A 72,067-nucleotide genomic window follows, 5' to 3' on the forward strand; every position below is an offset into this window, starting at 1 on the left:
TTTTATTTTTTACATAATTATAATTTTAAAAAATATTTTTATAAATTCAAAAAATAAATATTAAATTTTCAAAAAAAATTTTATATTCTTAGAAATTTTAAATACAATTTTCAGAATTTTCGTTAAAAATGTTGTAAAAGTACCAAACTAAATGTTTTAGCTATAATTCAGGAATCAAATTAGAAATTAATATTTGAATTAATGTGCCACTCCACTTGTCCGTTAACTGCAATTATCGGACGAGTGACCAAAACGTTCGAAGTCGAAAACTTTAGTGATGAAAATGGAACTTATCATAGTTCAGTGGCAAAAAGTAAATTTTCACCAAAGTTCAGTGACATTTTTGTAGTTTACCAAAAATAATCTTACCTCACGGGACTGGAATTATGAATTTACATTCATGGACTAACGTAATCATTTTAGGCTTCACCAACTGAAGGGCAATCTAGTCTACATAAAAAAAAAGCAGGAATATTCTCTCGACTTTCACTTCATTTTGTTTTTAACTTGTATTTTCAGTTGAGTTCAGTCACAAGGCCAAAAAATCGAAGACAAAGAAACACAGAGCAGAGAGAGAGACTAAGGGTGAAAATGGCCTGGTGTAGTTTAAGGTCTATTCACGTTCCAACCGTCGATGTCGGATTACTACGCACTCGCTCCCCGTTAGCCGCTGTCGGTGGAGTCGTTGCCGGCTCTTCATTTTTGCGATCTTCCTCCAGAAATGGCTCTCCTTTTGCTTGCTTAAGCCTATCCACTTCTCCTGGTAATAAAAGAAAGACGATCAGTAAGCTAATGGGTTTCTTTTTACTGCTTGATTTTAGGTTTCCTTTGATGGGTTGCTTTAGAAAAATGGGTGAATTTGTTTGGCTTTGGATTTTAGTTTTAAGTCAGTCTTAAAAGCGTTACTTTCAATCAAGTGAATGTGAAAGGGAAAGAACATGGTCATGAAACATCTTGGCTTGGATTTATGATGTTTAACTAATAGTTATTTTGTTCGTCGTTTATGTAAGAGAAATTTGGGGAATTTATATTTGATTTATTACAATTTTATGACCTTCACTGTGCTTGGAAGTCAAATATTTAGTAGCCTAAGGATGGGGAACGATGGTGAAGGGTTTGCAGATGCTATGATTCGATTCTATACCCAATGAAGAGTTGGATGTTAGTGTTATTTGGAGGTTCCTTATTTTCATATCCATTTCTAGATATGTGTCAAACAATGAAGAGTTGGAGCAACATAGGTTTCGTTTGATGCATCTAAGGTTTGTGATTATGTCTTGATTGTAGGGATTAAGGAGGCTGTGGCAACTGACAAAGCTCCAGCAGCATTGGGACCATATTCTCAGGCCATCAAGGCCAATAATCTTCTCTTTGTCTCCGGTGTTCTCGGTCTTATTCCAGAGGTTTGTGATGTCTTCACTGAACTTTCTTTACATGTCAAGGTTTTATTCTTGGGTTATATTACCCGGACTCATAATAAATGTTGGATACTGATGTGTCTAACACATTTAGACACCTATTTGGAGAATCATACCCTCATATCCATGTTCTAATATGTATTGGATTTGGGAGTTTTAGGGAAAATGAAAAGTTTGGGTAACATAGGTCCTAGATGTCAGTTATATGCCCATGGTACTGATCATGTGTGTTGATTTTTTATTCTAGACTGGAAAGTTCATCTCAGACAGTGTAGAGGATCAAACCGAGCAGGTAATGTACTAATATGCGGACTAATGATTCTGTGAATGTGCTGCTTCATGTTCTGGAATTTCATAGCTGAAGACATGTTGGTAATTGAAGTTTTCTATGCAAATCTGTAGGTACTGAAAAATATGGGAGAAATACTGAAAGCTAGTGGTGCTGACTATTCCTCTGTGGTTAAGACGACAATTATGTAATTCTTTTTTAATTTCCTCTTATGTTTTTGTTTCTTATGATGATAAGGGTTGATTATCTGATATGAATGGGATCTTTATTATTTATCGGGTTTTCTTGATGCAGGCTAGCTGACTTGAAAGACTTCAAGAAAGTAAATGAGATCTATGCTAAATGTGAGTATAATAGTCTGTTTTAAGTTCAAAACATTGCTTTGTATATGGCTTTGCGAGTTTGTCTTAAACCCCATAATCATAGACAAAACTGATGAAAGAAAGCAGGGTCATTGTTATATAGCTTGGTATTCAAATTTTAGTTAATGAAGTGCAGTAGACTTAACCCATGAATTCTCACATGGTACAGCTGGCTTTACAATCAACCAGCTTGTTCTAGGCCATGCGTATTAATCTGAGCATTGCATCGAAATAAAATACAAGAGCTATGTGTTGAGTGTATTTGTTGATCGATGAATCCTCTTGTAGAAAGTCATGGCTTATAAAAAATGTTGATTAAATGATTTCCATACTAGCCATCATTGTAGAAACTACATTTTAATTCAATCACTAAAAATGGTTTGTGTTGCAGACTTTCCTTCACCAGCACCGGCTCGTTCGACTTATCAGGTAGCTGCATTGCCATTGGATGCCAAGATTGAAATTGAATGCATTGCGGCACTCAAGGCATGATGACAGGGGAGTTTGAAGTTATAAGGTAGGAAACTAAGCTCTTAAAGAGTTTATGTCTCATTTGCAGTTATTAATCCCATTTGGCATCTTGAAACAAGCAATTGTTGCGTACCAGGTACAGTTGGTAAACTTAGAATGTGATGTTTGAACTGAATAATGTTTCGAGACAAGAATCTACGGTTGTCATGAGTTTTATGTCTATGCTTCTTGCTTAAGCAGAGCTGCGAATCGCTGGTTTTTTTTTTTTTTTTGAGTTAGGAGATTAGAGTTACCATTTATAAATTGTGACCTTTAGGGTGAGCAAAACTCGGTTAAAATTGTGGTGACTAAAATAATTTGCGAAAATGAGTTTAGTGAATTCGGTTACTTTTGAAGTCCGTTGAAAGGAGTCGGTTTGAATTCACTGATCTTATTTAAACTACCACATTCTTATAGAAACAACGAATTTTAACATGTATTTAAAGATAACATGGCGAAATTTATGATTTGAAATTAATTGATAAAATAAAAAATTAGATTAATTGTAAGTAGAACGAAATTTGAACACATAAATACATTAGATTAAAAATATTAAATGAATATATCGATCTTAAGTTAGTGTGTGACGTTAACTCAATCAACAATATTATTAACACTAAAAGTTATGTTACACACGTATGCCTATGGAAATTATGTATTTAGAACATATGAATGCCTTTACCTTTGTAAATAAAATATGAGAAATATTGAAATGTCAAATTTCAAATTAACATTAACACACATGCAATATGTTTGGAATTATAATAAATTTAATTTAATTAGGTAAATACATCATATTAACAATATTAAATGTATTTTAATTATTTATTAAATTATTGTCATTTTTCTTGAATTGTTATGAGTAGATTTGTGACCAAGGTAGTTCGTATCGCACGGTAAACGCATCTTTTTTTTTACCAAAATTGGTACATACCTGTACCGATTTATTTTGTTGTATCGTTTTAAATTTATCAATATTTTTTAAAAATTATTTAATATATGTATATAAATATATTTACAAATATCAAATTAATTAAAATAAATAATTCAAATATAAAATAGTCATCAATTATATAAAATACTCATTAATAAACTCAACAAATAAAAATCTATCATTCAAATAAATCTAAAATTAATAATAAAAATCCATCCTTCAATATGCAATTTTAATGATTTAATTCCTTTCTCTTTTTTTTTTATAAAAGTTTTATAAAAGAAGTTGAAAGGTAAACAAATATTTTTTCTTTGATAATCAGGTGAGTGAATTTTTGTTAATTATATTTTATATTTTAAATGTGAAAGTATGTGCCAAAAAACACTTTCTTAAACATTACATTCCGATGTAGTCTTTTTTGATTAGTCACGTTTCAATTAAGTCTTTAGCATAATAGTAAGCCTTTTTTGATTAGTCACGTTTCAATTAAGTCTTTAGCATAATAGTAAGCAAGTAAAAATTTTATATTTTTAATATTATTCATGTACCGAACGGTGTGCTATGTTTCGGTCAGTGTGACTAAAATTGACTAGAACAAGCTGGTGCAGTCGATATGGATCGGAATTTTCACCGGTGCAGAAAAGGGTGTTGGGTGTTTTGGTTTAGCACTAGAACGGTATGCACCGGTTGGTATGATTGGAATCAGTGAGGAATCGACCACCATGCTTGTGACACAAACTCAATTGACAACATTATCAATAAGATTATAGCATACCCACGATGTGAGTGAAAATAATTATATAATATATTTATTAAGACTTTACATAAAAACTATATGTTACTTTAGTTGAAATGACAAATTGGGAGAGATTATATTTGATATTTTGGGTTCAAATCTTATCATAAGCACAAGCTTTTTTTATTATAGATTTTATATAAAAAGACAAAAAATACTTTAAATTAATATTTATTGCTTTGTTAAAATAGAGGCATTTTTGTAATTTAATAACTGAGTTGGGTCTTGTTATGGGTGACACCAGTTTAGTCAAAATATTTATATATAGGATGTATATTCCATTGGTTGAGGTAATAAAGTATGCATAATACAATTAAAATGTAGATATTATATTAAAATAAATTTTAGTTTAACGGTAAAATTAATGTTTTATTGATATAAATGGTCATGTTCAAATTCAATCATATGCAAGTGTCACATTCCAAAAATGGGGTTAGAAGAATTGAGTTTGTAGTTGATTGATTGATTGAATTTAAGTTTGAATATACATAATTGTTAGGTTTTGGTTGCATGGTAGATGATATGCATGTGCTTAGTCAATTATTGTTATAGATGCTTGAATGACTTGCTGAATATTGAGACGAACTTAAAATGACCAAGTGGTAATGTATGAGCCTATAATGCACTTAGAAATGTATGAGATGCAAATTTGACATGTTGAGTAATATGAATTGTGACTTTAGGTTTGCATGCTAGTATAGCTAACTGATTAGAGTGTTAAAGTATGTTTTAGTTTAATTGAGCATGATTTGTATGATCTATGTATGTTATATTATATGTTAAAATAGGAAAGTTGGAAAGAAAACACAAAATAGTATGTGTGGATAGGTGATAATGTGTCATATGTAGGTTTTAGGCATGTTTTGTTATCTTTGCAATTGAGTCATGATTTTTATGCTTTGGACTTGGAGTCCTTAAATGCTATGAAATGACTTTAAAATTTGCATGATTAAATCTTATATGTATAATTCCATCACTTTACTCTCGATTTTACAAAAATGATTTACTAAATTTTTACTAAAATTATGATTTAGTCCTTAAACTTTGCTTTAAAAATTAAATAAGTTTTACTTATCAGTTCTGGTATTTTTCTTCAATTATTGTTCTTATTAAATTATTTTATACTGTACATATGATTTAATTGTTGAATTACAAATGTTACTTTTTTCGTATGTTAAATAACGATTTTACCTCTGATGTTGGTCTGATCAAGAGTAGCGCTGCAAAAAGCATGTTTTTTTAGAGTTGTCTGTTTACCTTGAACTATATGATTGATGAATATGCATGTATGTAAATTTGTGTGGTGTGATTGGTGGTTGTACGAAGGTCACATAAGTGACTAATGTAACGTTTTAGATTCGGGTCGGTCTGTCCTGACCAGGTTTGGCCACCACATTTGGTCAGGTTTGTGAAAACGAGAGTGGTCACGCCTTAATTTATAAAGGTTATCTTTGTGCGTTTGAAAATAAATGAGTTACTGGTCTAATGGTTAAGTGTCAGTGAATTTGTCTTGGAAATCTAAGATCGAATCCTTCCCTCACATCAGTTTTATTTTATGCAATTTTGCTGCAAACCTTAGCAAGTGTCACACCTCATTTTAAGAATAAATTTTGTAAGAGTTTAAAAAAATTTGAGTATTTAACCTAGTGGTTAAGTAGTGTAACTATCTCTAGAGATCTTAGGTTTGAGCTCTCTTCCTCCTATTTTATTATTTTCGGCAACCTAGGGTAAAGTCACACCCTGAAATATATATACACGGTCAAGAATCTAAATTAAACAAGAAATGAGCTTAAGGCTCAATGGTTAAGAGTTAGAGCATCTATCCTAAGGTCTCAAGTTTGAGCCCTCCTTCCCTTTTTTATTTCGTAATTTCATCAAATACACCCCAAACTTGGAAAAATTGCATGTGCCACCCTAGAGTTTATAGACCCTAAGAATTTAACCAATTCTTTCCTAATTAGAATTCATCTCTTGTTTTTCCTCAAAATTCTAATAGAATTAGAATTTCATCGTCCTTTTCTCTTTTTTTCCTAATTAGATTTTCATATTGCCCCTTTTCAAATCTTAGTAGAATTTGCACCCTATTAATTTATTTCCTCTCTTTTATTTTCTTTCCCTTTTCTTTACACCTTATTTTCATCATAATTATTGATAATTATTTTGCTTTCCCGAATCAAATCATCTTCCATTCAATCGTTCTTTCTATCGGTTTTGTAATTTCTGTTAATGGCATCCTTACGCTTGCCAAAAATCGATAAGTACATCTCATTTTCGATGTTTAGATCCCGAATTTTTGTAATATTTCTATCTGACGCTAATCTTACATTCGATTAATCAATCTTTGACGGTTCTTGCCAAATCTTTTGTTATTATTGTCAAATCTTGAAACCAGACATTAATTTGTGTATAAATTTCATTTGAAGGATCGAATTTAGGTGAATTGGATCATAATCGGGCGTGAGGAACATCAATCAAACCCCCGGTGAAAGGTGTATATTATTTACCAAGTGAATTGGGGCAAATCGTGTGTAGGTTTAGGGTCACACGATCTCTCACACAGGCGTGTGGACCACACGACCATGTGCTACTGTTATGTTAAGGTATCCCGTTTTACACACGTCCAATAACCTTCCACACGGCCTAGCCACACGACCGTGTGATCCCTGTTTTACAATTTTGTCCAAATATTTATGATATGTGCAGTTTAGTCCTTGTATATTCCCTGAATTGTTTTTAGTGTTTTTATTTGCTCAAATAAGTCCCTGATATTATGTTATTTTTGGAATCTGTGATTTTATTACTAAAGTGCTATTGTTGCATCGCATGATAAATTAATATTACATGCTTTCTGTCAAAGTGATATTGATAAACTGTTAGTGTTATTATTGTTACCGCCCTATTGCGCACATGATAGACATGTCTACCACTAGTGTTAAATTGAATACATGTTAAGCATGTCCACTGCTAGTGTTAAATTGTTCTATTACAAATATGACATATTGCATTTCATGGGGTGGGATGATATGTACAGAGGAAGAGTGACAGTTTATCTGCAAATATGCTGTGCATCCATAGCCCAGTGACAATTTTTAGCTGCAAATATGTTGTGCAACCACAACCTAGTGAAAATTTTTATTTGCAAATATGTTGTGCAACCACAACCTAATGACAATTTTTTTTTTGAAAATATGTTGTGCATCCACAACCTAGTGGCAGTTTATCTGTAAATATGTTGTGCATCCACAACCCAGTTACAGTTTTTATCTACAAATATGTTGTACATCCACAACCTAATGGAAATTTTTATTTGCAAATATGTTGTGCATTTGATTTGCCATAATTTGGTGTATCAGATTAAACTAATTTTCGCACTATTGGAGCTTGAAGATAAGCATTATCATTCAGATTTAATTATGTTTTAGTAAGTTTAACTAAATTCAATAAAATGTGCAAATTGAGTCTTTTATTAACCTTAGGGGCCGAATGAGGCCTAAGGATGAGCTAATGAACTTTGTAAGTGTGCAGGAGACCATTAAAAGGTGTGCTAAACCAATACTGGTCACTACGTCGCAACACAGAGGGATCCATGTCTCAGCATAGGGAGCAGAATGGAGAAATTCTGAAACCGCCTTCGATGTCGTGACATAGCCTAAGGATGTCGCGACATACCCCTAAAGACTCCCTTAAGAAGTGTATATTGACTTTGATATCGCGACATTGACTCTAGATAGAAATTAATACAAGATAAGGGGTGTTTTGGTCCACATAATCAAGTTTAAAACTCAGGAACGTCAGCTAACCTAGGGTTAAGGACGACAACCACCTCAAATCTATAAATAGGCTCATTTGTCACATGTTATGGACACCAATTACTTAGCTTAGAATCTCTCTTTTAATTTTAGTTTAAGTTTTTCTTTCCTTAGGTTTTAGATTTATTTTCAGTTTGTTCTTTATTCTATTTCAGGAGATCTGATTGGTGGATACAATCAAACCTTGTGGATTCACTTTCATTCATAATAAAAATCAGGCGTTTTCTTAAATTCTATACTTTCAATTCATTTATCATGTTTACACTTTATATCGATTCTATATTGTTTACGGAAACCATGAGGAACGAATCCATCATGGGGGATTAACGAGTGGAGGTATGATCTATTAGCTATTTTGTAGGGTTACTCAACGGATCAACTGTTTGGGAAAGGAAGAACCTAAACTCTAGGCTTGACGACCCTAAGAAGTTATCAATATGGGAATTAAACCAAAATTGGTTTGGTCTATCCGTTAACACCTTAACACCAAACGGGTCTGGACTTTGAGGTCAGAAGATAAGTAGTACTTACTGATTCGTTATTCTAATGGACGTATCAGAAGATCCTGCTAGGAGATCGACTAGTTGATTGATGAGGAACTCGAAGCGGTAGTTGATGAAGATTATCGAATTGAGCTAATCACCCATAATCAGATTTGATTAATTTCACTTTTCAATTTCTTGATACTTATTTATTTGTTATATTTTTATTATTATAAAAAACTCCAAAAATCTCTTTTATTTATATTTGTGTAATATAACCTATTTCAAGTACTAATTAAATCTTTTGGTGTTTAGGTTGAAATTGGTCTAGTACTAGCTTCTTTTGGGTACGATGCTTGGAGTACTCACCTACTCCGTTGTAAATATATTACAACCTGACCCGTATACTTGCGGATACCACCTCACTTCTATATATCTTTTTTTTGTAGTATTTGCACTCTGGACATTAGTACGTTCGGAGGCGGTCAAGTTGTTGGCACTGTTGCTTGGGAAACATCGTCACTAGTTTAATTTTAATTTTTGCACTTCAGTAAGACTAATTAAGAAATTTTTAGGTTATAGATACAATTCTCAATTTATTTTGTTTAACCAATTAACATCACTGATTTTATTCATTTTTTAGGAGGACCCTAGTACACATTTGTCTCGTGTGAATATGATGTGCGAATTGTGCAAGTATACACGTCGAATCAAGTAATAAAGTTATGAGTGAGTATCATTCCCACAAGGATTGGATGGGCGTTCTTTGTCTAAGTTACCACAATTGAATAGAAAAGATAATTGTATTAAACAATATTTAAATGAAATTAAAATGGGATTAACACATTAGAAATAAGAGTAATGAAGTATATTAGTAGAGATTCCAATTGCAACACTTCAAACAAGAGTACTAAAAATTTTAGCAAGATTGGAATATTGATCGTAAAGGTTGGGATTACTAAGGGATCAGTTCTAACCTGTGAACAATGTCGTGGAAAAACTATGGCAAACTTACTGTTCGATTAGGTACTAATGTGGTTTACCACTGTTGAAAGCAAAACTTAAGGTTATTTACCCATAATGCATTATACAACTATAGGCTTGGGAGTAATAACCACTACTAAGCATAACCCTCTAAATCGTATAAGGTAAGACTATATGTCTAGAGTTTATACGAGTGCTTCACTCAACACTCACTTATATTACCCAACTTTGATGCAAGTAGCCTAACCCTGTCGGCATTAAGCTGTCTTAAGGCTTAATGAGCATTCATCAATACCATAACAAGCATTAAACAAATACAACCATTGAATAAAACAAGTGAACCATATTAATCCACAAATAGTAGTCAAAGTTTAAACATCATCTAAAGCAATCTCCAACCGTATGAAGTTAGCTCATGGCTGGACTACACAAATGCAAGTTTGTTCGCATCATCATCATCCCAAATAATAGTTTAGAACCGAGAATGGAAACCAAATGTAGAGAAAGAAACCTGGGTTCGAAACACAAATTTCCCACTCAGCGTCTTGTTGCTTGGCTTCACCAATGCTCATAGTAGCTCAGTTTGCCCTCCTTGCTGCAATGAGACCTCTATCGAAGCTTAAAAATTTGCATTCAATAGTACCTTCAACTCTCATTAATAGCAGACCTCAAGTGTGGCCGCCAGTTATTTTTTTCTCCTTTTTTTTCTTTTTCGTCTCTTCTTTCCTTGTCCTTTCTTTTGTCTTTTATACTTAGGTCCTCCTCTAAGGTAGAACCCGCCAACCAATGATTGCTTTTTCCCTAATTTTGAGGTGAATATTTTTCATTACACGTGCATGTGGGGGGACCAACTGCTAAGTGCTCTCATTGCTGACTGGGTGGTTATCATTTTCTTTACCAGCATTGCCATGGCAACTTCTCATAATACCTCAGTAAACCTCCATCCTCCGTAATCCTTCTTCATTAAACCTGCCATTCAACTACATCAAAATCTTTCCGCAAGCAATTAAAAGTAGAGATGCAATAAAGTAATCACCATCTCAAGCTCCTAAATAAAGTGCTTAATTAACAAAAAATGATTATGCAATTACCTAAAATAAAGCTAATTTTACTTAAGTACAAGCAATTAACTAGGTCTAAAAGTATGAGTTATAACTCTTTTTAAGAGTTATCAACATTCTTGATACAAACTATCACCATGGTAATTATAGGAGATCAGTCAACAGGACTATGGATAATTTAAATTATATGTGGTTAGACGAAAACTTAGATTATGACACCGATATTTATGAAGAAGGGATCTATGAGAATTGAGAGATACAGGAGAACCAACGATTACTGATGCTTGAATTGAGTCAATTCCGAGGTGAAGCCTCAACCCCTTCCTAAGATGATAGCAACAACAATAGTGTACACTCAAGAAGTTATTAAGATGACTTAAACCAAGGATTGATCAATGAGAAGAATGCAATGATAAGCACTTGTAAGGAAAAGGAACTCTTGGACTATCATTTATCCCAACAAACAGAAGAGTATCAAGATGAATCGAACGAAATGGCAATAAAGGAAGCTATGAAACCAATTGAGGAAATGGAGAGTGGATGGAAGAATAAGGCAGGCATGGAAACATCTTCCCAGAAGCTTTAGGTTCTTTTAGCAGGGGCAGAATGCAAGAGCAGTATAATACAGACCTACAAATGGAGACAATGATATTTGTGGCCAACCTAGTGGAAGAAACCCCAAAAATTCAATAGCTTACAAAGAAAAGCAAGAATGAATCGGTGATTCCAATTGATAAACTTGATTTGACTATCTTTTGCATGTTATTAAACCAAAAACCTCAAAAATTCAATGATCTAGGAATTTTCCAGATGCTGACAAGAACTGGAAAAATATATATTGATAGGACTTATGACCACATAACAGGCATCAACCGTGCTGGACAATTGATAAGCCTGGAGATCGAGCTACAGAAACCACGAAATGTTCAATTACTACAAGAACCACTCAAGAGAGTTATCTGCAAACAAGCGGAAAAATTCGAAAGCTCTCGGAGTTGGAATCCAAGTAGTGTAGTACATAATTCCTTCCTAATCAAGACTTAGAGAATATTTCTGCAAAGTTATTCCTGATAGATGAGATGAACAAATACATAATGAACAACAAATATGAATCAAGATTCTCAACCTTCCTATGGAGCAAAGATGTCAAGTAGAAATTAATGTGGTTGCATGGATACGTAATCTTGCAAGTAATTAATAGTTATGATCTGCGAAAAGAATTGTCAGTAGTTAGGGCAGGCTGAAAAGGTAAATTCAGAGAGAGAGATAACTGCAAACGAATAGAATGGCACGATAGATGTTGGACTAATGCAGACATAAATAATTTACAAGAAGCACCTAAATGCATACTAACTGAGCTGACAGACGAGTCTGGCAACAAGACCTAACATTTTTACGTAAGCTTTAACTAACTGTACAACATTGTATATTTCACTGGCCAATAAATATTACAAGAAGATTGAAAACAGAGCTAACAAGTTCTTGAAGCATAAGAATCGGAAAGTTGGGAAAACAGAGTCAAGGTTGCAACACGGTCATCCCGTATCGCAACACCATGTCCAATGGTAAGGAATTACAAAAATCATATTGACGTCGTGACACCACTCTTTCGTGTCGCGACAGGGAAGATAGTTTCCCAAAATTTCAAAACTGCAGGGTGTGTCACGACACTGAACCCTGGATGAGCTCGTAGTTTTGTAGAGCTCATACATTTGATGAGCTTGCAGACTTGTGTTCAGGGTTTGCTATTGCATGGATGGTCACTTCACAACAAATGGTAGCAACCTTAATTCTTTTACTCCTTCTCGGCTTATTCAAAACCCAAGCAATATATTAGTTGCGTTTTTACATTTGAAATACCTTCAAAGCGCTGCTAGCTTCTTAGTCCTCTCCTACTTAGAGCGCTCTGAAAAGCATTCTAAGCCTCCTTTCCAAGGGCATCAGATGGTTCGTTTCAAATGGTTTCGATACTTAAAATATTTGGTGGGATAACTGGTAATGGGCTTGGTTCTATTAGGAACCTCATTAGGGGTCTTTGACTCATGATGAGGATCTTTTGAGGGGACAAGTTTTGATCTCCCTTCCCATATGGCTACACTAGTATCCTTATTCCATGAGTCGAAGGATGTCTTTGGTTGGAATGGCTCACCTATTGGTATTTTGTCTCTCAAATCCGTTTATCTTAATTTTTGATGGAGATTGGTGAATTATTATTTATGGGAGACAAGTTGATTTTCAATATTTCAATGGAATATGGTTGAATTGGAAAAAAAAAGGAAAGTTAACAAAGGGAATTGATTTTAAAAAGAGTAGAAAAATATTTATTATTAGTTTTTTTATTTTGACATTAAAATTCAATTACAAGAGGTAATAAATCTAAGACTTAGTTTGAAGATGGATTCCATATGATCGAAGCAAACACATTGACGAGTGATGCAAGTTAAAATACAAAAAAAAAAAACTTTGCCTGAACCTCCTCTACCACACCTGCAATCTTATTCACCATTACTTCACATAGTTTCTATCGAAAAAAACAAGTTAAAATACAAAAAAAAACTCAAATATTATTTATGAAACTGCTGAATAAATGAGTAATAAAAATAAAAAATTTATAGTTACCGGGTGTAAGAAGAAAGAGCATGAGCAATAAAAGTGTGGTTGTTGTAGATATCTTCATTTTCCGCCCTCTAAATTATAAGATGTGCTCTTATAATTTCATAGTTTTTTATATGGTTTTTTCAGACCCATAACGTAATTAAACGGGGAAATCCCTTTTGATTTACTTCCCAAATTTAAAACAATAATATGATTTTTTATGAAGGGGAAAACACATTATGGTAAATAATTTTGGATGTTTCATATTTTGAGAAAGAAAGAAATTCTAGGATTACCCCAAAGTTTTTATTATACCCTATTATCATTTTTAAAAAAATTCTTTGGCTATTGAAATGCAGTTAGTAACATTTTTGTTAAGCAAATAAAATAAAATAAAAACTCGGTTTAGAATGTTGTTATTCTAATATAATTATCAAAACTCAAAATCCAATATTAACATATTATTATGGGATATTATCTTTTAGAAATATCTAAATATAAATATTATGTATACTCTTAAGATCTATGAAGAAGATTGGAAGGGATTACCCTATTCTCGTCACATATACAACATTCCCAATCTCTCACAACAATTTAATTTTTCTTCCCTCATCATTTATCTTTTTTATTTTAAATTGATTGTGTTTTAATATTATTTTATATGCTTTGTTTGTATTTTATTTTTGCATTTTCAACTCTCTCTTGAGTTTTAAGCATATTATAATTATTGTTTTTTCCATCAATAATGTTCGTTCATTTATTCAAAATTATTTTTTATTTTTAATAATTATAATTTTGTGTCTTAATTATTTTTCTTTTAACAGTCAATTATGATTGTTTTTATGTTATAATTTTGTGCCTAAAATTTAACAATTACATTACAAAGGTTAGTTTATAAGGATTTATTTTTAATTGTGGAGGTTGTGAGAATTCTTTCCATTAATTGCAAGTTGTAATTTTGTGTTGGGAGGTTACAATTGTTTTGGATGTTACTTTTTTGTGTCTTAATCTATTTTGAAGGTTACAAAATTATAACTCATCTTTTGGTTTCTCTTCAAGTTTGTTTTCTCTCTTTCATTTGTTTGTTTATGTAATATTTTGCAAATATTGTTTTCATGGTAGTACATTATTATTTTTGGAATGTATTTAAAATAATTTTTGACATATTATGTTGAATCTTAATTTAGTTGATATTGATATTGTTGTCATTACAAGAGGACGTGAGTTTAAGCGTACTGAAACACATTTATCCTCATATTTAAGAGTTAGTAAGGAATTATGAGTAGTGCTAGGCTTTGTATAAGCTTTTTTTGAATGCGTGTAGTTCTAAATCTTTGAGCATATATATATTTCAAAAATGAGAATTGTTACAATTACAAGTACAACTAAAAAAATTAATTATTCATTAAAAAAATATTATTTTGCCAAATTTCTAAATTATTACTATAAATTTTATTTTAGCGACTTTTAGATTGAATATATTAAAATTAAACTCTTTTTACCTTATAAGATTAAATATAGATAAAATAATAATTATTACATCTATTATTATGTTTTAAATTAATCAATTTCATTTATTTATTTTCTTATTTTTTGTTCATGAATTTTTTTATTGATTTTTTTGTCAATTGTTTAATCCTTACCTTTAATACTTTTTTTCTTTTTGAAGGTTACGTTTTATGCTTTTTATTTACTAATTGTTTTGTTAATTGCCATTCATTTTCTTTTAAGTTACATTTTATGCATTTAATATTTATATAGAAGTTACAATACTTTTTTCAAATAAACTATACAAATGTTTATCTAATTATGCCCGTATTTCTGTTTTGGTCACTTAACTTTAATTTTTTTTTCAATTTAGGCACTAACGTTTGAATTCATTCTTGTTTTGGTCATCTGTTGTTAAATTGATATCGGGGAGCCTTTTTCTAACTGGTGTAATAACATACTTAGTGTAACACCCTTATACCCGATCTGACCCTCGAAACCCGATATAGGAATATTACATTTGATGCCAAAGCAATCATGACTAATCATTAAGCACTTTGAACATTAAACGATGAAATTTTCAATTAATCAATCCAGTAATATTATTCTAGAAGTTTAGGAACATTACTGATTAACCGAATATGTTTAGAAATGATTTAGATATGATTTTCAATCAATACCGGGGACAAGTATCAATAATAAAACATGAGGTATATATACCTATGATGAGTATTGATACCAAAATTTCAAAATTTTGATGAAAGTGTTGATACCTTAGGCTTAAGTATCAATACTGATAGTCACGAGACTAACTAAAAATAAGACAAAGGCAAGTGTACCTATCGATAAATAGTATAGCTATGGTGAGTAGAGATATCGTATCCACGAGAATTAAAAGTACTAGTAATTATCGTTTTCCTATTATTTAGCTGACAAATTGGTATTAAACTAAAATTACTAAATTAATCTAATTAAAGAACTCAACAGAGAATAAATCAAGAAAATAATTGAATAATAACCAATGAGAGAGACAATACCTAGGAAAGAATCCACCTAGACTTCATCTATTATTATGAATCTGATTTAAACGATTTATTCACTTGATATCTTGATCCGTGGAATTCCCTAAATTATGCTAATATCTCTTTCAAGAATAAGAGCAACTGACTCTAGATTGATTAATTGAAATCTCTTTCTAATTAAAACTTTTATTATCCCATTAACTCAACCTATGGATTCCCCTATTGGATTTGACTCTAATCTGGTAGATTTATATCGTTCTATTTCTAGGACTGCATGAAACTCCACTCAATTATACTAGATCTCCTCTAAAACAAAGACTTTTCCTCCTCTAATTTAAGCATATTAAACATGAATTAATATTCCTAAAATATTAAAACAAGAGATAAACACACATAACTGAGAACAAGAATCAAGTATTTATCGGGTAAAATAGAAATCAAATAATAGAATTCATCATAGGTTTCATTTTCCCTAGGTATCTAGGGAACTAGTTCATAATTGTGAATAAAAACATCTCAAAATCAAAATAACCACAGGAAATAAAGAAACTCATAAAAAATTTAGAAGAAATTAAAAGCAGGTCTTCAATCTTAATGGAAATATGCTTCAGAGTTGGCTCCAATGGTGTTCTTCGAGTTGTTTTCTTCAATATTCTCTGATGGCTCCCATCTCTCTTCTTCTATTTGGTATTTATAGACTTTAGAATGCCCAGAAAGCCTAAAAATTGTGTTTCTCCGCATGTTTGGGATGCATGTTCCGAAATCGACAATGTCTAGAATATGGTCATGTGTTTGGCCCGTATGGGAAGGCTCAGCCCATGTGGCTCCTGAAATCTGCTCTTTTTGTCCAATTTTCACTCGTTTTTCGATCCTTTTACTCCAAAATGATCACCTAAGTATAGAAACATGAATTCAAAGGATTAGAAGCATAAAATTCACCCATTTGTATAAATAATCATCCAAAAATGCATTAAGAACATGATTAAAATATGTTACTTTCATCACTTATCAGATACCTAGCCTTCAATACTGATACCAAAATCAATATAGATACCAAAATTTCTTTCTGTTTCGAAATTTTCTTATTTTAGGGCCTAGGTATTGATACCTTACCCCCATGTATCAATACCTTAGGTTAAATTGAGACAAAAATAGTTGAAAAAATTACTAAAACCCCCTACATTGATTCAAAATAGTCCAGTACTTCAAAGACAATTCGTTTAACCTCAAACACATTAAAATTAATCATGATAGCCATATAATAACATCATATATGCATGCATATGTTAAACTCTTATAAATTCATTTCAAAAGCTAACAAAATATGTTATTAGATCATCAAATTAATAAGGTTTCCAAAGTTTGCCTTTTATTTTATCTAATATTCACCTATACCAAGAACCTATGTACATGCCATACTAACCCCAAAATTCATACATAAAATCTTGCCTCTTGGAGTGGTGATAAGATGGGATGCACTCGACCTTGATATTAACTCGATGGGATCTACTGCACCTACGCGTTAGAAAATTAACTCGGTAAGTCTATGAAGACTTAGTAAGTACTTCAAGATTTTTAAAAACTACTACTAATAAAATTAAATTATATTCATTATATAGACATCTACTTCATATCAAATTAATCCCCAAAGTTTAACATTTTCCAAAAATCATACTTACCGTTCATTACTTACCGTAAACCATTAATTTATAATAGTTGAATACGATACTATAGCCCAATGTAAACTAGCTAAACACTTAGGATATATGGAAATGAATCAATAATGCATTGTTAATGCATATCATATATCACTAAGTACAAAGTGTAAATAACGATAAGCACCGAAGTGCAAAATAATATCGATAAGCATCGAACTGCAAATTTTTACAACGATAAGCATTGAAGTGCGGAATAATACGATAAGCGCGTTAATTTTCCTTAATGGCACATCAATATCCTAATAGCTCGAGACTCGTCTACATGGGATTTTCTTGTTATTAAACCTTTACATTCATTCGCTTGACAGAAAATAATACAACTTTGTACTTTTTATAATTTAGTCCTTATCATAATAATAGCGCTAAAACTTGTAAATTCTCTTCACTTTTTTCACATACAACACTATAAATTTTAAGTTACTTCATCTAAACCCACTTTCCACATATTCAAAATATCATAACATATTTTATTTTCTTTTGATTTAGTCCCTTTTTCACTATCACCATAATTCATCATATAATGGTACACCAAAACTACAATTGTAACGCCATGATTTATTCAATTCTATTTTTATGAATTCTGTCATAAATAAGTATATGCTTCAGTGGTTAAGTGATTTGCAAGTGTGTTCGGGGTCTGGAGTTCGAACCCTTGTGCAAGCATTAAGGTGTATTTATTTTCTTTTTTTTTTCTTGCGTGTGCAGTGCATGAGATGTGTTAGGGTGGACTTGGGGTTTTAATTTGATTGGGAGTTGTGTAGGGATAAGGATGAATAAACCGTATTTATCTATTAGGGTTTTTACACGTCCCGAGGTGATGATGGGAAAACCTCACGCAATGGTGAGTTTAGGCAAATCCATATTGCAAATACGGAAATTCATGTGATGCCTTAGTGGCATCCAAATAGAGCCTTTGTGGTGTATTATGATTAGTCTTTGTGGCGTATTCTGATTAGCCTTTGTGGCGTATTCTGATTAGCCTTTGTGTTAGCCTTTGTAGTGTATTATGATTAGCCTTTGTGGTGTATTTTGATTGGCCTTTGTGACGTATTCGACAAAGTTTGTGGGGCGTGATCTGTTAAGCCTGAATAGCATAATCAGTATTTGTCTTTGTAGGCAATTTTGTAATGTCTATGTAGTGTAATTGGTGAAGTCTATGTAATAGAATTTGGTTAATCGTCTATGCAGTAAGATTTGGGAAAGTCTTGGGATTTCTTCGATGGAAAATTTTGTGATAAGGATCTGATAAGTCTATATTTAACTTGGCTTATTTACCTTTGGAATAAATGGAATAAGGTTTAAGGAGTGTATCGCGATTAAGGGTATGCCTCTACAGTTCTAAAGAAATTGTATGGTATCCGACAGAGTGGCTTGTTCAGGATATGGGCATATTTACATATATGAAAGGTGTAAACATTAGCTGGACTGAGTTATCTACACTATGAAGAGACAAATTTTGAGTTATTTGGTACCTGTCAAATGTAAGATCAGTTAGTTAAGTTATCCGCCAGAGATTAATATATGGGATCATCCAACATGGAGAAAGATATTCAACGTTTGTTTGAAGAAGAATGTTTAAATATCATTTGATAAGATTTGGGGATCAGCCAGACGTGAAATGAGAATTGATACGTTTAGTATTAAAGCTGGAGTATAGGAATATATCTGATAGTATAAAGTATTAGCCAAACACTAAAGTGTGATCCAAATTTCTTTGAGATGAGGAATACAACCAGAAAAGCTCCAAGGTATTTTGTGTTAAAAACTCACTAAGTTTGTATGAACTTACAAGTGTTTGTTCATGTTTTAAGTGTTAATGTACGAATGAGTTCGCTAGAGGGACCAAGCCAGGAGCGCGCCAAAATGGCGGTTTTAGTCACGGTATTATGCATACAAAGGACACCATAGTGTATAGTGTATACTTAAACAAAACCATTTGGAGTCCGTTTTAAAAATGTTAGGTGTTGTTTTTGAACTTTGATGCAACTATATAATATACAATTGTATCCTAAAAACCATAAAAAGAAATAAGAAGTATGTTTATGAGTACATATATGCCAATAGTTTAAATTTTAGCTATATGTTTATATGTGGTAGCATCTGAGATCCAGACTCGATAATTCGGGTCGAGTTAAGGGCGTTACAAATGTAACCTCCCCAACCCGGCCTAAAAGTTATGATCGAATTTGGAAGATTAAATTGGCCACCAGAATGACCTAGTAAAACTATCGAAGTTTTTAAAACAATCTTTCTAAAACATTTATTTACCTTAGAAGAAAAACTTAGTATGCTTCTAAAGATACAATATTGTTCCAAAAACCGATTGATTTTAATGTTTACTTAGTAAAAGTTATTTTCTATTTTTTTTCAAAAATCTCTTTTACATAATATCGCTGTGGAAAAGTGATATTCAATATAGTTTTAATGAAAACCATAATTTTATGCATAATTAAATCAAAATCCATATTTCAACAACCTAATCAACTTAAATGTCATACATGCCAAAATTAACCCAAAATTTAAGTCTCATGTCACAGTTCAAATAAATAGTACAATTCTCAAATAACAGAAATTATAAATAATACATCTAAAATGCTTTTATAAAATATATTCCGAGACAAGCCCTCCAAATGTCAAGTCCACATCTTAACCTTATGGGATATTTGTAAAGATAGAAATTAAGGGGGTAAGTTTAGAGAGCTCAGTGTGAGTCCAATCACAAGAAAATTGGTGTAAAACAATAGACAAAACATACAAAATAATAATTCTTAGAATAATCACAATCGTATAGCAATTCAGAGTATCAGTTTTTCAGATCAACACATCAATATAATATTCCAGAATTCACCGTTTTGCATGTACATGCTTATGAATGGCAATGTAATTTTAGTTTATCAGAAGAGATCCTACCCAACTCCGCTATACACCACAGTAAGAGTTCCCAAAACTCATCCATCCCTACACACTGCATTTTGGATAAACCACCACTAATTTGCAAATAAATTGTCAATAAAAAAAATATGGGTAAACCATCAGTATTTCCATATATAAAGTTTGCAGATAAACTGCCAGTAAGTTGTGGATGAACCACCAGTGTTTGCAAATTATTAAACTACCACTACTTCCTCCGTTCATATCGTCCCACCTCCATGCAATGCAATATGACATGCTTGTAACAGAATAGTGCAGAAACAATAGGCATACTTAACATGTATTCAGTAGGGCAAAAACAGTAATAGCAGTAATAGTTTATCAAAGTTACAATGACAGTAGTCATGTAACATTCACATATCATACAATATAACAATAGCAATTCAGTCATTAAATCACAGATTCTAGAATATACATAATATCAAGGACTCAATTGAGTAAATAAAAACTCTAAAAACAATTCAGGGACTATATAAGGACTAAACTGAATAATTCATAAACTTTTGGGTAAAATTGTAAAATAAAGATCACACCGCCGTGTGGCCAAGCCGTGTAGAAGGGTTACACTACCCTATGGCCAGGCCATGTAACAATTTGAGGTCATGTAGAAAATGATGAATTAGCCTACAGGAAGGACACGGTTGTATGGTAGGCCGTGTAAAAGGCTGAGGTCATGTGGAAGACGAACTACCCTACAATTTAAAGGGGCACATGGTAGACTGTGTGGCCCTAAACCTACACACGATCACCACCGATTCACTTGGAAAAAGCACACACCTTTCACCACAAGCCCGATTGGCGTTCCTTACAATCAATTTTGATTTAATTCACCTAGATTCGGTTCTTCAACGGTAAATACACACAATTAATGATTGGTATCAAGATTTGGGCAAGATTATCAAATATTGGTAAGATTCGAAAAATAATTGATTAATCGAACGAAATTTAATTATCGAAACGGATGCACTTACTGATCTTAGCAAAGGTAACATATGATAACGACGAAAACTCTAATCACCGTTAGAAATTGAATGAATGGGGGTCGATTTAATACGGGGAAGAAAAATAATTGATAGTTCAAAAGTAAAAATTATGGGAGAAAAAAAAAAGAAAAATAAGATGGAGAGCAAATTCTATTAAGATTTGAAAAGAGGCAAGATGTAGAATCTAACTAGGAAAAAATGGGTTAAATACCTAGGGCTTATAAACCCTAGGGTGACAATGGTAAATATCCCAAAGTTTGGCCAAAATTAAAAGAAATGAAATGGCGAAAGAGGGACTCAACCTAAGACCTCTAAGAAGGGAACTAGTACTTAACCATCAAGCCTAAGGCTCATTTCTTATTTAATTTTAATTCCTAACCGTATATATTTTGGGTGTGACAAACATGATTATACATTTTGTCAAAAATTGATGTTTAGTTATTATATTTAACACTTCAAAAGTTAAATCCTTTCAAATTTTTTATTTGAATTTTTAGTTGATACACGTTTTTTTTATGAAAATACAAAAAACTGAGAACTTATTAAGTTGGCTAATATGATGCTATATAAGATTGAGCAAAAATATAGTTGATAATTTTTTTTTAAAAAGACTGTAAATAATTTAATTAAAATATTTAAATTGAGAAAAAAATATTTTTTAAATATAAAAAGTTAAATTTTATATTTTTTTAAAAGTACATAGAAAAAAATACCATATAATTATATAAATCATATAAAAATATTGAATTATAAAATATATAAAATGATAAAATAATTAGTTTGTTGAATTCTTCTTTATATTAGCATTGTAACAATATTTTTTAAAATCTATTTTTAAGCCAGACACTGCAACGTTGAAGGAACAAAGATTATTGATTATATTTTTTGAAATATGCTATTAAATTTGCTTGCACACATTTTAATATTTTCGGTTTAACATTATATTATTAAGTTTTTTTTTTAAATGGTTTATATCTTCCCAAATATTGTTTCATGAACAATTTTAATTAATAAACCAATATTAAATAATAACAATTTTATAAAACTAACGAGCAACCCGTGCATCACACAAGATAGTAAATTAGCTTTATAAAAAATCACAATCTAGAGGTATTCAGGGTTGGACCGATCTTAAACATCATATTAACACATTTTTATAGTAGCTCAAGCTTAGCTAGACCTAAAATATGAACCTAATTTTTTGCTCAAATCCATTCATATTTATAAATAATAAGTCCAAGCCTATTTTAGGTTATCAAATACTATTTTTAATATAATATTTTAATGTTTTCTTTATTTATTAAAATTTTATATATAGAGATAATGTTACTATTATATATTACTATATATTTAATTTATTTGTATATGTTATAAATTTTATAAAATATTAAAAATCTAAAAACCAGCTCGGACGTTGAATGCTTATATTTTAAAGTAACTTTGGAATTGAACAACAGGGTTAGTGAGACCCTCTCTGTTGTGTCATTTCCATGGGGTACATGCAATAAAAACGTGACAAAATGGTCCCAAGCTCAATCACGTTGTCAAAATTTTCTTCATGAATAATAATGTAATGAACTCAGACAAAATCTGTCTTTTCTTTTGCTCAGATCATACGAAATCTATGTTCACGTCCTGTCAGCCACACAACTTTAAAATCTAGTAAATGCATAAGTCTAGGACAAAATCTGGGCTAACTCCAATATGGCGACTTCTCCCTTGTCTCTCACCTCCAAACCACCATCAATCACCCGTCTACGCCACCAACGTCCACCACTAACCACCGTCCGTGTCAGTGCTGCAACCGTCACTACAACCACCGGGATGCCAGACCACCACCACCCTTCACTCGAAATCACTGGTGGAGGAGCTGATCGCTTTCTCCCTGCTTTCAACACCCTTCACCTTCCTTACAAGCCTTTCCCCATCATTGGTTGGAACCGCCATCTTGAGACCATATTTGCTGCCTTCTTCCGTACTGTCCCCGAAGTTAAGTACCGCCGTGAGTGCCTCCGGACCCAAGACAATGGCACCATAGCCTTGGATTGGGTCTATGGCGACCACCGCAGCTTGCCTTCCGACTCTCCGATCCTCATTTTACTGGTTTGTGTATTATCTGTTTTAAATACCCTTTTGTTTAATTCGATGAAAGGAGGGAAAAGTATTCAATTTCAGGGGTTTGATTTTCTACCCTTTTGTTTGGTTGGTGGGAAAAGTTGAATGATTATTGAAATTGAATGTTGCAGCCAGGGCTAACTGGAGGGAGTCAAGATTCATATGTGAAGCATATGCTGGTGAAAGCTAAGAGCAAAGGCTGGAGGGTTGTAGTGTTCAATAGCAGGGGCTGTGCAAATAGTCCTGTTACTACTCCTCAGGTACTATACTACTAATAAATTGCTTTCTTACGGATTTAAATTACGGTTGCGGACTTATACTCATTTTATCCTTGATTTGCAGCTCCAAACAGCTTCATTCACAGCAGATACTTGTCATGTAGTAGATCATGTTTCATCTAGGTACCCCAAAGCAAGTATTTATGCTGTTGGTTGGTCTCTTGGAGGCAATATCCTTGTCAATTACTTGGGAAGGGTAAGCGAAATACGGTTTTTTTTTTTTAAGGTCCGAACATATATCGGACATAAAATGAAAAGTCTGAATAACATAACCCGCCTCATGTATAAGTTATTAAATTTTTGGCATGCAGGAGCACCATAGGTGCTCTCTCTCTGGTGCTGTATCACTGTGCAATCCTTTCAACTTAGTGATTGCAGATGAAAATCTCCGAAAGGGCTTCAACAATATTTATGACAGAGCACTTAGGGGAGGTCTTTCTAGAACTTTTGACAAGTAATTATACATGAATTTCCTCTTACTGTTAATTGCATTAAAATTTGAAGATATCCTTTTTTGAGTCCATATAACATGAAATGATTCTACCATGCTAGACATGCTTCCCTCTTCGAAGAAATGCATGATGAATATAATGTCCAAGCGGGTTTGAATCCTCGTACCGTACGGGAATACGATGAAGCAATAACACGAGGTATGTTTTTTCTTACATCAAACCTGTGTTACTCGAACTAGGGATCGAGTGAGTATCGAATATGATATGGGTTTGATATCATTATGTATCCAATGAACATTGATATGAAACTATGACCTTAGCATCAAAGTAGTTTTGCTTTCCTTTTTTTCCTTGCTTTTCAAGCAATGTCTGTTTGATGACAGATTTAACAACTGACTAGAGTTGCTATGTGTAACACATTGCAGTGTCATTAGGTTACAAGTCAGTGGATGAATATTACTCAAATTCATGTAGTTGTCATGTCGTACAACATGTCCGGATCCCTTTGCTTTGCGTCCAGGTAGCTTTGTGGGCAGTTCATACTGTGATTGGTTTTGGTTTCAAAAGTTTAAAACATTGATTTTCAGCATCCATTATACTTTAAAAACCTGATTCATTAATGGTGTTTTGCAGGCTGCAAATGATCCAATTGCGCCCATTGAGGCAACTCCTTACTCAGATATCAAGGTAAGTGTAGGTCATCCTGTGACTCATTCTACCATACTAAATGTTTAATCAGCATAGATGCTTGGCATCCCAAAAACATGTTGGAAAATCCGGAGTATCCTATTCACACTAAAGAATGTCTCCATTGACTTCCATAACTAATGAAGTGTACTTTCTGATGTTTTAAGGACAACTCGAACTGCATGCTGATAGTAACACCCCAGGGTGGTCATTTAGGCTGGGTTGCCGGTGATGACGCACCCTTTGGAGCTCCCTGGACTGATAATGTGGTGATCGAATTCCTTGAACATCTGCAAAAGAATGCATCTAAACCCGAATCATCTTGAGCTATGGAGATAGAAAACTCTGCGGCAGGATTCAGAGGGCTTGCATCAAACAATAACTAGAGTAAGCAAAGAGCATCTGTACACGTTGTAAACATCTAATCTTTGAATGTACAATCATAACATGTGAGCTCCATTAGAAAAAAAACTTGAATGATCTGATTCACATTGTTCATGGAGATTAGTGAATCATACATTATGTTCAAGAAATGTGTTACTGAACATCGAAAACGATCAGAGGAACTTTGACTGATCATTTTCCAATCACTTCCTTCAATAGTTGATGAACTCAGGGGTCTTGAATGCTAATAATAATCCAAAGTTTGTTGTATTGTGAAAAGGATATATGTGCTGATGAGAGAGCCTGACCTTTTCCTGTATTTAAGGAGATTTATATTGAAATTGGCAGAATCAGAGTGAAAACAGTGTAAAGAACGGAAAGGCAATTAAAGAAGAAAACAGGTGGTGGGATGCATTGCTGTGGGAAGAAGAAACTTTTATTGCTTTCAAATTGCAAAATGAGGATCTTGACTCCATGAGTTCTGTATGAGAACTACATCAAATCTTAGCTACAAAAAAATGTTATTATTTTCAGTCTACCATGAATCTTTTTCCCTTGATATCCTCGGATCTAAGATGACAATACAAAAGGCGTACCTTGCTTTCTCAATTACAAAGAGAATCGACTATGCTACCATGCAGAATCACAGCTACAGATGAAAAGATATAAGACCAACTGTTTGATCAACAGCATCATCCAAAGATATCATCATAAGGAACAAAACCAAACTCTCAGTGTAGCATGAGCTAAGGAGCAAGAACCGGAAAACCCAAGAATTGATAAATTTATACATGATGCCTGTTTTAGCATGCTCCTTCCAACTTTTAACCAATTTTGAACTGGAAGCAGAAGGTGCCTAGTGTCTGATGGATGTATTTGGCTACCGTGATGAATAAGCTTCGCAGTTAAAATCACCATCTACTTAATCTTCTGCTTAATGACATGCCGCAATTGGACCTTCTGACTTTCGGTTCTTGCCTCCAAAAGTTTTGCCTTCAAACTCTTCTTCTGTACACCGCGAGGCCATTCAATGCACCCTTTCATCCCCTTCATTATGTGCGGATGACCCAGGTCAGGTGAACTCCAATGTCCCACCAGGTCCAAGGGGCTGAACCCACCATTATCTGACCCTTTATCTGGGGACATGATACTGCCGTTACACTTCCTTCCATCAGAAAGCCTTCCATTGGTTCCTTCTACTGAGATTACCTTGAAATGTTCTTCATTTTTTGGGACTGATCTCCAAAGCCTCACAATGGGCGACACCTTCTTCAACTGTCTTGCAGGCAAGGAACAAACTTCGCTAATTTCTGTCACTGGGGTATCTCCTTCCCATTCAGTTCCACTCCCAGAGAGATTGCTGTGCCGATGAAACTTATCTGCAGATGCAGCACTCCCTTTCGGTGAATAACTTGAGCCTTGACCCTCAATATGGCTGATAGTTTCCCATCCACTCTCATCTTCTTCAATCTCATCTTTCTGATCACCATACAGATTCGAATGTCTCAGATTACCGTCTTTTTTCATCATATTCATTTCAGCACTTGCCGTATGAACTTTAGAGGCATGGCTGGCTGGACTACATGCAACAGATGGTTCAGTTTCCCTTTCATTGGCCTCAGCTAACACCACATCTTCGAGAACAGCAAAAATGTCATCAGGGTTTGCCGACTCATATGCAAATTCCTTGATTTCTTCGACATTAACTGAAGCAGAAGCTTGTCGAAGTGATTCTGCTTCTCTCATATCTTTCACATCCAGAGTTCCGGTCCTTGACCTTAGAAAAGTATCTAAATCTACAACAAGCTTGTTCATCTGTGAATACCTTTCTTCAAGTGCTACTTTTGCATCAATGAGCTTCATCTGTACACGTTCTTCACGCCAGACCTCGGCCATCTGCAACATCTTTCTTTCCTCATCGACTTCGTCTCGAAGCTTCATGGAATCTCTCTTTAATGCTTCCACTTCAGTCTTGTCTTCTCCAATTTCCTTAGCAAGCTCATCGCATACTTCTTCAATTAGTTCTCGGTCCTTTCTTTCCTTTTCATAGTCCTGCATATATTGCTTTGCTGATAACTTGGCAGCAGCCAGCTCTTTCACCAATTTGGAACTGACAATCTCAAGTCTCTGCCGGTTTTTCTTTTCCCAATTCAAATCAGCTTTGACATCATTGACAAATGCACGTATTTTCTCATGCTCTCTGCTTCGCCACGCAGCTCTTTCCTCACTAACTTTTCTCAAGAAGTGCTCATGTTTCTTCTTTGAGGACCAGCACTCAGTTTCAAGCTCCTTGATGCGAACTCGAGCCTGCTCTAGCTCAGCTTCAAGGGCAGAAACAATTGATACTGCACTTACTTGCTGGTCAATACGCTTCATGCGACTATAAATTTGCCGTACCTCATCTGTTGTTCTGAAGCAGACAGGATCCCACTTCGTTGCCCCCTCCATCGCAGAGTTTGAAAATTGAATTAAAGGCTCGACCTTAAAAAGGAGAAAAGTAGCTTAAGATCAGAAGAGTAAGAAATCAATTAATTTTCATACCAATAAATTCTGCATTTATCTGGGACCAAGGCTTTCGCGTTGGTAACATTTGAGATGCCGAAAAGAACAAGAACATTTTATTTTCTTTACAAGATCATCAAAATGGAACCTAACAAATCCCACTAAGAGAAACTATAGAATGCAATGCACGACACATTTGCCGCACGAGTGAGATACCAATGGTTTGGTTTTCTATCAATGTTTTACATATTGATCAGATCATTACAAGTTCAAGATTGAACGGTGAAGCTCAAGGAGGCAAGCATACCTTACGCCGAAAGCTGTTCTTTGCAGGAGAGACAGAACTAGGGCTTTGTAATGGATCCTTTGGCTCTGAACCATAGAATTTGTCCTTGTGATGATAAAGAAACGGGACACCGATAAAACCGTTACCAGCCTGCAGAAAATTACAAGGTAATTAAACTCATAAGGTCCTAATAATGAATCAAATTGCTTAACTACAATAAATCAATCAAGACACAGAAAAGTATATCAGTAAAAGCAGAGCAAGCAGAAGAACATTCAGATGTAATTTAAACAAATTATCAAATGTATAGAGGATCAAGCAAATAGTAAATGTCAACTAATCTTATAACCCTTTTTCAAAGATAATATCCATAGAAAGCCTGTAAAATACTACTCATAAAAGCCTCTCAGAATTATGACAATAAAAACCAGACCATAGCTTACAATGACAAGAAACTTCAAACATGATCAATGCATCAAAAAGGTGATTGTCGGAAATGATCATATGTGCAATATCAATATATCAAAATTTTTTTTAATGTTTTTAAAAGATCTTGCGTCTTACCGCAATACCAATATCCCGGAGATGTATTAATAAAGGTGAACTTTAAGAAAAATGAAAAGTCCATTATATTATACAAAATCTTATCAATCATTATAAAGATCATTTTCTTGGGCTAGCAAAAGTAGAAAGCTTCATTTTCTTGGCATGCAGGCAAAATCTAAAACATTATAAAGATCAGCGTTATATATATACAAGTTCACTTTTAAAAATTGAAAATAACACTTTAACAATGATTGTATTATAAAAGAAGAGCATTATTTTCAGTATTAAAGCTTCAAACTTAAGCAGAAAATTATCCAAACAATCACACTTCTTCATCACATCATTCCCATTGTAACAAAAATAAATAAAACCACAGATCTTTGAGCCAGAAAAGGTTGAAATATCTCACCTTCAACCCCAACTGTTCCCTCCTCCTCTCTCCCCCACCCAGCGTCACCGTCTCTGGCAACTGCAACCGCCACAATCCACCTGCAAGCTTCCTCGCTGACACAGTTGAAGTTCCTTTCCTCCGTCGTGCACGACCACCATCCTCCTCCTCCTCGAGCTCCTTCTCAACTCCACCGCCTTTATCTCTCACTCTCTCCCTTTCCTCCATCTTCCATTTCAACAACGGCGTCTCCGGCCTGCTCCGCCTCCCAACTACCGCTGCACCGACCCTCTTCCACCTCGTGTTCCGTGTCGTCCGCTTCCTCGTCGGCTTGAGATCCGCGTCCGCCGGATTCCTTCCCGAAAATGTCGTCGGTAAACTCATTTCCACTGTCACCTTCTTCACTCCGAAACTCAAACCTCTTCCATCAACATTCCGAAACCAAATAACATAAAATAAAGAGAAACAAATTTCCAACTTCACGTTGAAAACAAAACAATACTTTGTAAATTTAGTTTGTGAAAAACTCCATTTCTCTTTCAGTGAAGTCTCTGAAAGTGAATGAAGGTAGTGAGAGATAGGGGTGAAAAAAAAGCTGAACTAAGACAGGATAAAGAGAGAGAGGCAGAGTTGATGTTTTTCTACTTTGGTTGTTTCTGAAATGGAGAAAAAAAAAGAAGACGTGGTCTTGATTGTACAAAAATACGGTAATACATTTTACTGTATTTTATACGGTCAACATATAATGTGGAATTAGATACGTTGTCGCTTACTTACTGTTTGATTACGTGCTTTGTGATTCCAACGCTGTGGACAATCTAAATTGAACTTAGATACGAAGAAAATATATATTCATGGTCAAATTGTGTTATTAGTCCCCCTACTATGCATAAATTAAATTATATATGTATTTTATTTTCTATACAATTTTTAATTTTAAAATTTTAATCTGCAACCATAGTTCAAATCATTATCTAGAATTTTGATGAATAATATATTAGGGATTAAAATTTCAATTTTAAAAAAAGTTAGGAAAAAGTATGATAATCACATAAATTTCATCCGTCCGTGAATAATGGTTTATTAAAAAGCATGGGGCATTTTTAGAGAAATCCACGTGGGATTCGAAATAACAATTATCATTCTTAATTATTCCTTCGGAAGCAGACGAATTGAACCCACATGGGGTGGGTTGATGTTCGTGCCTAAAGGAAATTGAATAATATATTATGCCCTTTTTACTTAGCAAATATTAGATCTAATCTTAATTAATTAACCCTTCAAACAAGTTAATAGTTATTTTGGGAAAGAGTAGGGTTCAACCAAATTTATGATGCTCCAACGCAAATATTTTTACTCAGTTTGATGGAGAGCTTGAATTTAGTTAATTTATAGGTGGATATTAAAAAGTGATATTTAATAAATTTAAGTTGAATCAATTCAATGGGGTTTAAACTGGTTAAAAACAAGCACATTAAAAGAGGGTAAGATTTAAAACTAAGTAATCCAAAGTGATAGAGTTGCCCCAAAGTTTATGCGGCCAAGATTGTGGGGCACCCAAGAACCAGACTTCAATAATATTTGTTCCAAGTGGGGGTTTTCATGGGACTTGTGGTCAATCAATGGCCCACTAGTGTTTCAATGCCTTATAATTAAGCTGCATATAGTAAAGAAAAAGGCAAATCAAATCTTACTTGCTAGCAATGTGCCCAAAAGACTAGGGTACTATCACCCATGGCAGCATTCAATTACTGAAAAACATGACAAAAACACATTTATGATCGCAATTTAAATCCTATCGTCTTTTGTACTAAGAAGACCCCAAAAGATGGCATAAAAAGGAAACTTAGAGAAGCGTGCGCGGTTTGGACTGCATTTGTTAGATGGTGGGCATCCTCTGTGGTCATTTCTGAATGTGTGTAATTGGATAGTCTACACCATCTTCCATCAAGCTGGGAATTGAGTGACAAAATGAGAATGCTATCAAGCTTTAATTCATGAGTTTTGAGCCCGTTCCCTAGAGGAGCCTTTCTGCAAACACCAAATCATCATCACTCTATTTCATTCAAACAAAATCTTATTTTCATTATATCCTAGTCTATTCCATCCTGACAACAATCATACATTTTAACTTCATCCTTTTACATTTTTCAAACGCTTCTAGCTAATTATACTGAACTAGAGATAGTAAAAAATAACCTAAAATCAATAGGTTCTAAGTTAATCCGACCTGATAAGATTAGTGTTTCATTTTCTTTTTCTTTTTTTGAAATCAAGTTTTTGGTCGAGTTAGATCAAGTTTAGCATGAAATTGCCCTCATAATATATATATAATATTAATTCGGTTAAAAATCCTTAAAATTTATTGCTACCAACATCATTTTACCACATTTACTATCATTTTACACTATTTCTTTCCTCTCTTTTTAATTTTCCCAAATTTCCCTCTCATTTTTATTCCTTATATTTTTTCCTTTTGTGATGTAATATATATTTTTTATTTAGTCATCTCAAGCATGGTTTTTGTTGCAAATCATGAACACAATAAATTCTATGTTTAACAAAAAAAAAAACCACATCAAATTCAATGGGGGGAGTGATGCCATTTATTTTTAATTTAATCAATCACATTTTCAAAAAGAAAAAAGTTTGAACTCGAGCAGGTTGGATCAGGTATACAATTAATTTTCGAGTTCAAGTTTCGAATGAGCTAACTTTATTTTTAAATCAAAGTCGGATTGAAGACAAGACGTGACGATAGAATACCGAGTCGGGGCAAGGCGGGAAAAAATCAGACCACCCCATTGCCATCACTAACGAACTGATGTCTAGGGGTGATTAATCGACTAATTCGATCTAAAAAATTCAATAACTAACTTAATCAACTTTCCTTTTTTAAAAACAAGAAAGCGAATTGATTTTCCTATAAATTTGACAAAACCAAATAGACATTTTTGGTTGATTCGAACAGGAAACCAACTTAACCAACATTATATTTTATTTTTTAATTGTGAAATTATTAAGCTGATAATATTGTCTTGCTTTTAAGGTAATGAGATTTTGACCCCATAAAATTAATAAAATGGTTGTTTTAAAAGAATAACTTTTTTTAAAAAAATTAAATTTAAGATTTGAAGATAATATGCTATTAGGTTTAGTATTTTTAAGTTTAATTTTTTAGTATTATGTATAAATTATTAATTCATTTTAATTTTTGAGTTTTAGGCATTGGATTTGGGTTTATGTAATGGATTGGATTTAGATATATATATATTGCTTAATTATTAATTGATTCAACTTAACTGTTTTACTAAACCTCCCAAACCGACCTACAACTTAGTCATTTTCACTCGAATTTTGTACACCCTCCCATCAACTGCCCTTAATAAATCTATACCGAACTCTACAGGAAAATGCTTACCATTCTTTAAACTCATAAGCGGTGCTATAAAATTTAAATGGACTAGTCAGTGCTAAAAAGAAGTTGAAAACATCAAGAATTGTGTCTTCTCATCACCCATGCTTGCAACGCTAAGCCTACAAGAGCCACTCTACGTATACCTCTCTATCGTAGATGAACCACTGGTAACAGTTCCCCTTAAACACTTTCATGACTTATAAATCCTAATATACTACATCAAGGAGAACTAAATTACACCAAGATGGAAAAACTTGTTTACACATTAGTTGGTGGTAGCACACAAGTAATGAGCATATTTCCAAGTGCACCCAATTATCGTTTTATCGGATGCCCTGCTGAAAGACATTTTAGAAAAGATAGTTCCTCAAGAAGACTGATAAAATAGAGTGTAGAATTTAGTAAATTTGGTCAACAATTTCAGCTTAGTCAAGCAATCAAAGCATAAGCTCTAGCAAAAATTGCACTTCTAAAAACAATGCCAACAACCCCACCAACACATAAAATAGCTAAGAACATGTATCTTGTGATAACCCTAATTTATAATGACATCATCTATCACAATGCAACAAATCCGTATACTGTACCTTATTTGCGAGAGTAGGCATACTACTCATCTATCCCTAAGGCCAAGAATGAAAATATTGCCTTGTATTCTCCTTCCCCGCTTCAAATAATATTGTCTTTAAGTATGAAGCATTGATCATTGGCTTATAGCTAGCCAAAACTGTATACACACATGTTATAGCTTCTGTTGATTCGTAATTGGTAGCTCAACAACTCAATGGAAACTATGACATTAGAGAGCCTACTTTGGTGAAATATCTTCAAATATTGAAACATCTTGCCACTTGTTTCAATGATATCACTGTTGGAACTTTAACTATTTGGGATACCTTTGTTTCACTCATTGTTCAGACAACACTCGGGACAACATGTTAGGACAACTCTTGGGATAATGAGTTAGGATAGTTAAAGTGAAGTGAATATGTTGGCATTTTTTACTTGGTTCAACTTGGTTAGTTTTCTATCAACAATAATTCTTGGATTGAAGGTACAGTTATTTTTTATCTTGCCGGTCAATTTTATTTTGAAGAAGAGAAGGGAGAATGGTTATTGATTCAAATTATCCTATCTTTATCTTTCAAGTGAATTTGAAACTGATGAGACACTTGCATTTATGAAGGAACTTGTGGGATAATTATTAAAGATAATTCAAGAGATAAATTTAACTTTTAACTAGGAGTTTTAAGCTTATTAAAATGCTCCTGAAGAACTCTTGTATCAACTTATAACTAGGAGTTTTAAGCTTAACGAAATTTTTATACTGTATTTCTATCATACAGTAGAACATAAAATAATAATAAAAATAAATTTTTCTGACTTCAGATTTGTGATCCCGAAACTACTATTCCGATTTTACTAAAAACGGACTGTTACAATACTATTTAAGTTTTTAAGGTGGACAGTTGCTTCATAAATTATAAAGAAATATATTATAAAATTTAAATTAATTATATGAATTAAATAATAAAAAGTGAAATAGAAAAACATATGTTAAAAGTGTGGTGGAAGGAAAGAGAAACATAATTTCTCATCTTCTTCATACACTCGATCCACCATAGGAGAAAAAGGATGCTTTCAGCCTAGGGACTTTGAGTTTTAAGCAACAAATTGATTAGTTCAATTTAGTCATTTTTCTTGTAAATTTTATTTTTTGGAGATCGAGGGAGCTTAATCTAGCTAGCCCATGTCTTAATTTGTTAAACTGTTGAAGTTTGAAAGTTTCAATAGTTGAGAATTGAAAGTTGTAGGTATTAAATTTATAGATTTTAAGCTTAGAGATGAAAAATGGCTAAATTGTGAAGTTAATTGGTAGTTTTGTGCAATAGAGACTAAAATGCATAAAGTGTGAAATTTGATATAGAAATGAGAAATAGGAGGTCTTAAATAGACAATAGGGAAATTGAAATTTAAATCTGAGTTTTAATATGAAAGATATGTTAGTATTGGGTTTTAGGACTAAATTGAATAAATACCAAAATATGTAAGACTTTAAATTTAATTGTGAATTGAGTTGGAAAATAATATTGTGCATTGATGTATTAAGGAATGGGGAAGTCGAAAACCAGTGATGAGTAGTTTGAGTTTCATAAGTGTTTCTATGAATTAACACTTATCTTATTTTTTTCATAATTTCATGTTATTATACCTTGTACACTACTAAAGTGAACTTTTGAGGTGAATTGAAAAGATATGGAATTTTGAACTTGAGTACTAAGATAAGTACCAAAGTGATTAGAATTATAATTATTGGAGCTAAATTGGATATGAAGTTGTGCAGAAACATTTTGAGTATACTAGTCAAGATTTGAATACGTATTGATTATTGGACATACGATAAGTGGCATAGGTGGTTGATGCAGTAATGGACTAGAATTATAGTAAGCCATTGTTGTCGGACAATCCAGCATGGCAGGTCATCATCACTAGGCAACCCAAGATGATATAAACGAGTTAAGAAACCATCGTTGTTGGGTAATTCGAGGTGATAAACCATTATTGTCGAGCAGTTTGGGATGGCAAGTAATCATTGCCGGGTAACCCGGGTAAATGAATTAAGGAAACATCATTGTCGGGCAATCCGGGATAGCAAGTCATCATTGCCAGGCAATCCGAAATGACATTTTAAAGTGAACAAAAATGGGCTTACGAGTTCGGATGTCAGTGGAAGCATAATACGAATTTGTGTTCTTTAATATTGAAGTGAAAAAGAAAGAAACAATGACCAAATTCATATTGAAACTTAATGGCATGAATTTGAATGTTAATCTAAATAAATGTGGATTAAGTTGATTTTGCTATACTATCTCGATTTAGAAAGATATATTGAATTATCTACTCATCATGAAATTTACTCTTTGTCCATAGGTTAGGTTTATAACTACGTTTCAGATTTCACTTCAACATCTAACCAAGACCCCAGACTCCCCAAAGTTTGTGCTCCTTTTTGGTTATGTAAATTTGTCATGTACCTAGAGTTGTCATTTTGAATTTTAGATGGTTGGTGAATGTTTGGAATTATGATTTATATGCTTTAGTGAATTATTAACATCTAGTTCTTGTTGTTATGTATACTTTGTAGGGCATGTTGTTGTGAGTTTTTAAAGGATGTTGATTTTATATATATGTATAAATGTGGTATTGAGATTATTTGAAAATTGAAAACGGTAAAATGTTTGCATAATATTATGGTATGTGTGATAGAAGTTGAATATATATATTGAGAAATAGCATATGTCATGTTTTGTTTGTGAAATGGTGCCAATGAGGCATATTCGTTAGTTGGTTAAGAGATTCTCACATTATATGCTCTAGTTGAGTTTTGGGAATGTTAAGATTATTGGTAGGTTTTGTTAAATGATTGATAAGTACATAGGTTATTATATCTAGTAAAGTGTCCTTTTCATGAGTAGCTTGTATGGCATTTTAGTTGGTTAAATGGATGCATTAGGATGTGTTTAGATTGATTATATGCATGTTCAAATGATCAAATGTACACCAATTGAATTGGTAGTTGTTTGGCATGAAATTTGATAATTCAAATACACTTTTTGTACCACACGGTCTGGCCACATGGCTATGTGTCACACACGGGTTAGTGACACAATCGTGTGCCACTAAATTGTAGAATGCATATATATATAGCACACGGTTTCAGAATATCACACAGGCTGGCCATATGCCCGTTTGAATTTCGTAGTTTTTGGCCACTGAAATTTTACACGGTCGTGTGATTTTCTAATGAATTTTTGCATTTAGGTCCACACGACTTCAGTGAATTACACGACCTGGATACACAATCGTTTGAAATCCTTTTCCACACTATTACAGCTTGCCACACGGCCGTGTGACCCTTGTTTGATGAAATTTTCATACTTCTTTTAAGTTTTCAATTACATCCTTATTTGTTCCTGAGTTGGTTTAAGAGCTTTCGTAAGCTCGATTGAGACTCAGATTTGTTTATAAATCATGTTTTGCTTGAACTATGAAATGTTTTATTGTTTAATTGAATGTTTAAAGTTAGATTTGTATGTAATATGCTTTGTTAACTGTTGTAGCATCCTATAACTCGGGTTCAACGACCAGACTGTGTGAAGGGTGTTACAGGTGTCGCCTTACGGAACACATCAAGTCGGATCGTTCTAAAGCTCACACTATTCTATCACCAAATCAGGGACTTTTTGGTCATTTTGAGTCTAGGATTGTGACATGTATATGTAAAGTGTCTTGATGTTATCTTAATGTATATAAGTTGTGGTGAATTGAAAAGCTTGGTATGTTATATTGCTTATGGTAATTGAGTATATTATGGATAATTTGGCAATGGTGATGCCTAGTTGAAATGGATTATCTTGATTTACATGTTTAAGTGCATATGGCATATGAATTAGAATGAAATGAGGTAGGAATGGTAAAATGCTTGAAAATGTGGCCAAATCTTGATAGTTGTTGATTATGGTTAATGGTTACAAGCCTAGATGTACATATGTGTATATAAGTGTTTGAAACGGAAGTGAATTGGTATGTTTTAAGGATCCTTAGCACAAGTAAAGTTTGGTAATTGAACGACTTGGTTTGTGTTTTGATTCATGGCATGAAATGTTAAGTTTACTTGATGCATAAATAGTAATTGTCTTGAGGAGATGTTAAATATGGATGTTGAGCTTGTTTGGTATGTTCTTAGCAATGAATTTTTTACTTGGTGCATAAATTGATAGGTTTGGTTGGAGAGTATGAAATAGGTACCAAATGGTTTATTTTTACCAAATATAGGGGTCACGTCATGACCTCAGATTTTTGGACGTCGCAACGTTATCATTACAGTGAGTGACATTGTGACAAGCTATGGCTTGTCATTGCGACGTGACATACTGAGATGGCTACATCGTGACGAGCACTAGATGAAGTCGCGACGTCGATCCATACATTTTAAAAACTTTACAATTTGGTCCTACTTAGTACTTGAGTTGATAAAAAAGCTTTTGTAAGTTCGATTAAAGCTCGGATTTGTTTGTTTAACCTGAAATGAATATAATTGTCAACGAATTGCATGTGTAAAAGATTAATTACTGTGAATTTGACAGTAGTTGCTCTGGTAAACAAATGCAGCATCCTGTAGCTCGGACCCGGTGAACGGGTCAGGCGTGAAGTGTTACAGGAATCCTTCGCAGTCATTTCCGAATGTGTATAATTGGATAGTCTACAGGATCTTCTATAAAAGCAAGGAATTGATATGGCAATAAGTAAGGGTGTAGCTAGGGGGCTAGTAGAGGCCCCGAGCCCCCTTAAAATAAAAAAGTTTCCATTTAGGCCCCTTTAAAATTTAAGTTAGTAAATGTAAAATTACACTTTAGGCCTTTTAAAAATGATAAAAAATTGACTTAATCCTTTAAAAATTATAAAGATATAGATATTAAAATAATAAAATTATATTTTTACTATCATAAATATATACCATTTAATTTCAGTCCCTAAAAGAAATTTTAACTTTATCTCTAAAAATAAGGTGATAGAAGAAAATGTGAAATACTACTTACCTTAAGCCTAAATTGACAAAATGAGAATGCAATGAAGGTTTAAACCATGCTATAGGAGCCTTGGAAAGAGGCATTCAGCAAACATCAAATCAACATCACTCTATTTCATCCACATATTTTAATGAAACATGGTCGGCCCCACAAGTCAGTCTATTTATTTTAAGTTCTTTCTTTTACATTCTCCAAACGGGTCGTGAGGTAATTATACTTAATTGACCTCTAAGGGTGAGTAATAGACCAATTCCCTTTTTTTTTTTTTAATTGTGAAATTATTAAGCTGTTAATTTAGATTGTTTATTTAATGAGATTTTGAAATTAATAAAAAACTGTTATTTGAATTTTTAAAAAATACATTTAAGAATTAAAGATAATAGGCCATTAGATTTAATATACCTAAATTATTTTTTAATTTTAATTTTTTTTTCAGTTTTGGGTTTAGGTTTAGGAACTCTAATCTTTCCCAATTATAATATGTGTATATAATAATTATTATTAACCCTTCAAATATGTTCCCACTACAATTTTTTGACAAGTGACGGTTTAATATTTGATTTTTTTTTACTCTTTATATAGTTATTGTTTTTGTCATGTATTGTATTTATTAATTAATATTAATGTTTTCAAATTTTAATTTCCATTTAAATTACAAATAATTTAATGTCCATTATTTGCTATAATAAATAAAATTTTCAATTATTTCTTTTAATAGATTTACATATTTTAAATACAAATAAGTTTTCTCAAATTTCTTGTTTAAACATGCATTGTTAAAAAGATTAAAAAATTAAAAGAACAACAACAGTACACCATTAAACTAAATAGCTTATGTACCGTATTTATATAAACCAAGTTAAGTATTTGTAAAAGTGTTTATAATAGTTGGTACTTTTTCAAGCACTGCAAAAACACAATTAGAACATTAAAGTTTGTTTACGTAGTTCAGTTTTCCTATATTTGTAGAACCTAAATCTATCACACTTTAGTGATAACTCTTCACTTTCATATCTTTGAAGACTAAAACTCTTATTACTAAATTCTCCCTTTGAGAACTTAGATTTTAGAACCACAGCACAAAAGTTTTACAATCAAATGCACTCACACATATAATCTTCCTCTCTTGAATAGATTAAGTGCTCTCAAAATTAGTACATCAACCTATCCAAGTCTCCCAAATATATAGAGTTTTCGAAACTCGCTAACATAATGAAGATGACGACAATCTTTTCTATAAAGCAGCTAAAATAGCTAAATACAAATAATAATAACAATAAAGGTAAACATGGAGTATTGGCAACTGAGACTTCAACATTCCAATCCGATCCAACTTCTTTGATATAAAGGATTAGATATATTTGATTCGATCTGGTTCTCCAAATATGTTTCTCCAAGTGAAATGATCTTCATTGATGGACTTGATATAATATGTGATCTCAGCTTAGTCAAAGATATAGTTCAATCAATTGTGAATCCCTTAAATATGGAAAGTTGTTGTCTGTTGCAGCAGTGAACAAAGTGGGCATTTTCTTAGGAACATCTTAATCATCATTCAATTTAGGAAGCTTGAACATCAAATACTTATCGCTCCCCCATAGTATATTCCCTTAATTTAAAGACTTAACTTAAAAAATAATTAAGAGATTCAACTTTAAAATTTACATAAATAATCAAGCAAGCTAATGAATAAAGAAAAATAAGTACGGTCCTCCAAAATCCAAAAAAGTCAAAAAAAAGTTTCAAAAAACTAATAAAATATCATTAGTAGAAAAGCAAAGGTGGAAACTCTCCTTGGCACGTGCACCTCCCCTTCAACAGCACCACCACTGTTTTGACTTTGACTTTGACTCCCTTTTGGTCAACACAATTGCGAAATCTGTAGAAAATTTTGATTAAGAAATGGTTTATTGTAACAATGGGAGTTTAGAATTTTTTTTTAAATCCAGCCGTATTTATAGTAATAAACTTTTATTGAAAATTATTTCTTCTTTGTATGAGACGAATTTGAATCATTCTCGACTTTTAACTAAACAACCTTTTTCGCTATCATTGTACCACAAATTGCATCGGTTGTGAGCTCGAGAAACACGAACCTAACATAAAATTAGAAACGATTTTATTACTTTCAGTAGGAAAGTAATTCTCTCAATAGAAACCAATAGAAATCATAATTCCCAGAAAATAGAATTTATTAATTCTAAGAAAATAAACTCTCATTACTTTCTTGCAGAATAACTATATATGAAACTTGAATGTAAAACTTATGTTAATAGCTCTAACAATGCCATCTATTTATAGGGAGAGAGAGGAAAATCTTGGTTGAATAAAACTTACACAAATAACATTTATTTAATAGAAAACATCCCCTAATCCAACTAGGAGAGAGGGAGGCGAAGCACCCTAAATACGTACATTTAGTATACTAACTTATATCAACGTAACTGTATACCATGCAATACTTTACATTTCAATCCAATACTTTTCCATTTCAAACTTACTTCAGTTAATCACATAATTAATTAAGCTATCATCAAACATAATAACATTATACGAACTTACCAAAATACAGTAGCTATCAACACCTCGACAACGACTATTCAACAATTTTTCTTTTCTCTCGATTATCAACTAATTGATCCGTTTCTTGATCTAAATATAATAATTTCACTCAATTAATCAATTCAAATATCTTAAAGCACTTAAATTCACATATTTGACCCTTAATCAATATTTTACACTTTTACTCTAAATTTTTACTTTTTATTTAATTTAATCCCTAAACCCAAAACTTTCGAATCGATCACAATTTAACCAAATCAATGCTGGATGAGTTTTATATAGTCCCTAAACATCCCATATTTATCAAAATTTTACAATAATTTCATGTAACTTTACTATTTTAACAACTTAGTCCTTAAACTTTAAAATCAACCAAAACCACTTTACAAAATAGTCATATTTAACTATCAAAGCTTATAAATCTATCATCAAACTTCAAAAACATCACAAATTTATCAATGACATAACTCAAAACATTTTAAATTTTACTAATTAGTCACTAAGTTAGCTAGATTAAGCTACAACGATCTCGATAACATAAAAGTTACTAAAAACGGGTTAAAAACACATACCATGCAATTGAAACAATCTTTGGACGAAGCTTTCTGTGTTGGCTATGGGGGTTTTTTGTTGAAGAAAGAAATGGAGAAGATGATGACTAATTTTCTTTTAGTTTTACTTATTATTACTTTATTATTTAACATTTTAAATTATAAAATTAACATATATTTATTTAATTCATTACTAAAATCGTCCACCATAATATTTTATGGTCAAATTACATTTTGAAACCCTCTTATCTGATGTTATACCCTATAGACAAATATAACACAATAGTGATTAATTTTTGTAATTTTTACACCTTTTTACTTAATCAACTATCTAAATGTTAAAATTTTTTAACCAAAATTTAATACAACACTGTAATAACTCTATAAATATTAAATAAATAATAAAATACTAACTTACTGGTCGAATTTGGGGTCTCGAAACCAATATTTTTTACACCACTGAAAACGGGTTGTTACACTATCTTCTAAGAGTCATCTACTCCGATGCTTAAGATAAATCATCTCCCTAATTGGGTTTGATAGAAGACATATTAGTCTTTCAATCGATTTGTTTATTTCTAGTTAGCCTAAAGGCATGTTTAGGTTTATCTACTAATACAAACTGTCTTTCCATGTTGTGATCTAACTATGTAACATCGCTTTGTATTAGTTAAACATTAGGTAACCAATAAGCACATATTGCTTCCGTTTTGCTTTACGTGCAAAAATATTGAGGACAATATACAAAGGGTATTAATATAATTAATGAATATTTTATTAAGCCATTTTTTTTTAAAAAATACAAGTATACAAAACGAGTATACTACACTTAGGACATTAGATTCGATAATATCACTCTTCATCAGGAAGAGTTAAGATATCAGCACGTAGTGCCTCTTATTTGTCCAAAATCTTCTTCACAACCTTAGCTTTTGCTCGTAACCCAGCAACATGTCTCTCATTTGCCTCAGTGTAGGAGATGAGGTCATCAATCATTCGTTGACGAATGCCTATAGGGATGGCGTTGGGGCTTGATGCAGTTGGCACTTCCGGGGTCTAAGGTGTTTCCTCCTGCTCAGCATCCTCACTGTCAGAGCCATTTGCCTTCCTCCACTTGATCATTGACAGTGTGATTGCCTTCTAGCCATTTGTGAGAGAATTTCAATTCTGGCACTAGATTCTTATACTAACAATTCAAGGATTTTGATTATGTACGACTTGGAAGATGAGCGAGGGAAATGACATAATGTATCTTGGGTGAACCTTCTCAGCATGCTTAACAATTTCATCAAACACCATTTGGTCCAGGTCAAATTCGACCATTTCAACAACTTTTCTCAACAGAATTGCCACCCTCTTGTTCACCGAGTACCTCTGGCTATTTGGGAACCAGCTCCTTATGCATATAGCTATAGTGCAGCATACACAATTAAAAAAAAAAAAAAACAAAGCATGAATATTACTTTTCTTGAGCCAAGATAAATGATCATTGTTTGTAATAGCAATTGTTGTTTGGTCCATACTCTCATATTTTGGCAGAAACAATTAAGGACCTTCTTAATCTCCGCATACTTTATGATACAACTACCAAGTAGATTAGCATATAATTTTAACTTGTTTTAATTTTAAATTTAATCATAATAAAAAACAAGCCACCAGAGTCAAGCAGCGGAATTCTACATTTGTAGCTTTTTTTTCAAAATTGGCCCAAATAAATGGATTATTTATAAAATAATCCAGGTGCAAAATCCTATACGAGAATGACCTGTTTTCTAAGTGCATGTTGGTACTGACCATCTCACCACTGACACCACCCTCCATCATCCCCTAATGATTTTAATATTGCTCGGTCTATAAAAAAATATTTTTTTTGTCGACAATGTGTTCACTAGCACCAGTATGTATATTTTTTAAATGCACTTAAAAAAATATAAGTATTCTGAGATTAAAAGAAAAAAATAATATTTTAATAGATTTCAACATTCATGTTGTCGACACCCACGTGGTTTTTGAAAAAAAATTAATTGGTTAAGAATCGGTTAAACTAGATTAAAATTGGTTAGACCGAGTGAAAAATCTAACTAAACCGGAATTGATGTCGATAAATTAATTTATTTGGAATTGTTAATCTAATAATAAATGTACTGCAACTCTCTATTTTCTTCTTGACGGTTGGATTTTTTTTCATCTTCTTCTCTTGTTTCCTTTGTCTACTAAGTACTATAATCACTAAACAAAACTCAAAAGCATTTTTTTTCTTCTCAAATATTCAGTGCTTCTCCTCTACTGATATTGTGTTATTTTCTTCAAATATTTCTTCTCATGCAATTGAAGGACAAAGCCAGTGCCGACAAGGAGAACGCTGACACCCATCTTTTTTTGAAAAATCAAACTAGTATTAATAAGGACAACGCAGAAAAATATTTTAAAAAAAAAACTCACACCGATGTCAGTAATATGAATGCCGACACCTTTTAAAATATTATTGCATTCTTCTTCTTTTTTTTTAGAGTACCCATATTTTTTTTAACTGTAGTTGAAAAAATACATAACGGTGCTAGCGAACACAGGGCTGAGACAAAAAGAAATCATTTTTTATAGACCAAACAATCATTGGGTAATCATTACGAGATGATGGAGGATGGTGCTGACGGTGAGATGGCCGACACCAACATGCACTGTAAAAAAATGTCATTTTTATATAAGATTTTGCATTTGAGTTATTTTCGTAAATAATTAATTTATTTAGACTAATTAAAAAAAATTCTACATTTGTTGAGTATTGAAAATTCAATTCTGAATGGATTTTTTTTTTTGAAATATGCATGTAATAGTTTTTTAAACATATGTTTTTTAATAATTTTAATTAATTATAGTTAATTTTTTTTATGGGTACATTTTTTAATTGTTAGTAATTTTATTAGAAAATGTTGTTACCTTTCTTTATTTTATTGAGTGCTATTTTTATTTGTAAATTAGAATAAAAAATTAAGGTGCAATAATTTTTTATTCTTTTATAATATAAAAAAGATTATTATCATTAAGTAGCACAGAAAAGAGGTAATTTTAAATTTTAAAGAGAGGAGCATGAATTCACTATAAATTTATTACTTAAAAAATCATTTGAATTCAAAAGTTGAAGAAAAGGAAAAGTAATAATGAATGACATTAATGGCAATTGCCACCTAAGCAGTGATACATAGTTGGCATATATATACAATTTCCTAGTTAAGGCAAAACTATTGAAGGTAGGCATTTGAGAATACATGCGATTCTAGTCCCCCAAATAGGGAAAGAAAGGATAATATAGAAATAACCAGGATACAATAGGCAATAGCTGATGAATACCATTTTCCTATTTTCTATCATTTTTAAAATTATTAATACTGTATTTTATTACCCTAAAAGCCAGCTTAGCTAACTAACTCCTTTAGGACCCACTTTAACCTACGTGTCAATCCCATCTCCCAACAGGTTTCAACAGTAAGCCTAATGAATCATCATTCTGCCCACGTGGCATTTTCTGATTTCTCCGTTCTTCAGTCCCGTCACAAACATAGTCACTCTATCTTCCGCCCTACCAAAATAACAAAAATTTAATAAAATAAAAGGAATTAAAATAAGAAGCAGATTTTTGTTAAATATGATTTTGTCTTTAATCAAAGTTTTAATTGTTGTTAAGAGAAGCAAAAACCCCAAAGAAACACAAGTAACAGGACACCATCAGAAAAAAGGTCACCTGTTATCTTCTAATCCCTAATTTTCGTGTTACTCTGTAAGAAATTTTATGGGTTTTGTCTTTAATCTTCTAGGTTTTAGCTAAGTGTTTATTTTTTGTCCTTCTTCAACAGTTTTGGTCACTTGCTTTCTTCCCTGGGTTTTGTTGTTCATGTTTTATTGACTTAAGCTTTGATTTATGGTTGTTACAGGATTTTCCTTATCCTTGAAGTTGACGAAAATGCTCTGAAAAGGTCTACACTTCTCGCTTTTCTTAATACTAATTCATGAAATCTTTATTTTATTACCGTTTCAATGGGGTTTTTTCAGCCCTTTATTACTCTTTATCTAGTATTCTTTTTTTAATTATGCTTTTGTTTTGTATGTAAATTGTTGTGCAGATTGCATGCATGAGGTGAGTTTTTTTTTTTTTCCCTTCTGTTTGAGGTAAAAATAAAGCAATGCCTAAGAGCTTTGTTATTAGTTTGGTATGTTACTCCCACTTGGTTGTCGGATATAGGTATGTGTTCGATATGAGTATACTTAATTATTTTTCTTAATTTTAAGTTCTTTTTCATATATTTGGAGGATTAAACCCCTATATCCATGTCAATATGTGTGCCACAAACAAGTGTTGGACAAGAATACTTGGAGAAGTGAAGAGAGTGGATAACTCGGGCAATTGATGTTCATGAATCCCGGAAAAGAAACATGATAGTGGGGTTTAGCTTTTGTCTTCAATGGATTGACAAATGCCTTTTTTAACTCGTCAAAAGTTTGAATTGTTAGAACAGTTTAGAACTTCTTGAATTTAATGTTTAGCAATCCCAATAAATAGTTAAGGTTATGTTTAAAGGTTTTTATGGAGATTTGAAGCGATCTTTTCCGTTTTGGGAAAAATTACAGGCAATTTTTGTCATTGGAACACAAACAGATTAGTCATGATTCCTTGGCTTTTAGCCTTTTACTCGTATTATAATCAGCTAGCATATATGGTGGCTATGGTTTTGGGTCGTGGTTCTTTGCATGAGTATTATTGATATCTGCATGCCCTTCTTTTTATAAGATACGTGATCGTGATAGCGTATTTTATCCTGAGATCGATCTATAGCTTCATTAAATAAGATGCTTGATTGTCAACTGCAGAATTCCTAAAGAGGAAGGGTTTTCTTTGTAAACCTTGCTATTTGTATTGCTCATTTGTTAGATTTCAGAGTTCAATGAGTTACCTTTTAAGCGTAACGGTTTCACTTCTCTTAACTTCGAGAGCTTTCTGTTTTTCTTTCCTTATCTGCTCTAAAGTTTGGTTGGAAGCTTACTCATGGTACAGCCAATGTCTCATTATGACTTGTAATTATTGATATCGAGGGTATATGCATAGAAAGAACAATAGCATTATTGAGCTTATAGATTTTGTTGTCTTTTTTCTCTTTTCCTGACTAAATAAGAAGAAAAATATCAGTCATGTATTTATAAACTATTAAATTTACAATGTGTTGATCGTAATCTGCTAGTAAATGGTAAAATGCTTCTCTATTCTGAATTGTCCAGACTCAGGTTTGAGTGTTAGATATGGAGTGTCTGAGATGGGTACTTCAGGAAAATTGAAGAATCGGAGTAATATTAGGTGGCCAGCATGGCCTTAATACGAACCTGCAGTGATGTTGAGAAGGCAGAAGTCTTACTTGACTTGTTTATGAAGTTGAATATTTGCCTTTTTTCATGTTGGTTATAGCTGCTCTTTTGTTTTGTCTTCCAGGAAAGGAACAGTAACAAGATTTGCAGAAAAGGAGATTTATTTGCTGCAAATACTACGATGAATCAAGACAATGAACAAGACAATAACCCTGATGCGTTAGATGATTTTCTGCTAAAGCGCAAACGTGGTCGCCCAAGAAAGCACCCAAAACATGATTTAAATCAGGGGGAGAATGCTCAGATGCCTTGGAATCAGAACCTGAACCATGCTGAGAATGCCCATGTCCCACCTGGATTTGGAGCAGTGAATGGAAACCGACCTCACCAAGTGAATCCTGATGCAAATGACGTAATGGTTGGTCAGGCTGTTAGTGGTGTTATTGAGGCAGCATTCGATGCCGGATATTTGCTTACTGTTAGGGTTGGCAACTCTGATACCACTTTAAGGGGCGTGGTCTTCAAGCCTGGGCATTATGTTCCCGTTTCAGCTGAAAATGATGTTGCTCCTAACCTCCAAATGATTAGACGAAACAAGATTCCCTTCCCACGGGAGAGGAATGGAACAGCTCATCCACTCAACGGACCAGCTCTCGCCAACCAGGTACCACGAGCCCGGGCTTCGAATCTTGGAGCCATAAAAAACAAGAATGTGCAGCCAGCGGCAACACAATTCAATTCACTACTGTCCAGGGGCACGGTGGTGCCTGTTGTGCTCCAACCTGCTAGTTTATCAAATGGGAAAGTTTCCAGCCAACAATTAAGCCAACCTCCTCATTTGGTCTCAAAAGGCAAACAATTGTCTGGAGCTGCCAATGCAACAAATGAGGAAAAACCTGTCAACCAGATACCAACAGTTGGAAACCCGATATTTCCTACTCAACCTCAACCTCGGAGTAGTAACCACACCGTGCCCAAAGGCATACAAAGTGAAACTGTTTCATATAGTCAACTTCCAGCAGACGGTTTACAGGATAAAGATGCAAAGTCGATGACTGGCATGCCATTTGAGAAACTGCTATCTGAAGTCATGAAAAGAGTTCAAGTCCCCCTACAACCACCAGAAGTTCAAGGTGGTAATTTGTCAGTCAAAGAGTTGGGAAATAAACTGGAAGATGATCAGGCACTCTCTATCGAACCACTACAAGCGGTACAGTCCACTCATTCTTCTTCTATGCTCAAACCTTTGGAAAATTTCAGAACTGGCAAGATGACTGAGCTGTTGCAGGTATAATACATCTGAACTATTATGATTAAATCTATTATGCACCCTGATGTTTGACATAGACACTGATGTACTGCATTTCCTTTCAAGGCTGTTCAAGAAAACATGAGAGAAAACCAAGCATCTCGGATCGAACAGCCAGCCATCAGTTCTGAAGGAACCATGCTCAGAGATAAAGCAACGCATGATTCAAACAAGCAGTCATAAGTTTGGAGTGTGGAATGTTGTAGAGTGTTTTAGTATAATGAAATAGACTATGTAAAATGTTTTAAAATCCTAAACAAGGTGAAGGAGCTAGACTTCCCCGAAGGGCTAACCTAACCTTAAAAGTTAGAGAAGGCTGCAGCATCGGATTTTCTTTGCTCTAACCCTTTTAAGATTAGAACTGTTGCCATTACTTAGAATAAAGCTTTTCGTTTTTCAGTTTATAGATATATATAGAAAAGCTATCTTGATGTAACTTTAGGCTGTCATAACTTAGTAAACAGGGAAAGACCAGTTTCTTGTTAAACATGTGCGTTTTCCTTTTGTTATGAACATACGACGTATCAAGCATGCAATTCTGAGGTATGTTAAGATACTACAACAGGAAAAAAAGGTCTTGGATTCTGGCTCATGTTCTCGGTTCTTATCCTCCAATGAGGTAATCACAGTAGAGAATTAACATTGTTGCATCCATCTGTCCATCCATCCATCGTTGAACAGGGACTGAGGATCTTGTTAAATAACCGAAGTTCAACAAGATCTTGTGGCTATCCATCTCTAAGAAGGTGCTGCAAAGATCAACATAATTTGGCAACGTTGTTTTGGAAGAAGCATATATTCCTACGACTGTAAAACTACAATATTTGCTGTAGTTGAGCTTCTTTGTATCAAGTGGGATTCATTTATTTACTACTTTTAATATTTAAGGGTACAGTGGTTTACCCCAACCCGGTGACATTTATCTTTCCTTTTTGTGACGGTTTATGATAATGGCTGCATCTCTTTGTCACAAAATTATAAGGTGATCTCCTTTTGAATCCATCACAATGAACACGAAGATATATTTGGTTAGTTTGTCATAAACCATATCCGGATTCATCAAACTGAATGAAAAGTTTGAACCACTTTATTCATATAATTGATAAACAGTTCAAAATAGAGAACTAAAACTAAATCGACAAATAAGAAGCATAATAAGTTCACAATAAACATTAAAAAGCATCAGTCCGAAAAACTACCATGGTGTAATATAACACTGAATAGCAATAGACTGGAAAATCAAATCAAAACAAAACTCAATATCAGAGGATAAGAAACCAAGAAAGCGAAGCTAAAACGATATGGGAGAGAGGGAAAAGATGAAACATAACCCAAAAAAAAGATTGTACAGGAAACAATGAAAATCTACAACCTTAAAACATGTTTGATTGGATCACACCAACAACTAATGTGCTCTGGATCAATGTCAACGAGCTTCACTCCAGCCACACTTTTTACTGAAAAATTAAGCACAAATGAATGTGTCAGAAGAAATGGGAGAATAAATCAGTTTCTGAAAAGGAAAAATGTCTGCCTTAAAGAAATCAAGATTCATGCAACAAAGAACACAGACAACATCTTCATTTCTTCTTCCTTTTTCCCCCTACGTGCAGCCAAAGTTACAGTGCTAAAAAATTAAATTCAGAATGCTTGCGATCTTTCCGCTTTCTCTAAAGAGCAAATAATATATAGAACTATAAAAAGTACAAATAGTTCATAAAGTCACATTTACCTGCTGTGGTTGTTGGTACGCTCCTGGCTGTTGGTAATTCCCATATCCAGGATAGCCCCCATAATACATGCTAGGGTCATGGGGAGGAGGTGCATATCCATATGCTTCATATCCTTGAGCATAGCCATAATATCCACCATTCCACTGGGCCTGATCGGGTTGAGCCTGGAAGCCCCAATACATTGCCCTCTTATTAGTTTAGAGAAACATGTGTAGCATTGCTTTATTTATAAGACACTAAAGTTTTAAATACTAAACCTGTTTGCTTGAAGGACTACGTCCCCATGAAAGTCGAACATTTCTTCCTCCTAAAATGGTACCATTTAAAACATATAACGCTTGCTCTGCACTAGTTCTGAAGTACATCGCATTAAAGAAACCATTAATACCATGCAATAATATTTCAAATGCCGAATTACATGAAAGTATTTATGAGTTACCTATTAGCATATTGAACAAAACCACAATTCTTGTTAGCAGGAATTTTTACATGAACTACCTCACCAAGCTGACTGAATATTTGTTTTAACTGGTCTTCAGAGACACTGGGATCCAAACCGCCAACAAATATCTGCACATTAGCTTGTAATATTTCAGTTGCCCATACCAAGAAACAAGTATACTAATATTAAAAAAAAAGATGCATACTGTGGTATTATTTGGATCATTCTCGCCAGGATTTCCTTGAATGTTCTGGGAAGTATCTGTGGATCAAAAATATACATAAACTACAATAGAATAGATGATTATAAAAGATGGTGAAACAAAGTGAAAAGGCATGCATGTCCCATAACAGAATCTTAATGTTTTCATATACAAAAGCTTAACTAATTCAACACACCTCCAAAAGTAAATATTTTCATGATAACTATGAAAATCCAAACCTGTTAACAGACATCATGTAGTACAGTTACATTATAGCACTACTGCTTCTCTCAACTCAATAATTTTTTCCCAAAAAACGCAGCATGAAAGTATACACTTATGGATATAAATAAGCAGTTCAAAGTAATTCCCTGTATGGCATGAAAAGAACCCAATGTAAACCCACCAGCCATATACCAGGCAACAGTTACACTTGGAATACATCAAAGCTTACCTTTAGTCCTTTACCAGGCAAATCCAAAAGTACCAGACTAAATAAGTAGAATAACAGCATAAAAAGAAATCATAATTACACTAGACTCAGGGAACCAGTAAAGGACTTCTTAGTTTTATTTTATTTTCCCTTTACAATAGGGTGAAAAAAGGGAAAAGGAAAATTGAAACAGGGACTATCTTTTCCTCATCAGGCATGAAGCATTTCTTTTTTCTTTCACCAATTTTGAGGAAGGAGGGGAGGAGGGGGCAGAGGAAGTTGCTGGTCCTTAATTTGAACGAGTTACAAAGTCAACTTCTAAGATTACTTTCAAGCAGACTAAACCTATCTGCTAAACTAATTGTTGAGTAATATTTTAACATTCTCTGCATAAGCAGAAGGATACAGAGCATGTTATTAACCACAAAATGGCAAGAAGAGGCCTATAGTTAAAAACAAAGGAAATTCTTCTAACTTGATATGAACTACAACATCAAGTGGCAAGTAATAATGTTTCCAAAATGCAAGATAAATATGGATAAATCCATATGCAGTTAATCATTCATTATTTTAGCTTAGGCAATAAGGAAGGGCAAATGATCCATTTCCATTGAGGTTAAATCTATCAACTGAATATCCCGTGACAAGTTTTGGGTTTCTTTCCCGACTCAATTTGTCCTTGCATGCAACACAGCAATAGAGTGAGGTTCAAGAAATTAAAATAATTTAAAAAGAAGTGGAGATTTGAAATGCATTAGATCAAAACCTGCCCAAAGATTCAGGAACAGAATGACACATGATAACATGCATAGCAACTTTAGCATGGCTGCTTGAGCTAGTTTCGAGTATTTGAATCTTAAAATTAAATGAAACAAAAGGGCAGTGTAAACATATGCAAGTATGGATGGGGAACTGATCCATGATTAAATAAAAACACATTTTCTGGACAAACGAAAAAAAGTAAAGAAACATTTAAAGGAAACATGTTGGGAAACTAAAACGAAATTGAACCTGACCGGAAAACTAATAAGGAACTGGAAAAGTAATTTGAGAATGTAGCAAAAATACTGCCACGAGAAAATGAAGCTTATGACATAAACAAAGTAACTGACCTAAAATGAGGCCACGCATTAAAGTGGAATCATTTCAGCTGATATCAGTTCCAGGCCCCCCAAAATGAGAGCCTCTTGGTGTCCTGCTTAAGACAACATGAGTTTTATATAAGTTTTAGCATGTTTTAATATAATTATAAGGGCCCAATCTTACAAAGGCAAACTGGAAGGAAACGACTTTGTATAAATTCTCCAAGCTTTTATTGCATAACGGTAAGGGTTCAAACTTTAAGGAACTCTGACATGTTCAACTCGGATAATGAAAACCCAAAAACAAAACAAAACATAATAACCAACTAGTTAAAGTAATCAAGCATAAATCAGAGCAAATAAATACTATACACAACCAAGTAAACTTCACATGGCATCCAATATAAATAATGAACTTCAAATAAACTACAAGATGTGTACCTTTCTGATACTGCTGACCAGTAAATGGCTTCTTATTAGCAGCTGGTCCAATCCGCATTGCCCTTGTCGAACAATAAATTCCATTCATTTCTGTCATGGCTCGAATCTGCTCAGTTTCATTACCAAACCTCACAAAGCCATAACCTTTAGACCGTCCAGTTGTCCTATCAGTAACCACTTTGGCACCCTTAACAGATGGGTAAACAGCTTTAAAGGTCTCCTGTAACAAGTAATCCGAAACATCCCCCGCTAAATCCCCAACAAAGATGGTGTAGTCAGTGCCCTCTTCTTGCCTCTTATCCCCATATCCGAGCGCGGCCCAATTCAATCTAAAGTTCTGCTCAGAATTTGGCATTGGCACCCCATTGTATGACTGCAAAACCCGCTCAGCTGCCGCTTGCGAGACAAACTCTATAAACCCATATCCCTCCGGTAGAGCCGTCTGCTTATTCCTAATCACCTTAGCTGAAACAACCTAAAATAAACCAAAAGATTTACCTTTGTTTAATTACGACCTTTACTACTTGTTTTTTATTGCATTAAAATAAAAAGAAAAGAAGAAATTCAGTTTTATACAGAAAGGAAAAAAAATGAATATTTTGGAATTTAGCTTCTGCAAGTAATGGTAAGACTATAACATATTCGCTCATTTGAATTAAATACGATTCATTTTTAATATGTACTCGGAAACTGTATTTTTCTCGAATTTAATTACCTCTCCAGTTTGAGCGAAGATGTTCATGAGGTAATTCTCATCCATCCATGGTTGAAGATCACCAATCCAGAGAGATCGAATCTCGCCGGAACCGGCGGCCGCTGAACCGGCGGGGTACTGCTGCATCTGAGAGGGGGGAGGGATAGGCTGCGTATTCCAGCCGGAAGGTGGAGGAACCGGCTGACCTACCTGCTGTTGTTGTTGAGACATCATCATCCAAGTCTGCGATTGCTGTTGTTGCTGGTAGTGCTGGGTTTGAGACTGATCGGCTGCCATTGAAGGAGGCGTTGCTACGCCTCCTGGTGGTGGTTGTTGCATCATATTTGATAGATAAGGTGTAGATTTGGGAGATCCCTGAGAGAAGAGGAAACCCTAGGGGCTTATTTTAATTTCGGAAATCGAAATTTTATAGAAGGTTGTGCTTTGAGGGGATATTTTTATTTTGGGCAAATTCCTTTTTTTTTCACCCAATTCTGAAATGGTATAAGATAGTAGGGCTCATGGCCGGGCCGGGCCCAGGAAAAATTCTAGGCCACTTTTTAGGCCCTGGCCCGAAATATAGGTCTGAAAATTTGTTTAAGCCCGGCCCGAGAAAAAAATTTTAGGCCCGAATCTAGCCTAGCCCGACCTGTTTTTTTTAGTAAACACCAAAATTATATAAATTATATGTTAAACATACATTTCATTATTTATTACATGTATATTTTAAATACATAATATAATTAAAATAGGGAAATGCTATTGAGCAAATAAAATATTTTATGATTGAAGTTATTGAATACTCAAATAGTGTTACCTTATAAATCTCTCATAATTGCTTAAATTATGCTGAGAAACAAAATAACAAATTATATTCACCAAAGCCATATTTTTATTCTAATCTCCTTCCAAAGCAGTCTTAATCATACACTTTGTTCCCACTTTGTTTGTTTTCTTTCAAAAGTTAAGACAGAAACTATGAACTCCTCCACTCTTCATAATTCACAAAACAAATCCCTCTCTACCATTATCCTAATCCAACACTGTTTTCTCTTTTTTCATTTCCTTAAAAACTGTTCCAGTTTTTTTTTTTAATATATTACTCCATTATATTGTGGTCCAATCTACTCTTCCGATCTCTCTCTTACCAAGTTTGTCATTTTCTTCCTTGAAACTAAAAACAACCCAATGAAAAAACAGCTGCAACAGGCCGCAGCTTCCTTTGCTTCTCCTTCTTCTCCTTCTTCTTCTTCTTGTTGTTCTTCTCCTCTTTCCTTGTATTGTAAGCAGTAGTATCTTCTTCTTCTTTTTTTAGCTTTTGCTCAAATGTGTAAGTCCACATTCACCTTGTGATCTCCTTGGATCAACAACTTCCACACCCTTTATCACTACTACACTCAGGTACATTGAACAGTCCTCTTTTTTCCCTGAATCTGTAGATTTCCTTTCTTCTTCTCTCTTTACTGCTCATTGGGTTTTTTACCCTTTATCACTCGTTTTTTTAGTAGACACCGAAGATTCCGTGTCTTAAAATCAAAATAAAAAAACCATCATATATCATCTTATCAAAATACCAATCCTTCCCAGCAATTACCAAAACATCCCAAACCCTAACCCTAACCCTAACCACCCAAAAAGATTCCTCCTTTATCAGGATAAACGATCCAAACAACATCAGTTTATGAATTACAGACAGAAAATCAAAGCACCCTATTGGTCATATTAATATATCAGAGATCAATGTCAGTTCATCAATCCAAAAATAACAAAAGCAAAAAGCAAAAAACTACATGTCGAATAAACTAAGGTTAACAACTTAACATTGTTAACAGTAGCAAACTCACCTTTGAAATCAAAGGTAGAAGACGTAGAAGCACCGCTCTAACCTCTGATTCTGGAAATGGGAGGAGCCGTGGAGGACCGGAGGTGGAATGGTGGATCGGTGGAAGTGGATTTTCGAATTGGGGAAAAAAAGGGAGGAGGGAAGGGCTTAGGGATTTTGATCAGTGCACGGGCTTAGGGAAATGGGAAATGGGAAATGGGAAATGGGAAATGCATTTTAAAAATAAAAAATATATATTTATTATATATTCAGGCCAGGCCGGGCCGGGCCCGGTCCCAGGCCAAAAAATTTTGCCTGAGGCTCGGCCTGTTTTTTAAACGGGCCTATATTTTTACCCAAACCCTCCCATATTTTGAGCAGGCCATCGGGTCGGGCCGGACCGCCCAACCCATGATCACCTCTAGTATAAGATTGTCGCTCAACTTTTAGTATTTTTTTTATCACTTAATGATAAAATATTATAAAACAATAATTCAACTATTTAATTTTATATTTTTCGATCATCCAACTACCTTACATTTTTACTTTAGATTGATATTTTATATTTTTTGATCATCCAACTGTTTAATTCTGTCTTCTTAAAATGTTAAAACCATGTTTGTGATGTTATATGTCTTAGTAATTTGTTCAATTAGATAAAACCATGCCAATAATATTCTTACATTGTAAATGTAAGGTTACAATTGAATTAATTATTTAATCAGAATGAAATTATAATTATTTGACAAAATATCTAATTGGTGCAGGTTTAATCTTCTCAAGTGTAAAATTAGAATAAATGAGTGATAGCTTGTTTATTTTGCATATTTTACGTGCTCAACTCAACTTGTTCTTAAACTAATTCCTGCTAATTGGTGAATTTTATGTTTAAATATTGTCAAGAATGAAATTCGGATGCTGTAAATCAAAGACAAGCAAAAAGGATTAAATTAAAGCATGAGAAATTGAAGAGGGGTCAAATCATAAATTTAGATACATTTAGGGGCTGATCAGATTTTTAACTTTATAAAAGCCAAAATTAGAAAAGAAATATAATATTTATTTCATATAATTAGTGGGTAGGTAGGACTAGCATAATTTTAGCATATGGTTTATGTATAAATAGGTGGCATGGTGGACTTGAAAAAACACACCTTGATAACTTTTGTTTCCATTTCAATTTTTGGTTTAATTGTTTCCCAAGCCCTTCCCCTTTCATCTATCACTATTTCCATTTAAATCCACTTTCATAACCAACCAAAGCATGATTAAATTCATACTTCACTAAATTCAAATTAGTTTTGGGCTAGTATTCTTTCAGATCAAGAATCGTAAGAAATTGCATCTGCACTAAAAATCCTTCAAATCAGTATTCACCATCTCTCCGAAATATCGGGATTGGCAAATTCATCCCTTAAAGTTAACTCAATTTTAATACAAAAAGCGTGTTGGGTTGGAGTCGTTTTCGCTTACAGTTGAAAAGACAAGTCAGCCGTGCTGTATTCGGATTTCCATGAACACGTTAAGGGAGATTGTGATCAGATTTAAGCGTCCCGCGCAGTTGAGGTCGTTAATCCAAGTTAGTTTCTTCAGAACACAAGGCTGCCAGGGTCTTGAATTGCAAACACGTGTATCGTGGTTAGACAATCGGTAAGGGTTGGTTTGCAGGGCATATCGGGATTAACTACGAGAGGAAGAATTAGCAGTTAGGACATTCTTAGCCGCTATAATTAGCTTATTGTATAGAGGAGAAAACTAATTTTCGAGGATCGATTCAAAAACCAGAATCCACCGAGTCTAGGGCTAAGGCTTAATAACTATGTCTATAAAATCCGAATTTATTTTCCAATTTAATTTAATTTTTTATTTATTTAAATTTTTATTTCTGCTATTTCATTTATTTAATTTCTAGTCATTTTGAAACTCCCTTAATTTATTTAACTTACTTTCAACAGGACCGTTTGGAGTCGTGGGCACGACTATTGTCACAATTATCGGCTCGACCAAAATTCTGTTCACAAGAAAAACACGGAAGTTAATCATAACATTCAGTCCCTGTGGACTCAACCGTTGTGTACACTTGCACATTTCCAGCGTTCCAATGCTTGCAATTAAAATCACACTTTTAAATCGTCTTATAAAATTGTTTGTTTTTTGCACACGTGCGCATGCGATCACATGTCAATTGTATTCTAACTATTTTACCAAGCTTACTAGAGCAATCTACTTATTAAATTATTTTCATTAAGGTTTTCATATTCACATATAGATATGTATACCATGTTTTCATGATATACAACTCATAACAAAGTCATATAATTGGAGCTTCTGAACATCCATTCATCATCACATATTTTTCATATTTCATGTATATCATATATAACTTTTTTGGGCTCATTAAGTATTTTCAAATAATAATTCCATTTAAAAGTTCACATATGTATCTATTATGAAGTTCAAGTACTCAATACTCTTAATAATATTTTCATATGCATATATAAACATATTGCACCTTTTATAATTTCTACTTTTTTATGGTTCTTTGTTGAATTGAATTACCATTATAGCTTATTATAGCAAACAAATTCCACTTTTTCCACATTATGCAATAACATCATATCTCATTAAATTTCTCTATCTTAATTTATCAATTAAGCCAAATTTCATACATTTCATTATTTTCTTTTAATTACCAAATCTTGTATAAATACTCATAATCACATTTTAATTATTCATGGTCAATATATATTTAATTCACCATTATAACAATTTTCATAATTATTTTGTTAAGGGAAAGTTAAGAAAATCCATTGTACTTACCTCAATATTAGCTAAAGTTTCCAAGAAAAGGTTATTTAATCATTCTCAACACTTGAATCTACTTAATCATCCATTCAAGATCATATTCTTCACCCCTCCAACATATCTCATGACAAAAATATAAACAATAATATTACTGTTGGAAATTGTAGATTGCAAATTTATAATTATTCATGAGCACTTATTAGAAAGTGATAATTTATTCAAAGGATAAATTTGATCTCATGGGACATATTTTTCTAAGAAGTATGTCCAATGAAATCAAATGTAAAATGTTGTGACTCTTCAAAATAGTGTCCATTTAGTGTATATAAATAGAGGGTCTATGGTGCTCACAAATATATTACAATGAATTCAATTTCAGAAATTAAAGTAAGAGTTAGGGAATTTCTCAATTTTTCTAATAAAAGGAAATTCAAAAACTTCGTTGTATCCCGGGAGAACCTTTGTTTAACCCTCTAGCAACTTTGTGTGGGGGCAAACAGTTCTCTTTGGTAAGCATCACTCGTACCTCGAAGTCTACTATTTAATTCAATATCGTCTCTGGATCTATCTTCTCTACTCAAAATCTCCAACAATCAAAGAGAATTATTTTGTAGATGGCAACGGAGGCTACCACCGCATTCAAAGTGATAAATCAAGAGTTTGTGAAACTTCACCAATTTGATGGCTCAAACTTCAAACACTGGAAAGGCAAGATGTTGTTCTTTCTTACCATCTTAAATGTGGCATACATTTTGGATCCAAACCTACAACCTGTGGAGGATCCTACCCCCAATACAAACCTCAAAAAAATTACGAAAGTGGCCAAACTCAAAAAAAAGCTCGAAGAAGACAATTTCACATGTCGAGGACATATCCTCAACACCTTGTCTGATTGATTGTATGATCTCTACATGTTGGTGCAATCCCCGATGGAAATATGGAAAGCTCTTGAAGAGAAATACAACACCGAACGATAATATACTGATAAATTTTTAATAATGAAGTATTTTGAATTCAAAATGCTCGATAGTATCCCGATCATGGATCAAGTCCATGAACTAGAAGTCCTTGTAAGCAAGCTTCATGACTTGAAAGTTGTTATTTTGAAATTGTTACAAGTCGGGGCTATTATCTCAAAGTTTCCCTCATCTTGGAACAGTTATCAGAAGAAACTTCTGCATATGGTAGATGACTTCATTGTGGAGAAAATACTTAAGCATTTATGTATTGAAGAGGAAACTCAGAAACATGATGCAGTGTATCTTTCCCAAAGTTTTAAAGTGAACCATATGAGCGAGTCCAAGAATTTTTGAAATGGTAAGTGAAAGGCCACATCCGAGACCAAGGACGTGCAAGACAAGAAGAAAAAATCTCGTATTTGTTATAATTACAATAAGAAATGACACTACCTTAAGGATTTCAAACTTCTAAAAAAGAAGCAAGATGCCACAACTTTCAAAGCCAATATGGTGGAAGACATGGACTTTGTGGTCATGGTTATAGAAAGGACCTAGAGTTTGGTGATTGGTATAATTACCGAACTCAACATAGCCATGACCGTTAAGTCTTATAATTGGTGGCTCGAATCCAGAGCTACTGTCTAAGTGTGCAATGACCGGTAACAATTCAAGAGTTATGAATCAATGGTAAGCCATGAACTGCTTCTGGGAAACTATCAATCGGTTAAGATGCTTGGTCAAGGGACGGTGGAACTCAACTTTACATCTAGGAAGAAATTGAATTTGACCAATGTGTTGCATGTTCCCGATGTGAGAAAGAATTTAGTGTCCATTTCGTGTCCGCGAGTCTTCTGTGTAATAAGGGGTTCAAAGTTATCTTGGAATCTGATAAGTTAGTATTGCTTAAGGGTGATATATATGTAGGAAAAGGATACTGTAACGAGCGCATGTTCAAGTTGAGCATTGATATGAATAAAGTTAATTCTTTTGCTTATATTATTGAATCTTATCCTTTGTGGCATGCATATTTAGCACATTTTAATTTTAAAACTTTAAAATATATGAAAAAGAATGGTTATATCAGTCTAAGTAATGATGAGTTGGTGGATAAATGTGAAGTTTGTATTCAACAAAAAATTACGAAGAAATTGTTTCCTAATAAGTGTGAAAGGAATTCACAAGTGTTAGATTTAATCCATTCAGATGTTTGTGAATTAAATGGAATTCTAGCAAGAGGTGGAAAATGATATTTTATCACTTTTATAGACGAATTCTCTAGATTTACTTATGTGTATTTCATGAGAAGTAAAGACGAGGCTTTTGATATGTTTAAACATTTTAAAAATGAGGTTGAGAATTTGTTTAGTAAGAAAATCAAAGTGCTTCATAGTGATAGAAGTGGTGAATATTTTTTTAAATGAATTTAATGTATTTTGTGAGGAACAAGGTGTGGTACATGAGTGTTTCGTGCCTTATACTCCACAACAAAATGGTTTGGCAAAAAGAAAGAATCATACTTTAATGGATATGGTTAAATCGATGTTGTTAAATGCTAAACTTCCATATAATCTATGGGGTGAAGCATTATTAACTACGTGTCATATCCTTAACAGAATACCATCGAGAAAGTTCAAAGTATCTCCATATGAGTTATGGAAGAGTCGGATGCTAAACTTAGATTATTTCAAAGTGTGAGGGTGTTTGGCTTACTATAGAGTTCTTGACCAACTGAGAACAAAGTTAGAACCAAGAGTCGTCAATGGTGCATTCATTGGATATCCCCAACACTATAAGGTTTATCATGTTCTTGACTTAGTTTTAAATATGATTATTGAAACAAGAGATGTTGTATTCATTAAAAATAAAGTTTTTATTGATTTAACGGATTTGGAAAAAAAATATCAACCAATGATCTTAAGTGATCAAACCAAGAGAAGTCTTTGTAGCAATAAGGATATGGAGTCGACAAAAAGTCAAAGAGTAAGAAAACTAAAGGATTTTGGTCCCGATTTCATTTCCTCGCAATCTCTAGCATTCTTTGTTGAGGAAAATAGAGAATCTGTAATTAGAAAGATCCGTATAATGTTTAATGTGGATGGTGATCCACAATCCTATGGTGAAGCCATGACTTCTAAGGATGCGACTTTTTGGAAAGAGGCAATTAATTATGAAAAGAATTCAATATTGTGCAACAATACTTGAATTCTAGTTGATCTTCCTCAAAGATCGAAGTCTATTGGGTGTAAATGGGTGTTTAAAAGGAAGAATACTCTAACAGGGGGTTCTCCAACCTTTAAGGCTAGGTTGGTGGCTAAAGGATTTAAGCAAAAGGAAGGCCTAAATTATTTTGGCACCTATGCATCAGTGGCTAAGATGACCTCCATTTGAATTCTTATAGTGTTTGCATCTATCCATAAGTTACATGTACATCAAATGGATGTTAAGACGACTTTTTTGAATAGTGATCTCAGAGAGGAAGTCTATATGGATAAATTAGAAGGCTTTGTACTTCTTGGGAATAAACATAAGGTGTGTAAGTTGATCAAGTCATTATATGGTTTAAAACAAGCGCCTAAATAGTGGCATTAGAAATTTGACTCGATTATCTTGTCATGTGGATTTTTACATAATGGTGCAGATAAATGTATTTACACTAAATTCACCGATAGGTACAGTATAATTATTTGTCTCTATGTAAATAATTTGTTGATATTTGGGATGAACATGGAAGGTGTTCATGAGACCAAAGAGTATTTAGCCTCAAATTTTAAGATGAAGGATCTCAATGTGGTAGATATAATTCTAGGTATAAAGGTGAAAAACCATGAAAGGGGTTTTGAACTAAGCCAATCTCACTACATCGAGAAAGTATTGGAAAAGTTTAAACATTTGAATATCAATTATTCGAACACTCCATACGATTTGAACTTCAAGTTTAGTGAGAAAATGGCAGGGTTATAGCGCAACTTGAGTAATTAGCGTAATTGGAAGCCTAATGTATGTAATGCATTGCACTAGACCCGATACCGCATTTGTTGTATGCAATTTGACGAGATTTACAAATTATACTAGTATCAATCATTGGAAAAGAATTTGAAGGATTTTTAGCTATCTTAAGAAAAAAAATTAGGATTATTCTATAGTGATTATCTCGCGGTACTAGAAGGTTACTCGAATGCAAGTTGGATTACAAGTCTAAGTGCCAATAAGTCCACATCGGGATGGATTTTTATGATCGGAGGATGAGCAATTAGTTGGGCCTCCAAGAAACAAACTTGCATATTACATTCAACTATGGAGGCTAAATTTATAGACTTGGCGACTATTGGCAAGGAAGCGAAATGACTAAGAGATCTCTTGCTAGATATAAATTTGTGGCCACAATGTAGGTTCGCCATTTTCATATATTATGATAGTGAATCCACCATGTCTCGAGCGTACAATAAGGTGTATAATGGAAAGTCTAGACATATAAGTTTGAGACATGAGTATGTGAGCAATTGATTCGGGACAGTGTGATAACTGTTACATATGTTAAGCCAATTGACAATTTTGCGAATCCATTGACAAAGGGTTTGTCAATGGATTTGGTTAAGAGTACCACCACTAATATGGGATTAAAACCATTCTAATCGCATCGTTGATAATGGAAACCCTACCTTGTTCTAGCCAAAAGTTAGTTTCGAGGTTCAAAGGGTAATAACAAGTTATCGAAAGACAAAATACACTAAGAATCAAGATTTTGTGTTTATGTTTTAGGAGGATGAGTTTTACTCTTAATGGATGGACATTAATTTTCATGAAATCTACCTATATAGACATGAAGTGGTACCGATTCAAGGAGAGTTTCTTTATGGTTTTCTCTCGTACATGTTCATGAAACGGGATAAGCATATGACCATAATGGTGTTAAAGCAAATAAACTCTTACTCGAATACTTTACGGTTATGTGTGAAATTTTTTTAGTATTGACTTTAAGAGTGATGGTTCAAACGACTAGCCACCATTTACTTTGTTGATACTTTGAGGAGTTTGCACTAAAGGAAGGTTCAATCTGCAGACACCCTTCTTTATGCATAATCGTTGTGTACTTATTTTCTGGAATTAGCAATCTAGTGGGGGATTGTTGGAAATTGTAGATTGCAAATTCATAATTATTCATGAGCACTTATTAAAAAGTGATGATTTATTCAAAGGATACATTTAATTTCATTGGACATGTTTTTCTAAGAAGTATGTCCAATGGAAATCAAATATAAAGGGTTGTGATTCTTCAAATAGTGTCCATTGAGTGTGTTGACACCATTTTTTTTGATAAAAATGGGGTCGACTTGGGTTTTGAAAAATGAAACGGGAGTCGCCACCAATCCTTTTTGAGGTGTGATTGGATCACCTTGAAAAGTAGTTGTTTTTAATAAACGATTTAATTTTATTAAAACAACGATTTTGGTCTACAAAATTCAGAAAAACAGGTTCGGGAGTCGGTTACGCACGAGGAAGGATTAGCACCCTCGATACGCCTAAAAATTGGTACCTAGTTGATTATTTAATGTCTTAATGTCGAAAAGCTGAAAACTTTAAAGAAATTTAAAATACAATCCTTAAAAAAACTCGAATGGCATGGATTAAAATTCAAGAGAATATTTTGGCAATTTGTTTAAACGAAAAATCGAAAACCAGCACATTAGGGCACGTTCCTCGAATTTCCAAACGCAAAACATTGCCTTATTTTAAAAATTTTTAAAAGGATATTTAGCTATTTGGTTGAACGAGAAAAATCGAAACCCAGCACATTAGGGCACGTTTTCTCGAATTTCCCAAACGCTAAATATTGCCTTATTTAGAAAAACCTTCCTTTTGATGTTTGGTGTTAATATGACAATAACGAATATAACAAGTTAAGGATAAATGGTACAAACAATCATAAAAAATGGAATAAATAAATATAAGAGATGAATCGATCACTTGATAACAAGTAAATAAACAAATAGAATTAAAATGTTCTTTTAAAATAATAATGAACGTATACGCAAACAAATAAATGAACATCAAGTAACACGAAAAATGAGATGTGTGTTTCTATATACGTATTTTAAAATAATAAAGTATTTTAAAATATGTACATTGTAAGATATAGGTATATATATGTATTATAAAATGTATAGATGTACGTAGTTTGAGATTATAAAATATATGAGGAACATATGCATATAAATATAGATAAAAGGTACGTATATTTATATTCATGAAAATAAAATGTATATAGGTATATATGGAGATGTATACAAATTATAAAAATATGAAAATAAGTAAATTTTTATATAAAATATTTACATACAGATATATTTTACAAAATGTATGCATATATGTAAAAATTTAAGATGTATATATAAATTATATGAGAATGTAAAAATATAAACGTGTATTTATTTATAAAAAGAAAAAATGTACACATGTGTAAAGTATAAAGTATAGATGATACATATTGAAGTAGGTATATTTATACATATATATAAATTTGAAAAATTATGTGTGTGTATATGTATATAAAAATATGAAATGTCTAAAATATAAGAGTATGTGTATACATGTATATTTATAATAAAGATAAGATATATAAGTGTATATATATATGAATAAAAATTATAGGCGTATGTATATATATTATAAAAATGTATGATGGATATAGACATATATATGTATGTGTAACAAACGTATGTATGTACATAGCAATAATAATAATAATAATAAAATAACGGGACTAAATTGAAAACAAAACAAAATCCCAGGGGAGAAACCAAAAATAAAATAACGCCAAAGATCAATCCGTGATGCGCGCAGAGGGAGGGGGACCGATTGGTCAATTATCCCTAGCCATATGCGTGTCGTTCCACGTGGGACTAAAATGAAACAACTATAAAATTATATGGCTAATTTAAAATAAAAGAAAAGAATGAAAAGGGGGCTAATTGTAATGCACTGCAAAAGCGGAGGGACCGCGCGCGTAAATAACCCATTTCATGCAAACACGCGGATCCCCTGGAGCGGGTCGGGTCGCGCGCAGGTCATGGAGGCTAAACGGCGCCGTTTAATGTTTTTATTCAAAACCCCTAAAAAACCTAGTTTATTTCAGCAGAAAAAAAAATAACATAAAAAAAAGGCAGAGCCTCCATCTCTTTCGGCCCTCCGAGCTCCGGCGCCAAACTCAACCCCCTCTTTCCGATTTAGACCCGGCGATGGCGCAGGTAAGTCCTCGTCCTTCCCTTTTTATTATTTATTTCTTATGTAGAAGATAAAATAAAAATAAAAATAAAAATAAAATGAAACAAACAGAAACGTGAATAAAAAAAATCACCTTCAAAAGTCTGTTTTGTTTTTTTTTATTTCAATAATCGTAAAAGCAAAGGAAGAAGAAGTTCTTCCTTACAGTAGATTCGGTTTTAACCGAAAGAAAAGAAAAATAAAAGAGAAAAAAAAAATTTCCCCCTATTACAGTGATTTCGCCCCCTCTACATTTTACAATATACTAGGCTTTATAGCCGAAAGAAAAAATGAAAAATCGAGGGAAAATCTCCTCTTTTGCTACTGTTTTCCTAGTCTGCTTCCATTTCTCTCTTTTATTGCTTGTTTGCAGGTACACGGCAAGGTCAACTTGCCATTTCGGTGAAAGGAGGGCTGGCGGTGGTAGACATCGGGCGTGGTGCGCGCTGAAGGCGCACATGGGGTAGCAACGGCGCGAGGGGCGCCAGAAACCCTAGGGTTTCTGGCCATTCCAAAATTTTTTAAGGTTTTGGGCCACCGGGCTTTGTTTCTGTAATTGGGCTTAATTTAGTTTGTTGGGCTGGAGCAAATTTGGGCTTTGTACAGCTGCCCCTCTTTGCTCGTTGTCGTGTAACGAGAATAGAGCAAAGACCAAGAAAGACCAAATTTGCCCTGTCTTGTCGAGTCTTGACTTCTTTGATGCTCCTCTTTTTTCTAGTAGCTTCATTCCAGTCCACTGTGTCTTGTTGCTTCAACCCACTTCTCTGCATTTCAAAAGGATCTGACTTGTAGCTTTAATTTTCTTCGCTGCAACTTCAAGGGGACGATGTTTGTGGTTTTAGTCTACTCCGCTGCAACGTCAGGGAGATAGGACTTGATGCGATCTGCTCCACTACTGCTTAGGGAGATAAGATCTATGGTTTTAATCTGCTCCACTGTAACTTTAGGGAGATAGGATTTATTTCTTTCGTCTGCTCCACTGTAACCTCAAAGAGATAAGACCTGATGCGATCTACTCTACTGTAACTTTAGAGAGATAAGATCTGTGATTTTAATCTGCTTCACTGTAACTTTAGGGAGATAGGATTGATTTCTTTCGTCTGCTCCACTGCAACTTCAGAGAGATAAGACTGGATGTAATCTGCTCTACTGCAACTTCAGAGAGATAAGATTTGTGGTTTTAATCCACTCCACATGTAACTTTAGGGAGACAGGATTATCGGCTTCAATCTAATGTGATCTATTCTACTGTAACTTCAAAGAGATAAGATCCTTTATTTTAATCCACTCCACTGTAACTTCAGAGAGTTAGGATTACTAGCTTCAATCTATTCCGTTATAATCTCAGGGAAATAAGATCTCTAGCTTCAATCTGCTCCACTGTAACCTCAGGGAGATAAAATCTGAAATTCTTCGGTCTACTCCAATTTAACCTCAGGGAGATAAGACCTGATGCGATCTACTCTGCTGTAACTTTAGAGAGATAAGATCCTTTATTTTAATCTGCTCCACTGTAATCTCAGGGAGATAGGATTGTGTCTTGGATCTGCTCCATTGTAATCTCAAGGAGATAAGATCTCTTGCTTCAATCTGCTCCACTGTAACATCAGGGAGATAAGACCTGAAATTCTTCGGTCTACTCCACTGTAACCTTAGGGAGATAAGACCTGATGCGATCTACTCTGCTGTAACTTCAGAGAGATAAGATCCTTTATTTTAATCCACCCCACTGTAATCTCAGGGAGATAAGACTACCAGCTTCAATCTGCTCCGCTGTAATCTCAGAGAGATAAGATCTGAAATTTTTCGATCTATTCCCTGGGGAACACGACCTGTATAATGAACCTAATTATGCCTAATGATTAGGATGGCATGATCAAAATGAATCAAATGCTCCTAACTAGAAATATGTGAATGGTGTTTGCATGAATGCAGAATTTTATTTTTCGTGAATGATCTCGCTTAGGTTATCATTACTCGAAGTTTATTAAGGCTTTGTCATCGAAGTGCTATAACACATTCCTTCTCAACTGGCATTATCTGAAAAAACATTTAGCCAGACTGCCCCCATTGTAAACCTCAAAGTTATATCCACTAGGACGCCAAAATTTGTACCATCATTCACCTGCTGTAATACAAGGGTATAAATATGTGGCTTTTCCTCCGTCCTCTTTTATCACAATTCGGATATATAGGATCTGAACCGTTCTGGTTTCCTACACCATTCTCAGGGTGTCGTACCAAAGTCTTATACGCAAATGAAGGCTCTCTTCTCCGAGATAACCTCTTCCTATTACCTGATGATCATTGTTTGCTTGTTCATTTAAGCTTTTCCATTGACACGACATCTTGTCATTTTGTTCAATCAATGCACTTAACAACATAAATCCAAAGAAAAAGTATAAATTCAAACACTTCCTTTTCAGATTTCCAACCTTTAAAATTGATGTGTTCTAAACAATAGTCATGTTTCAGGCTCCTATATTATTTAGAAACTTTTTAGAGTAATATGCAAAACTTCCTTCGTGAAAGTTTTCTTAGTCCATTAATCATTATTCCAATGCAACATGCTTGCAAAAAGGGTCATAACAATGGATAAGAATAAAGTTGGTTCTGAGCATAGCTCGAAAGAACAAGTTATCCAAAAATAGTAAAGAATGATGACAAAGAAATTGATTGGGAATGTATATCTTGGAAAATGTATTCCAAGAACAACAAATAATATGAGAATTGGGTGCCTTAGATATCGCAGCTTGAACTTCTATGTACAAACTTTTTGAAAACCATTTTGAGTTTGACATGTGTTTAGGAGATCTACAGTGCTTTGTCGATGCCCCAAGATGTCGCTTATCCTTTCCTGTTGATTCAGGCATAGCAAGATCACCACATGCCCCAATATGATCAAAATTCGAATCGTTCTGATCACTTTATGCCCCCATTAATATTTGAGCCGCCATTTTCGGGTTTTCAACTCAAATCCCCTTTGGCCTAAGGCGCCCTTTCCGGGTTTTCCCCTTAGCCTCTCCATTTTTCATTTTTCATTCTCATTTTTTTTACTCGGAGTGCCCTTTGCGGGTTTTCACCTTGGTCCTTTCTCCTTATTTAAACGAAGTATTTCTTGACTGGATCTGAGTTTATAGGACTAGCAATCTCACTCAGGATTAGTGCTCTTCTGAAGAATGTCTTCTTTACAACGTAGGGACATTCCTGGTTTGGCATTCATTTCCCCTTTGAATCTTTTTGGAGAGAAATGGTTTTTTTCGACATCCAACCCTCTCGTGGAATTCTCTGAGATGACACTGTTCATTATGGGCTCGTATCATTTGTTTCCGGTACATCCGACCCTGAAGAATAGCTTTTAACCTTTTTCCTAGGTTCAACTGATCGCATCGCGAATGGATCCATTATGCTTCATCCAATTCTAGCTCAACTAATACCTAGAGAGAAAGGATTTCAATAGGTAAAACTACCTAAACCCCGCAAACCAAAGAGAATGGTATTATCCCGGTACAGATGTTCGACAAACAATGAGGGCAAATGGTAATTTCTAATGCCAGTCCTTGTTCACCTCTAGGTAACTCGGTGACAAAACGTGGTGTCTGCTTCTGAATTGATTTCAGACCTCAGTTATTGTGCTATCATTTAAGTTCAATGCATTTTTCAATACCATCCTCTCTGAAATTCTGTATCAGTATAGGATGACCTTGATCCATGAAGTAGCCTCTAAAAAATGAAACAATGACCATTAGAAGTCTTCGATAATAATGATGTCCATGCCCCATTTTGCTCAAAAATTGAGTCGCCCTTTTCGGGTTTTCAATTCAAAACCTCATTTGGTCACAAAGTGCCCTTTGCGGGTTTTCGCTTTGGCCTCTCCTTTTCTTTTTCTTTTCTTTTTCATTCTGATTTTTTCATCTAGATTTCTCTTTTTTCATTCTTCTTTCTTTTTCTCATTTTTATTTTGATCTTGATTTTGATTTTTTCTTCTTTCTTCTTTTTGTTTTATTATTTTTTATTTTTGATTTTCTTCATTTTCATTTTCATTTTGACTTTGATTTTGATTTTTCTTTTTCTTCCCTTTTTTGATCTGAGCCTTTTGGGGTGTAACTGCGACAGAAAACTTTGGATCTTCCTCTTTAATCAGGATGGACCCAACAACAACTTGAAGAGGTAAAAATTTGACTTCAAATGGGCAAAGCTATGCTGACTCCACGAGAAAGGCATTGCCCCGACAAAGAATTACATCGTTCATACTGTAAATTTCTAACATCGTGCTGTTGTGCAGATTTCATTATTGGCGTTTACCCCGGGGCATATCCTGGTATGATCATACGAAGACATCTTTGAACCCTAGAGGTCACTCAATAAGGTGTTGCTTCGTCTCTGCGGTCAGGTCAATTCTAATCTTTACCACGCTCACAATTTCTAATGATTCTTTGTGAGGTAGGATCTATCTATCCTCTTATTCAACCATCCTTAACAAGTCAGGAGATAAACTACAATCTTTGTCATTTTCAAAGCCCTGAGATCCCTCTGAACACATGCCTCGCTCAAAAGGAAAATCTGGGTCTGTAGCAGAGTCATTCACGTCATTCATATCCAGGGACTCATAATAAGTACCAAAGAATATACAAAAAAAAGTATAAATTTATGAATAATTATTTATACAATATGATTATGAATGAATGATGTGGAAGAAAATCTAAAAGAATGAAATAATCAGAAATAATTATTCAAAAAGAATGAAAGAATATTGACTCAAAAAGGAATGCAAAGATGTATTTTATTAGAATAATGACGTTCAGACATTAGCCTATTTCACAAAGGAATTTCTATCGCTTTAGGCTAAATAAGCCTTGATAAATACAGGGATTTCTTCCACAGTTTAATTATTTAGAACACTCTAAATTTATAAGGGCATGTATCTAACAAGGTCCCTTTTCCTTTGTGTTTTCATGTATGCCATTGGTGTGAACACTTGCCAACATTGCTTCATACATCTCATTCATCCCGTTGTCAACATGATTGGGTAGATGGTTTTTTGCCCTAGATGAATCACCCAACTTGACAATACCCATGTTGATGAATTTTTCGACTAGCTTCTTGAAGGCAATGCAATTCTCTATTGAATGCCCCGTAACTCCCGCATGGTAGTCACATTGTACGTGCATGTCATACCATTTGGGATACGAGGGTTGTATGGGTTTTAAGTAATGAGGAGCAACAACATGCGCATCGAACAAGCTTTGATACAGCTCCTTATATGACATCGAAATTGGTGTGAACTGGAGCTTCTCAGTACCTGGTTTCACTCCAGATTCTTGCTTTAAAGGACTTTGATGTCTGCTGGTTTCTGTCTTTGGCCGGCCCATAATGATTGGTTTTGAGTGGCCCTTGTTATATCTGTCTGCATTATCCCCTTTATTCCCCTTCTTCCCTAGGGCCTTTGTAGTATTTGGGTATTCTATCCTCATCTTCTTTATTTCGGCTAGATTAGCAATAGGATTAGCTAAATCATTCCTCAAATTGGATCCTAAGCCTGTCAGGCAATTCACTGGTGTCGATGTACCAGTCTAATAATATTGGGATCCGATAGTAAAAAGTGTTTCTTGTGGACGCCCATCTGGCTGAATCTGGACACTTGTCAGAGTACAATCTAAGGAATAGACAAGATCCTCATTATCAACCCCAAAGTAAACCACCGGGTCTTTGACTTTCCAGCTAGCAATCGGTTGAACTGGTTTATCATAGTTCTCCGTAATTCTAGCATCTGATCTCTCATCTCCTGTTGAAATTCAGTCAATTGCTCCTGCATCTGAATCTGCATTCGCTCTAATTTTTCCAACCTTCGTTCCATTTCTCTAGTCTTTGCTTGGATGTTGTAAGGGTGTTTGGTTGGTTGATTTTCCAGGTTAGCTGAAATAAATTTACTCGTTTAGAATTTTCAATGGATTTTAATGCATGTAATGCAATGTAATGCAAATACATGAAATGAATGCCTAAAGAGACGTTGATTCTGATTCAATTACATTTAGGAAACTTTTCTAGAAAGCAAATTCCCTTATATAAAATGGATACATGTACGGCCTCACCCTCATATTCCAAGAAACAACATCGGTCTTTTTCTTCATCCGCATGTTTGAGGTAATCTCGTTAATAGATGTCATTGCTAGCTCATTCTCTTGATCTTGGTTGCAATCCATCACCTGCCCGTCCTCCTAAGGCTCGTCCGCCTCTTTAAGGGGGTGGAATGTTGAAGGCTCTTAGACAATTGCCTTGAATCCTCAAGCCACGAAATAGGATCACGAACTCTTCCATCGCCATTCTTGTGTTTCTCAGAATATATTCGGGAAGTCGTATTGTTTTCCACTTTATCAAGAAATTCGTATTCCATGACAAGCTTTCTAATTTAGCAATCGAACTTGAATCAATATCTCTTTCCTAAGATGCAAATACAATGTAATGCAATCATAATCAAAACACAACAAGAAGGGTTAGAACAAAACATAAGCAAGCACGGAAAACAAAAAGTACCTAATCAGGTAAATACTAGGGATTTGGAGTGGCTCTACCTAGGTTAAGTTCCTAAGTCCACTATATGAGGGTTGGTTCTAAAGATAAGGTACCCGAACCAGCAGATTCCTCGATCTTCACCCATTATAGGCTCATACAGACCGAGTTCGATTCAGGGGAATACATTTCCCTATGGCTGCACGGAGATGAAAATCTCACGAAGACATAGGTACGGATGTATCCCGAAAGCGATCCACTATCCTGCACGGAGGTGAAAACCTCACGAAGGAGTAACTTCTCACTCCCACTTAAAAGGTGTGACCAACGGTCATGCAATGCAATGTGCAGAAAGATATAAAAATTTAAAATACAAAACATAATGAAAACTATAACTCAAAACAAATGGAATGCAATGAGAGGATCGTATATTTAAATCAAATTTTCAACTTTCGACAAAAAGACAAGAAATAATCAACTCGTGGCTCGACTCACTTATTTTGAAAAAGTCCCCAGTGGAGTCGCCAAGCTGTTGACACCATTTTTTTGATAAAAACGGGTCGACTTGGGTTTTGAAAAATGAAACGGGAGTCGCCACCAATCCTTTTTGAGGTGTGATTGGATCACCTTGAAAAGTGGTTGTTTTTAATAAACGATTTAATTTTATTAAAACAACGATTTTGGTCTACGAAATTCAGAAAAACGGGTTCGGGAGTCGGTTACGCACGAGGAAGGATTAGCACCCTCGATACGCCCAAAAATTGGTACCTAGTTGATTATTTAATGTCTTAATGTCGAAAAGCTGAAAACTTTAAAGAAATTTAAAATACAATCCTTAAAAAAACTCGAATGGCATGGATTAAAATTCAAGAGAATATTT

General features: G+C 33.7%; 5 protein-coding genes and 1 long non-coding RNA gene across 14 annotated transcripts; 4 read left to right on the forward strand and 2 right to left on the reverse strand.

Annotated features, from left to right (window-relative positions):
* The first annotated feature begins 427 nt into the window (after nt 1-427).
* LOC107920754 (reactive Intermediate Deaminase A, chloroplastic) lies at nt 428-2,760 on the forward strand. Its single transcript, XM_016850599.2, has 6 exons — nt 428-763; nt 1,288-1,403; nt 1,666-1,710; nt 1,821-1,894; nt 2,002-2,051; nt 2,461-2,760. The coding sequence occupies exons 1-6, from the start codon at nt 592-594 to the stop codon at nt 2,559-2,561; spliced, it is 558 nt and encodes a 185-aa protein (XP_016706088.1). The 5' UTR covers nt 428-591; the 3' UTR covers nt 2,562-2,760.
* Nucleotides 2,761-3,845: 1,085 nt separating this feature from the next.
* Nucleotides 3,846-8,349, forward strand: LOC107918943 (uncharacterized). The gene is made up of 2 exons (XR_005922965.1): nt 3,846-6,909; nt 7,663-8,349. It is a non-coding gene; the product is annotated as an uncharacterized lncRNA (long non-coding RNA).
* A 14,572-nt stretch (nt 8,350-22,921) lies between these two features.
* LOC121225108 (embryogenesis-associated protein EMB8) lies at nt 22,922-25,501 on the forward strand. The gene is made up of 8 exons (XM_041109048.1): nt 22,922-23,485; nt 23,629-23,757; nt 23,840-23,971; nt 24,087-24,229; nt 24,328-24,425; nt 24,653-24,747; nt 24,861-24,914; nt 25,082-25,501. The coding sequence occupies exons 1-8, from the start codon at nt 23,087-23,089 to the stop codon at nt 25,238-25,240; spliced, it is 1,209 nt and encodes a 402-aa protein (XP_040964982.1). The 5' UTR covers nt 22,922-23,086; the 3' UTR covers nt 25,241-25,501.
* Nucleotides 25,502-25,716: 215 nt separating this feature from the next.
* Nucleotides 25,717-29,718, reverse strand: LOC107920070 (uncharacterized). Its single transcript, XM_016849587.2, has 3 exons — nt 29,042-29,718; nt 28,108-28,236; nt 25,717-27,779 (listed from the first exon to the last, which is right to left on the reverse strand). The coding sequence occupies exons 1-3, from the start codon at nt 29,402-29,404 to the stop codon at nt 26,217-26,219; spliced, it is 2,055 nt and encodes a 684-aa protein (XP_016705076.1). The 5' UTR covers nt 29,405-29,718; the 3' UTR covers nt 25,717-26,216.
* A 15,049-nt stretch (nt 29,719-44,767) lies between these two features.
* Nucleotides 44,768-48,318, forward strand: LOC107919831 (uncharacterized). Of its 8 annotated transcripts, none has more exons than XM_016849215.2 (6): nt 44,780-44,876; nt 45,072-45,113; nt 45,261-45,274; nt 46,411-46,531; nt 46,619-47,782; nt 47,870-48,318. In XM_016849215.2, the coding sequence occupies exons 4-6, from the start codon at nt 46,496-46,498 to the stop codon at nt 47,984-47,986; spliced, it is 1,317 nt and encodes a 438-aa protein (XP_016704704.1). In that variant the 5' UTR covers nt 44,780-44,876; nt 45,072-45,113; nt 45,261-45,274; nt 46,411-46,495; the 3' UTR covers nt 47,987-48,318. The 8 variants fall into 8 exon arrangements, with proteins under 8 accessions (XP_016704710.1, XP_016704704.1, XP_016704708.1 ...); XM_016849214.2 differs by having other exon boundaries at nt 44,806-44,917; XM_016849219.2 differs by lacking the exon at nt 46,411-46,531.
* A 633-nt stretch (nt 48,319-48,951) lies between these two features.
* On the reverse strand, nt 48,952-54,886 carry LOC107919834 (polyadenylate-binding protein RBP45C). Of its 2 annotated transcripts, none has more exons than XM_016849222.2 (8): nt 54,675-54,886; nt 52,852-53,205; nt 52,137-52,611; nt 50,184-50,239; nt 49,976-50,106; nt 49,794-49,890; nt 49,536-49,700; nt 48,952-49,260 (listed from the first exon to the last, which is right to left on the reverse strand). In XM_016849222.2, the coding sequence occupies exons 2-8, from the start codon at nt 53,170-53,172 to the stop codon at nt 49,258-49,260; spliced, it is 1,248 nt and encodes a 415-aa protein (XP_016704711.1). In that variant the 5' UTR covers nt 53,173-53,205; nt 54,675-54,886; the 3' UTR covers nt 48,952-49,257. The 2 variants fall into 2 exon arrangements, with proteins under 2 accessions (XP_016704711.1, XP_016704712.1); XM_016849223.2 differs by having other exon boundaries at nt 52,852-53,479; nt 54,675-54,876.
* Between the last annotated feature and the right edge of the window lie 17,181 nt (nt 54,887-72,067).

Source organism: Gossypium hirsutum, chromosome D13 (genome assembly GCF_007990345.1).
Source record: "Gossypium hirsutum isolate 1008001.06 chromosome D13, Gossypium_hirsutum_v2.1, whole genome shotgun sequence".
NCBI classification, from domain to species: Eukaryota; Viridiplantae; Streptophyta; class Magnoliopsida; order Malvales; family Malvaceae; genus Gossypium; species Gossypium hirsutum.

Bases quoted from the DNA above. Each gene is read 5' to 3' on its own strand.
- LOC107920754 (XM_016850599.2), top strand. From the start codon at position 592: ATGGCCTGGTGTAGTTTAAGGTCTATTCACGTTCCAACCGTCGATGTC. The intron at 764-1,287 runs GTAATAAAAGAA...TCTTGATTGTAG, and splicing joins AAGCCTATCCACTTCTCCTG to GGATTAAGGAGGCTGTGGCA. The intron at 1,404-1,665 runs GTTTGTGATGTC...TTTTTATTCTAG, and splicing joins TTCTCGGTCTTATTCCAGAG to ACTGGAAAGTTCATCTCAGA.
- LOC121225108 (XM_041109048.1), top strand. From the start codon at position 23,087: ATGGCGACTTCTCCCTTGTCTCTCACCTCCAAACCACCATCAATCACC. The intron at 23,486-23,628 runs GTTTGTGTATTA...TGAATGTTGCAG, and splicing joins CTCCGATCCTCATTTTACTG to CCAGGGCTAACTGGAGGGAG. The intron at 24,748-24,860 runs GTAGCTTTGTGG...GGTGTTTTGCAG, and splicing joins TCCCTTTGCTTTGCGTCCAG to GCTGCAAATGATCCAATTGC.
- LOC107920070 (XM_016849587.2), bottom strand. From the start codon at position 29,404: ATGAGTTTACCGACGACATTTTCGGGAAGGAATCCGGCGGACGCGGAT. The intron at 28,237-29,041 runs GTGAGATATTTC...AATTTTCTGCAG, and splicing joins GGGAACAGTTGGGGTTGAAG to GCTGGTAACGGTTTTATCGG. The intron at 27,780-28,107 runs GTATGCTTGCCT...CTCCTTTTTAAG, and splicing joins AGAACAGCTTTCGGCGTAAG to GTCGAGCCTTTAATTCAATT.
- LOC107919831 (XM_016849215.2), top strand. From the start codon at position 46,496: ATGGCCTTAATACGAACCTGCAGTGATGTTGAGAAG. The intron at 46,532-46,618 runs GCAGAAGTCTTA...TTTGTCTTCCAG, and splicing joins CCTGCAGTGATGTTGAGAAG to GAAAGGAACAGTAACAAGAT. The intron at 47,783-47,869 runs GTATAATACATC...TTTCCTTTCAAG, and splicing joins AGATGACTGAGCTGTTGCAG to GCTGTTCAAGAAAACATGAG.
- LOC107919834 (XM_016849222.2), bottom strand. From the start codon at position 53,172: ATGATGCAACAACCACCACCAGGAGGCGTAGCAACGCCTCCTTCAATG. The intron at 52,612-52,851 runs GTAATTAAATTC...GGTTTATTTTAG, and splicing joins TCTTCGCTCAAACTGGAGAG to GTTGTTTCAGCTAAGGTGAT. The intron at 50,107-50,183 runs GTATGCATCTTT...GCTAATGTGCAG, and splicing joins ATGATCCAAATAATACCACA to ATATTTGTTGGCGGTTTGGA.